Source organism: Xyrauchen texanus, chromosome 7 (genome assembly GCF_025860055.1).
Source record: "Xyrauchen texanus isolate HMW12.3.18 chromosome 7, RBS_HiC_50CHRs, whole genome shotgun sequence".
Lineage (NCBI taxonomy): Eukaryota > Metazoa > Chordata > Actinopteri > Cypriniformes > Catostomidae > Xyrauchen > Xyrauchen texanus.
Genome location: NC_068282.1, coordinates 47,017,287 through 47,089,375, shown reverse-complemented (window position 1 = coordinate 47,089,375; position 72,089 = coordinate 47,017,287). Strand labels below are relative to the sequence as shown.

Sequence of the window (72,089 nt, the reverse complement as noted above, 5' to 3'; positions counted from 1 at the left end):
GCATTTGTGGCATAATGTTGATTACAACAAAACATAATTTAGACTTGCCCCTCGTTTCCTATAAATAAAGTAAAAATGGAGGCCAATTTTTGGAGAATTTAAATCATTGTTTTATAGTCGTTTTAGGATTTATGGTATTACGTCGTCATGGCAACGAAGTTGTAAAATTGGATATAACTTTACACAGAAAAGGTTAGCAAGCGATTTTATCACATTAAAATTGTGTTAAAACTAGGGCTGTCAATCGATGACAATTTTTAATCTAATTAATTACATGGTGTCCTGATTAATTAATCACGATTAAACGCATATACAAATATTTGCTGAGAAAACCCCTCATATAACAATAATTAAATATATAATGATTATACATATTTATATCAATATATAATTATACATAGTTATCTTTAAATATTTAAAAATTATATATAAATATTCAGATAATTAAAATGCATTACATTCTTGTAGCAGAAGAGTTCATCATCGATAAGACAATACAAAAAGCATGTAAAGCATAAAAATGTATTGTTTACTACCATATTATTGATCATAAGTCAATCATTGTCACACAGTTCACAGCAATACATTACACAAGTGAATTTGTCAATCAGATGGAGATTTATTATGATGGCTTGTTTAAGGTCCTGTCAATTTACACCTGCGTCAGACGTGCTTGTGTAGCGTCTAGGGTGCGTCACATCATAAACATAACATTTTTAGTTCACTGTTTCAAGATAAATATAGTTTAATACTCAATCTTTAAACACATCTTGAGATCCTTTAGTTCGCATTTGCGGTCCTTCAAGTGTTTTGAATGCAAGAATGTAATGTATGTTTGCATTGTTCTGCCTACTGAAGTGTTTTCTTCACTGTATAAACTGTGCGATGCTCATACAGCTGAAATTTCACTTACTGCCCTCTGGAGTAAACAGGTGGTACTACAAGCTTGCATTTCTCAAGAATCTTCCTTATTATGGTGCGATTAATTGCGTAATATTTTTGAACACGTGATTTTTTGTCAAATTAATCGCACTGAATTAACACATTAAATCGACAGCCCTAGTTAAAACACATATTGTTTATGTCTTGTGAATATTCTTTTAAAACATTGCATTTGAATGTTTACGGATTGGTCCCATTCAATTCCATTGTCAGTGCCTCACTGTAACCCAGATTTTTGCTCCTTTTAAAGAAAAGGAGGGCTGAGTAAAATACATTTTTGGTGAATTCAACATTATGCCACAAATGCTGTTAACTGAGCTTAACTTTAATTTAACCCGGAATATTCCTTTAAGGCATAGTCACATTTATCTTTGCATAGCGAGTTCAAATTTACTGAACTTTGACAGCCAAATTCTCAGCATGACCTTTAGGAAGTTGGTTTAGTAGTAAACTCTGTGTGGGCGGTGCTTCATACACATCTACACTGAATACTCGCAATAGACAATTATATAATTTTAGCTGCGAGTTTCTTTTTAACTTCACTGTCCAGAGTATAAAGTGCAGCATTACAAATAGGGTACCTGGCAATTAGTTTATTGCTGGTTTTAGGGATGCTCAACATCCCTAAACTTCTTTGCCAGTGGAATTTCACAGCAAAGGTAAATGTGACTGCACCTTAATAGTTTATCAATGCTGAAAACTGTCTCGGTGCAGAACAATCTGGAATCATATGTAAGACGTTAATCCAGCACGTTTACATAGAAAAACAACTGAGAAACAGCACAGACACCTGCAAAAACACTTTTGGCGTGAACAGCCCTTAACTCGTCTGTTCGTGCGTGTCTACAAGTGAGAGTGTACACATGAAATAGGTTACATTAAAATGAAAAAATTATATAATATATTAAATAAAATGATCCTGTATTATATCATCTAAATATTTATTATAATGATAACTAATTTTTTACTTAATTACAAAACCCCCAAAAGTTGACCTAAAACAACTCACCCAAACCCTGCCCGAAACGGTTTGTCGAATCCCGTCAGGCTCTTGTTGCATAGCAGACCTCTAATGGAAAAGAGCTGTATTAATATTCTTAAAATTCTCCTTTTGTGTTCCTTGGAATGGTCCTTGGGTTTTGGAATGGCATTAGGGTGAGTAAATAATGACATCATTTTCTTGATAGTTGTGAAGAACTGTGACATTTCAATGCAAACGCCAATCCCCCTCTCTCTCTCTCTCTCTCTCTCTGTCTGTCTCTCCCAGTGGATATCAGAGAAAATAGATGTCATTAATAACAGCTTCATTCTTCCACCCCGTGTGTGGTTCATCAGCTCTGCCGTGCTCTCCTGGAGCAAGCCATCGTTTCTAAGGGTCACACAATTACCTCTTAAGTGCTCAAACAAATAGACAGACCTGGCGAGTGACATCAAATCAACCCTGTCGCAGGTGATTGAGTTTAGTCATCAAGTCAGGGCGAATGTCGCTACCAATCAGTAGAGAGAAAACACGAGAGCAGGACAGCGAGAGTTTGACATCAGTGAATGTAATAGACTTATATTAATACAAAAATGAAATGCATTTTCAAGTGGTAAAGATGGAAACATATTCCGCATGTCCTCTTTGTGTCTTTTGCAATTGTGGGTCGTGTAGTTACTACCATGAAAGACGGGTTTGTTTTGGAGTAAAGATTGCGCATGTTTACATGCATGACAATTCAGATTAATACAGGAATTTGGTCATATTCTGCCCCATTTAAACTGTTATTCATGAAAATCTAAAGAGATCAGCAGTTACAGAAATACTCAAACCAGCCCGTCTGGCACCAACAATCATGCCACGGTCCAAATCACGGAGATCACAATTTTTTTTCCCCATTCTGATGGTTGATGTGAACATTAACTGAAGCTCCTGAGCCATATTTGCATGATTTTATACATTACACTGTAGCAACACGATTGGCTGATTAGATAACTGCATGAATATGTACATGTACAGGTGTACCTAATAAAGTGGCCGGTGAGTGTACATGAAAATGGCAATTTTTGTAGAATTTTTAAATGTTTGTTGCAATATATGTACAAGAATGTGACTTTTTAATTTCAGAGAAAACCATACATTAACATATTATAATTATGGTTTACATGTGTATTCATATATTCGATTTCTGTATGAATATGCACACGATTTTCTGATTAGGTCAATTATCTGGTCAAGCCTTTATTCTGAAATGGATGTTTACATGCTGCATAGCTACTGGAATATTCATGTATACTTGTAATCAGCATAATCTGATTACATAAAGACACTTCTGGAAATACCATTTACTGTGCTGCATTTTTGTAGAGTAATTTTATGAACTTTTTAATTGATTTAATTCAAATAATTTGTACTTCTGTAAGAATACTCACAGTGAGTATTTTTGCATGGGTTGCATCTGAAAAAGTTTACATGGGTAAATATTCTTCCCTTTAAAATTTGCCTTAAAATGAACACTTTTATGTTACAGAATAAAATGCATAATTGGTAACAAAATAATATCAACAACAAATAAGAAGCAATGATCTTTAACCCTGCAAGCAGACTTCATGAGCAGAGAGTGCATGCAAACGGGCCAAGAGCACTGGAATACGCAGGAGGGCATATCAACGAGATAATATTGTCAGTGCCTGATGTAAATTGCAGGCCAACACAGTCAACAGTCATGGCTGAGTGGCTGCAGCATGTCGGGGCCGTGACACTGACAAATGGAATATTTTTGGAGGGCTTAATCGCAGGAAATGGAGTTCTGTGTGAAGGTGACATACACACACACACACCCAACATACCCCACCGCTCCAATGGCCACAGAAAGAACACTGATAGTCTGGGCCGCTCACTCAATCTCACTTCCTTCAAACCGCTATCTTTCCCAACACACACACACAACTGGTTTTTCACTTGCCGTCAACAAAGAGAGGGCTGAAATGGAAAGAGACGTTCATCTGATTCATTACATCGAGACTCATTGTAATATTCTCCCCATCCCAGAGGGAAATTGCATTGCTCAGAGGTTGCTCTTTCAAAGCCCAGGACACTTATGGAGGTCTCTGTTACTTTGTCTCCTTTAAGTATCAACTTTGTCTTAGAATAAAAATAGACACAAATGAGACCATTATTTGGATATCATAAGAGTACTGAGTGCAAAAATGAATTCCAAGAGCTCAGATCATTTGTTCTTGAAAGAATTTGATGGGAAATGTTTGTGTTTATGTTGAAATCTCTAGCTTCTGATTGTAGACTTTATCTTGGCAAATCTGAGGATATTTTAAGACATTCTAAAATGTCTTCTGAAACTCTAGAGGAGACACATTGAGTATTTTTCATCATAAACATCAGAGAGGCAAGTTCATGGCAAACTTGAAATGAGCTTTGCTGCAAACCTGCAGCAAATTGTCCATTGTTGCCAAAGGTTTGCCGGAGGTTCGCCTCTACCAACGAAGAGCTGCAAACTTCTGGCAAACATGTGTGGCCAATCAAAAGCCAGGGTTGCCAACTTATGATACCAGGCTCGAGGTAGATTTTGATGTCATGGCCAGGGCCGCATTAATTAACAGGCAAGTCCTTCAAGCCCAGGGGGCCCCATGCCAGTGGCACCTTAAGACCTTCTATCATTCATTTCTAACACCACAACAAGATTTAATCCAACCCTACAAAGCTTTATACCTTTATACCTACCATTCACAATTTCAAAACACCCATATACTATGGCACAACCAGGGTTTTTCCTGGGTCCAAAGATGGTCTTCAGTGTTGGCTAAGTTACCAAGCTCACCCACAAGCTCAAAGTTGGTTGGTTACATAATTGCAATTTATTTTATCAACAAAACTACTAAACTGCATTTCATGTTTTCAATGGAAATCTGGAACTATTTGAATTTTACAATTGTTTTACTTCAAAGTACCTTGGGAAATAAAACTAAATTAATTTAAGACCTTATTTTTATATTGCTAGTTAAAATATTCTGATGGTATACCTACAGTGTGAGTGGGCCACATTACTGAGCTGGGACTGTGCTTCCAGTAAAAAATTTTGTGTCCATTTGAAATATTGTTTTCCTTTCATTAGGCTCTTAACAATTTATTGTTACTTACTTAAGGTCTTTGAAGAGGATGTGTGCCAGGTATTTTGAAAAAAAATTTAAATAAAAGGAAAGCACAGGGCCCAGATGGTATTTCACCCACTTGTCTAAAATCCTGTGCTGACCAGCTGGCCCCCATCTTCACACAGGTCTTCAACAGATCACTGGAGCACTGTGAAGTCCCCTGCTGCTTCAAATGCTAAAGAGCTAGGACTGTGCTTCCAGTAAAAACTATGTATAGTAAGTCATATCTTGAAATATCTGAAGGTAAACTGTGCCAGTTTGTTAGAACAGGAGGACAATTTTGTCTATAATTGTTTAAAATTCATTGAGGTCCAGATTTTAAACCCCTTCATTTTACAATTTGTACTTGTTCTTATGAATGTTCATTTCTTGTTCTTCCACTGTTTAATTGTCTTTGGTAATAATAGGGCCATAAACACAATGGATGGCTCCTCCTCATTACTTTAGTTATAGGTCAATGTAACTAGTCGTTCTAAAAAAATAAACTAGTATTTGTTAATGAAAAAAGTAATACCCTAAACACATGTACATAAAATACTTAAAAAGTAAAATTTAATGAAAATTTAATCTCTCTAATAAGAGATTTAATAAACTTTTCTGTCACTGTTACTACAGAATTAACACAATATATATTAGTAAGAGTGCCTTTTAAAAAGACTTATAACTGATGTTGATGCATGGTGTTGGGGGCGGCACATTTTAGCTTATCGCGGGCCATTCGGCACGTTTCGCGGATGACCAACCAGCCCACTCGGTTCTCCCGAAAGCCAGTCCACCCCTGATCGGCCCCAAAGTGAGTCGGGCCACCGGGACAATGCCAGGTATGCCAGATTACCAGTCCAGCCCTGGTTTCACGCCAAATGCGTGAGCGTTGGCAACCCTGTCAAAAGCTCATTTGCATGTGAAAATAACAAGCGGCAAATTTGCGGCAAGTTTGTGGCCAGTTTAGATTTTTTTTGTAAGGGTTAAGAAAAACTATAAACTTTACTAAAATTTCCAGAAAACACTATTGTTGCTCAAATAGTTCCTAAAATAAAGCTATTAGCATTAGCATAGCACCTTGTAAAAAGTAAACAAAATAAAAGAGATCCTGAAAATGTTGACAATGTTTGATGGTGATCCCTTATTAATTATGAATTGACAGTTCTAACCTATGTAGTAACTGTAACTGTATAAAAACTGTAATTTTAGCAAAGGATGCTAATAAATACTGCAATATTGGCGCATTAACCAATAGAAATATTCTGCACACTGGTATAATATAACTTGCTATAATTATAATTTTTCTAATTTTGACTAACTTTATTCTTCATAATGTGTTTTATCAACTTTATTTATGAATCTAACAATGCTAAATTATGGCTAGCAAGAGTTCTGTATTCCTCAGAGAGCCATCACCAGAAAATGAATACAATTCACCTCTATGGTGTCTGCTGGTTAGAAAAGTTGGGGATATGATTAGTGATATCATAGTTGCTAATATAGTTACTAAAGTAAAGCTATTATTAGCATTAGCATGGTATTAGCCATCACTGTTTTAAAAAAAAAGAAACAAAATCACAGAAATATCCTGAAAACTTCTGTTGACAAAGTTTGAAGGTGATTTCAAATTGATTATGAATGTACAATTCTAGCCATAGCTGTAGTAGCTCCAAGCAAGGGATGCCAATAAATACTGTAATATTGGTGCATCAACCAACAGAAATATCCTGCACACTAGCATAATATAACTTTACTCTTCACTAATGATTTTCTCCAAATTTATTCATGAATCTAGCGATGATAAGTTATGGCTTAAGAGTTTTTGCTCTGTATTCTGACCTTCACCTCACACAAACATTAACACCTCCTGCAACCACCCTTCTGCTCCCTCCTGCTCCTCAACCTGCACTTAAGATCCGTGAAGAGATATGTGCCAGGTATTCTGAAAAAAATACACAAAATACAAGGAAAGCACAGGGCCCAGATGGTGTTTCACCCACTTGTCTAAAATCCTGTGCTGATCAGCTGGCCCCCATCTTCACACAGATATTCAACAGATCACTGGAGCAGTGTGAAGTCCCCTGCTGCTTCAAATGCTCCACCATCATCCCTGTCCCAAACCCAAAATAACATGACTTAATGTCTACAGACCAGTCATTCTGACGTCTGTGGTCATGAAGTCATTTGAGAGACTGGTGTTGTCCCACCTGAAGGACATCACTGGACCCTTTCTGGATCCCCTTCAATTTGCTTATCAAGCAAACAGGTCTGTGGATGATGCAGTCAACATGGGATTGCATCACGTCCTGCAACATCTGGACAGACAAGTGACAGATGCAAGGATTCTTTTTGTGGACTTCAATTTGGCTTTCAACACCAGCATCCCAGCTATTCTCCGGACTAAATTACACAAACTCTCCCACATCTATCTGTCAGTGGAACACCAGCTTTCTGACAAATATGTAGCAGTTAGTGAGACTGGGGAAATTCACTTCCAGCACCTGTACGACCAGCACTGGTGCCCCACAGGGATGTGTGGTCTCCCCACTACTCTTCTCCATGTATACAAATGACTCCACTGCCAAGGACCCCTCTGTCAAGCTCTTGAAATTTGAAACACTTGAAACACTACTGTCATCGGCCTCATCCAGAATGACATTATTAGCATTAGATGGCATAGCCACCACTGTTGTGAAAAAAGAAACAAAATCACAGAAAGATCCTGAAACCTTATGTTGATAATGTTTGAAGGCAAGCACACATTAATTACGAATTTATACAGTAGTTCTAACTAACTGTAGTAACTGTAATTGTATAAAATCTGTAATTTTAGCAAGGGATGTGAATAAATATTGTTACTTTTCACCGACTTTACTCTTAACTCTTCTCTAATAAGTTCTCCAACTTTATTCATGATTCTAGGTATGCCAACTTATGGCTAGCAAGAGCTTTTTCTCTGTATTCCGCAGAGAACCATAACCACGACCTGAAAATGAACACAATTCACCTATATGATGTTTGTGATTAGAAAAGTTGGGGTTTTATGATCTTAAAGTTGGAAAGAGCGGATGTCATAATGATTTTGGTAATGATAGCTTGTGGCCCTGAGCGCTGTATATCTGAACTGTGTCTGGGGCAGGAATAAACCTCTCAGAGTGAGAAACAGGGGCTATGCTTTATTAGGCGGCTAAGAGTTGCCATCTGATGCTGGACATGCAAGTAAAGGGTCCCTTAGTTGCTCTTCATCATTGCTGTTACCTACTGTGAAACAGTGAGGTAGACCCATGTCAGGCATGAATCATTTCCAAGTGCGTCTGACTCGCTCTCTGTAGATCAATGTTAATTACCAGCGTGACATGAGTACAGTTATTACAGTACAGGATCAGAGGCTGCAGGGGATTCCTGGGAGATTGATAGAGCTTGAGTTATGGCTCTCGTAGGGTCCACACAGGCCTTGGTCACTAAGAAAGCAGTTATACATGGTTATACTGTATGACAGTTTACAGTTGGAAATGAGGCCTAACAGTTGACTTGAAGCAAAAAAGTAATTGCAAATAGGACAAAAAAACAAAAGTACAGTGTATGTAATTTCTTTCATGAGTGCATTAACTACAATCCCACGGAGCATTGCAAATTAGGTAAATGATTTAAAAACGGTTAGTTTGTTGCAAAATATTCAGATATATACATATGTATAAGTAGTTTGAGAGTGTTGAGAGACTGACTCAACGGCGTCATGGGCGGTCGCTGAAGAGCTCTTTTGATGCACTTTGTTCACTGCAGTTCTCTGATTGGGGAATCATTCTCTTCAGGACCATGGGTAGTGTAGTTCTTCACCAGAAATTCAGCTATTCAACGTGATTTTGTTTTTAAATGTTGAAATAATCAGACTGATGACGTAAAAACACGTTTGGTGTGAATGGCCATTAAGGATTTAGAAAGAGGGTTTAAAATGGCCATAGGCCATATTTGGACGGGACTAGTTTTCCCTGAGGAGTTTAGGGAATTCATATTTCACAGACGTACTTTGTGATTTTAATCCCATCCAAATCTGACAAGTGTTTTCTTACACAACTACTGTAAAAATACCAGAGCAAATTACCTACTGTTTTCCAGAAATCCCATCCAATTGTGAATGTCTGTGATTGCTGATATTGAATTTTCTAACATTCATTATAAGTAAACCATAGGGGGATAAAAATAAAAATGTTATGGCATGACTCTTTAATAGAACACAATATCTAGGTCAGTGATGGTATTTTCACTTCTGGAACCAGACTGTTGCACTGTTAGAACATACAATATATGATGTTTAATACACGGTTTTTGGAGTATAATGATTCTGGACCAGTGAGATTTCACTGTCGGTGGGGCTACCCAGAGCGGAACCACCAAAATAGAAACCTATGGACTGACAATATGTTCTAATGCTCATCGGTAATTAAGACTGGATTGGAACTAAACAGCTGTGTGGCCACAAGAAAGCCACTTGTTAGTGAGGCTAATTGGACAAAACAACTTCAAATTGCTAGAGAGCTTTAAGATCGCAATGAAAAAGTCATGTGTTCTGATGAGTCCAGATTTACCCTATTTCAAAGCGATGGGCGCGTCAGGGCAAGAAGGGAAGCGCATGAAGCGATGCACCCATCATGCATAGTGCCAACTGTACAAGCCTCTGGAGGCAGTGTTATGATCTGGGATTGCTTCAGTTGGTCAGGTCTAGGCTCAAATTGTGAAAAAGTGGTTCAGGGAGCTTGAGGAATCATTTTCACACATGAATTGGCCACCAAGGAGTTCTGACCTTAACCCCATTGAAAGTTTTGGGATGTGCTGGGGAAGACTTTATGGAGTGGTTCGACTCTCCCGTCATCAATACAAGATCTCGGACAAACATGTATGCAACTCTGGAAAGAAATTTATGGCTGTTGAAACAATGTCACGACGAATGCGTGCCGTATTAAAAGCTAAAGGCGGTCCAAAGAAATATTAGAGAATGTAACCTTTTTTTTGGCCAGGCAGTGTATAAAATGTATAATATGATTCTTTATGTACCTGGATGGTAAAGCAACACTCAAACATACAAATACACACACTCACACACACATCCAACTTTTTTCACACTCTGTTTGGCAGGTCTCATCTTCCCTTTGATTTCGTAAGCTTTTCCTGATGGTGTGTCTGTGTGTGTGTGTGTGTGTGTACATGATTATTTATTTAATTTTTTTTAGAATTTAGTCGTACCTGTAATCATAATCTATGACAGGAAACTTCAGAGAATCAATTAGCCCAACCCTCATCCTGCGAGCGAAGACGATTCCCTCCGACTTGAGCTGCAAACACCTTCTATCACAAGTCATTTTGCCTCCCTAACACCCGACTTCTCTTCCCTGAGCCCGGATAGGTTTGACTGTAAGCTTCTAAAAAGTTGACAACCCAAAAGCGCTTTCCCCTTCTTGCTCTCACCGCAGCCCTTCTCTGCTTTCAGCCTGTCGCGAAAGAAAGCTGGATTTGTTTTCCTCCGCCGTTGATAGCAGCGCCTGTTATGGCATTTCATCCCCAATTAAATAAACAGTCTTTTAGAATCGTCTAGAGCAAAGACTCCTGTAAATAGACGCATATGCAGGGGAAGCTGGTGGCTCAACATTTTCCTTTGTCCCATGGAAAATTAACCTCTAAAGAGAATTCATTGTGGCCCTGTTATTTTTAAATGTGGCCGTGTTGCACAAAAGGAAACGTAAACCTGGCTCTCTTCTCTCGACTAAAGTGTCTCTTCGGCTGGAACAAACACCTCATTCAGGGGTCAAATTTAATCCACTCCGCCTCAAGCTTTTGTATCCAGATTAGAGACTGAGGAGGATTTGCAGCAGCTTGAAGCCTCTTGTTAAAAGGCTGTGTTCCCCACTTAACTTGCAATTTACCTGTCACTTAAGCCCTGAGTGGAGATGGAGCTCACCTCTTCACAAGAGGTTCAGGGTTTTATCATTTCTCTCTACAAGTGCTTTCTGTACTGTTTACTGTACAGAGAGAAACAGATTAAAAGAATCCAATCCAATGGAGTGTTTGGAACAACAAGAAAGCACCTACACCTGAATGAAGCATTAAAATAATAAAACATTGAATTGTGAGACTAGTGAATAACATTTTTACATTCCAACAAAGGTTCTGGCCCATGTTTGACTGCAGAAAATCCACACAACAACAGTGCAGTTGCCTAGAACATTTATAATTCACTTTTGTAATGATTAGCACTGCTAAGTGTGCTACTGCGCTGTGGTTGAATGGGCTATGAGTGTATTTATGCAGGCTGTGTTTGATTCTTGTGTTGTTTGTACTACTGTGCATTTCTTTCCTGTGGTTGGAAATCTAACTGATCTCGCTGTGAAATTGGAAACAGTAGGTTGACTTTTCTTTAGTTAAAATCAGTGTTTACCGAAATGCGAAACACTGCCCCCAGTGGCCAAAGCGGTAAGTGTTGTTGGGCATATGAGCACGTGTGAGCTCTGTTTTCCAGGTGAAATATCCGCAGAGATGCACCAAAAGTGAGTTGTAAAGGGAGTTGTTTTCAGCTGTACAGGCTGTAATACAGTGAAGAGGAATCCATATTTTGTAAAACTGAACCTCCAACCCAAACCCCAAACTTAAACCAAACCATCAGTGCTGTAAAAATTTAAAAATGCAACCTCCAAATTGTGCTCATCACTGATTATGCAAACGCGATTACTTTCTGGTTTCAATGCGGGATCTGATGCAAAGCGCTTCTGGCCGATCCTTGGGTACTGGAACTCTAGGAAACGACATGCCGACTTCTATTGTGATCATATTGTGGGAACTGAGAACTGGTTCTGATTTGTAACTGGGTCATTTTTTAAAACAATACTGGAACCCAGGGCTGGACTGGTAATCGGGCCGACGCATTTTGGGGCCGATCAGGGGAGGACTGGCCATCGGGAGAACCGAGGGGTCCAGTGGGATGGCTGCGAAATGTGCCAAATGGGCTTCGACAAGCTAAAATGAGCCACAGCGTTATGCAGAACGGACCACAAAACGGTGCCACGATATGCAGAAAAGGACAGCAACCCATTAAATATTGCAATAAAATTATAAATAAATAAATATTGTGAAAATAGCAGCGCTTCCATCCCAAGAAAACAAATTTGTCACTTCTGGGTAAATTGGCACAAAACAGATGTTGTAGCCAGTGGGGAAACAACTGTGGATCTTTTGTGCAATGTAATGAAATACATTATATAATTTAGTTCATATAATTATACGAGAGGAACAGGCTTCATTTTTATTCACAAACCAATTTTTTTTTATTTTTCATTAGCTCAAACTAGTCTCTCAGGCTAGACTGAAAATATCCAACCCAAAAGAACAAGACATGGCTCGGTTTATGAATGTTGTTAGCTCATAATGGTCTATTCTAAACTGCTGCCATCATCCTTCACAATAGATGGCCAGAGTTAATCAGAAACCCTTTAGATTTTTAATGGAAAGAAGAAAAAAAGAACTGGGACATGGTAAAATGCCGACCGTCACAGCAAAGCTTTTCCATCTGAGCAAAATCAATTAGAGGAGCTGTTTATGAATATGGATTATTATCGAGGAGTTCAAAACATTCTTCATGCCCTGGCTGGAACAACTGAGAGGGTCGTTGACTGTTTGAATATGTGAGTATGTGTGTGTGTGTGTGTGTGTGTGTGTTTACTTGACTATGCATTGGGGTCAAAATCATTCTCAGAAGTGAGCAAAATTTGACAAAGTCTCCCATATAAGGACATCCTCAATTGGAAGAGTTGTATAGGTCTGGAATAATTATATAAAAACAATAGAATTTTATGGTATGCCCTAAATTATATAGCTATTTAGTACAGCTGTCAAAGTTTATGCGTTAATGCATGCAATTAATTTAAATTGTTTAACACGTAAATTTTCTTAATTGTGATTAATGCATTTAACGTTAATAAAGTATAAACCAGCATATACACTGGTTGGAGTAGGGCAGAAACTTTGCAATGTGTCCGCCTGGAGTCATTACACTGATGCAAAAACCACAAACACACACCACAAACACACAGTGATCAAATGGTGGGGAAAGGAGTTCCTAATGCTTTTTGTTGTACAAAACAAGCCCAGATAGGACTTCAAAGAAATCAAGCACTTTGCAGCCTTTATAAGGCACAATTCAATTACCATACTAGCACATCAAGTCTTAAATATAACGGAAATGCATAATGAGACATTGTTTGAAGCGCTTTTCATGTGGAGTTCAAAGTGGCGCTTGACGCTGGCATTGACACCCTGACGCGAATCATGAATGCAGCTTCACGATTGCTATAGAAAAGCAGAAAGCCACAGTTATTGGAGAATAAGAGTCAAAGAGATTTAATGCACATTGAATCTGAAATTTACGTAACAATGGCAAAATATTTACAAACCAAAATCAAGTGCTTCATTACATGTTTGGCTGCAGATTCCCAGTGAAATGTCCAGCAGCTGGTGACAAAAGTGAGTGAAATGATGTCGTAATCAGACAAGGTTTTTAAAGTAAATATTAGATGGATGTTTTAATGAGTAAAACGTACCTCCTTAACCTAAACTTTAAACTAAACCTAACCCTATAGCCACTTCCCATTTTGTGAAGCTAAACAACATTTTGCCACACATCATAACTTTATTCTTTGGTCTTATCCGTTGTGATATCCGTTGGGAATGTGGCTTGTGTGTTACTTTATACCCCTGTGAAACACGAAGTCATGGATGATTATTGTTATGTTCCTAGTCACCCAGGTATACTTAAAAATGTAAAATATGAATGGGAATATACTTCAGATACTGTATATTTTACTAGAAAATTTCAAGGTGTGCCAGTAATTTTGATAAACGTGTTTTGGAGAAAAAATATTTATTCAATTATAAGACTTTATTATTATTATTATTATTATTATTATTTTAAATTAAAGGTTAGATTTTTGTGAATAGTTTGAAAGAAAGTTTAAAAGGACAAACAATGAAGACAACCTTCTTTGCTCATATTTACCAAGGGTGCCAATATGGCAAATTATTGGTCGCTCCCTTGCTCACTATTTAGTGGATGATTTAACCTCCAGTGTGCTGTCTATCTTCACTGGTATCAGAATAGTTTGAAAGGCTCCTTATTTTCATCCTAACTCCATATAAACCCTCTGAAATCTAAATTTTTCAGCTTTTGGATGAACCCTTTGATTCTCAATGTACATAGTAAATACTGTATATAGGAATGCATTTACTAGTGTTAATGAATAGAATAGAATTGTACTGCACAGTGAAAACAACATAAATGACAACAAAATGTATATTAAAATGAAGCAAAATTACCCACAGATGTGACTCGGTGCGGCAGAAGTTTAATTTTTAAATGACAGTCTAGACTCTATAGAGTCTTGTGAACAGTATTCAGTCAGTTTTTATTCATTTAAATTATGCGTTGTGTATAGCAAAGGCAAAATAAAATGTCCACACATGTGGATGCGGGGTCGCACGAGGTTAAGGCCAAAGTTTACTTCGGGTGTCCACGTTGCGGATCCCTCCGCGCGCAGTATGTGTTATGCAAATTAGCACAGCCGCGCAGCTTGACCACGCACCGGTCGATTTTCTTGACTTACGCACGCGGCCCTCATCTGTGAGCGTTGTCTGCATATGTGTTTTCCATTGACTGTACTAAAAGAGTGTCACAAAGCAGGTGTAGTGCGCATGTGTCGAAGGCGTTCTTATTCGTTTACGGTCAGAAAAGTATACTCAGAAAGGCAACACTGTTGGCCAGGCATGATTCGATCTGGAACGTGGAAAAACGAAGTATACCCGGGCCTTTAACCAGTGCCTTATGCTAATTGATAGTGTTTTAAAAGCAAATTTGGCATGAAAAACAGATTTACTGAAGCAACCATGTAATTTGGTGTTGCTTCTATGGCATTTTCGGGGATCCTTGGCTAGGCTTGAGGTTCAGTCTTCGAGTTCAAAGTCCAACACCCTATCAGGTGAGCCACAATGGAAGTTAATCACATTAAACGTTAATCACATGACATTCTATACATTCTAAGTCGCGTTGCAAAGTTTTTTCAATTAGTCATTTCAAATTAGAATTTCAGAAGCATTTAATTTGACTTAGCTAATTTGACTTGGCTATTTTAGTTCATTTCTATCTTAATACTGTGGAAGTCTTTATTTGAAAAATTTTAATAAAGTATTATATTGCTACATATTGATTTGTTTTATTTCCTATGAAGGAAATAAGTGCATTTTCACATGAAAAATGTATATATAGAGGACAGTTTCAGCACTTTCTAAATCTGCGATTAATTAAAATAAGCTATGAAAAATGATGCAATTAAGAATGAAAAATTATGCGATTGATTGTGATTCACAATGAAATATTATGTGATTAATCGCAATTAAAAATGTTATCTGACTGAGAGCATTACTAATTAGATAAAAATATATATGTGGCAAATTTTGTCTATATTGTGGGGACAAAATGTCACTACCATGCCAGTAAAAACGGAAATATATGTGACTCCAGCCAGGTCTCCTAAGCAACCATATTGTCCCTGTTGCTAGGGAGGGTAAAGTCACATGGGGTAACCTCCTCGTGGTTGCTATTATGTGGTTCTCGCTCTTGGTGGGGTGTGTGGTGAGTTGTGTGTGGATGCCGCAGAGAATAGCGTGAAGCCTCCACATGCACTATGTCTCCACGGTAACGTGCTCAACAAGCCATGTGATAAGATGCGCGTATTGACTGTCTCAGACGTGGAGGCGACTGAGTTTCGTCCTCCGCCACCTGGATTGAGGCGAGTCACTACACCACCACAAGTACTTAGAGCACATTGGGAATTGGGCATGCCAAATTGGGGAGAAAAAGAAAGAAAAAAACAGTCCACAACGTTCCCCACGAGGAGAATGGCTTAATAAACAAATTAAATAATATCTTAAAAAAACGTTTCAAAATGCAGGACGTTTTTGTAATGGTTAAGGTCGAAACATACTGTACACAATAAGTGAACTTACGAGGCTTCTAGCTAGACAAGCTTGTGTGTTGTTGCATTCCAAAATGTGTCAGACCGCAATGCATAATACAACGCAAGTATGCGTTGCATTCTCAACGTTGCCACAAGGGGCGCAATAGCAGACGTTATTGTGAACTCTCTGCTTCTATGGTGAGTTTCTCTTTCAATTCAGCTATTGCCACAGTTTCTGGCCTTAGGTTTTTGGGATAGAAAACATCAGTATAAAAACAATAGAAGTCATTGGAAAGTCCCCACCATGATAGAAAAACTAATGTGTGTGTGAGTGTGTGGACACTCTCTCCCCTTTTCTGTACTCCCTTGACTCCTCAGAGTTTTTCCCCATGAAATGGTTTTGTAAATTCAGGAGGCCCCAGGGCTACAGTGGCCCGGGTCTCCTTCAGAACTGGATAATTGAGTCTTGCATATGCCAACTAATATATCAGCAAGAGAGCCTGTGGCCACTTTCACACGACTGATACCCCTGATGACTGAAAGATGCTAAAAGACTAAAAGCGTTTCTGGCTTTATGAATGAATGACATCCTTAAAACATCTTAATAAGCTCCTGCAGTCAGCCTCGGTCTACAACATTGTTAATCAGATGAGAAATTAAAAGATCAATCAGCTGATAGAAAATGATGTCAAACTATTTTTTTGTTGGTCTTTTAATACATTCATCAAAACCTGGCAGTTCCTCCCCCAGTCTTTAATATCATTCTTTTCAGGAATAAGATTAACATGATTGCAAGAAGACAAAGGCATAATTTGTTATTACAACTGGTATGTCAGATACTCTTGTTCTCTCTGTGCATTCACTTGTACGCTCATTGCAAAAATGAATTTTGTTGTTATATTGCATGATGTAAAAACAGACAAAAGGTAAATCATCAGAGAGGTGTCAAAATGCAGGTAGGTCAGGCTGGGAATCAGACATTTGGGTGTTTGGAGACGGAGGCTTTACTTTGTGTCTTTATGTCTCTAACGGTTTCAGTGTTCATCTACAAAACAGACTGAGAAAGATTAATACACCATCCTTTATACAGAATGTGAACCAGTGTCCTATAAGTGTTAATAATAATATATTATATATATTGTATACATGCACATATTTACATTTTACCCAATTACTAATCCTCATAGCAGCACTTTAACACAGCATAACTATTTACTGTGCCATTAATGTGATGATTGCATTTATAACATATAATGTATAGGGGAGTTGCATGTTAGTTTCAAACACTATTAGTAAATTAGCTCGTCTTTGTGAATTCTGTGCTCTAAAATTAGGATTCCAATATATTTTTTATTTAATAGCTGTTGGGTATACAAGTGTACACAATAAAACACACAGAGATACATTAAGACAAGGGTAAACTATATAATTAAGGTACATTTTAAGGTAAATGCCCTGCTTTGGGGGCATGTTGTCACAAAAGGTGAATGTGTGTTCAATTAATGGTTATTTTTTTACTGATAAATAATGTTGGAAATGTTCAATGGCTTTTTTGTAACTTAAGATTTTAAGGTATGTTCCTACTGTATACAGAAATGAATTAACAGTAACTTTATTTGTGGAAGCACCATTTTAATAGACCCCTGGTAGCAGCGAAACATGCGGTTTGTGTTTATACAATTTTTTAAGCTCATTTTGCCAAATAAGTATTAAAGGGATTTTTTGTTTTTGTAGCAATCAGAGGTTAAGAGACTCCAGTTTGCTCTAAGTAGTGGATCTAGAAACTTATGTATAATAAACACAAGGTTTTGCTGCCCTCTGCTGGTGAAAATAAGTACATACATCCATACATTGTCTGTTGTGCTTAACTACACCTGCGGTTACTCTGCTAGAACTGATACTTATTCTTCTTTAATTCTGAAAGGTGAAATATCTTGTTGTGAATTTCTTCATGTTTGTTGACTTTTGTTGACTTTAGTAATAGTTCTACATCTAGAGACGGTTCCGGTTGTTGAAAAGCGCTACTACGTTAGTGCCGTATTCACGATGATTACGCATCAAAACTGACGTAAAAGTTAAGACGTTAGTATTTCACCGTTGTTTATACGGAGATTTGTCAGTGTTAATCGTTATATTTATATAATTAATATAGCGGGATCATTTCATTTCTTAAATGCATTTAATGTGTACGACAGTGTTTACAATTGGACCAGCAGGTCATACCATCTCAAGCTGGTTTTTGAATGATGGTAGCTTGTCAACCAGTTTAAACCAGCTAAAAAGTGTCAGAAATCCATTTGAACATTATTAATCTTTTTTTTTTTTTATCAAGAATACATCCCATTGATATTGTAATAATAATCATATAGAGAATTCATGTTATTTCTTCCATTTGTATCACGAGAACGTTTGAATGAGCTTCTCTCATGAACGTGAATAATTACTGAAAGACAAGCTACCACATCACTTTAGAAAGCATGGATTAAACCACTCAAGTCACATGGGTTATCGTTATGCATCATTTTATGTTCTGTGTGGAGCTTGACATTTTTGTGCCCCATTGACTTGCATTGTATGGACAAAAACATGTCATTCATCTTTGGATAAAAGTCTTCGTTTCTGTTCCACAGAAAACAGCAAGTCATACGAGTTTGAGATGGCATAGGTGTGATTAAATAATGAGAGAATTATAATTTTGGGGTGAACTGTCCCATTAGCGTCACTATAAAGTATACACTTCACCTTTAACCCTTCCTTGGTCTTGTGGGTCATTTTGACATGTTTTTAAAATGGTTCTAAATAGGTCAGAAAGTTCCACAAGGCCGAGGAAGCCTTAAACGACTTTTTCACACTGCATGTCACTTCTGCTATTTATTTGGTCATTACGTTTCGAAAAAATAGCTTTTGCTACAACAAATTTATCAGTGAAAGCACCCCTGCACCACTTAATTCAAACCTGTATTAACTCCCATGTCAGTCCCATATGTTTTTAAGTTGAACCTGTCTGCATTTTAATAAGGTGTTTCTGATCCCATTGTGTATCAGAGGCTATAAAAATGTCCAGCGATGTGCATGACGATGATAGATCTGATTCTGCTCTCATCGAGGAACAGCATTGGAATTAACTGCATGTAAACACAGATGGTGTGCAGATGAACAATATCATGTTGTATTTCTTGTTGAGGAAATGAATGGCAAGCCGATTTTGCTTGTAATTCAACAGTGTTAGTACTGTTGATTCAATTGTGACTATTGTTGAAGCAGGGCAAAAACATATGGTGCACTTTTTATGTTTTTATGACAATACGCTATACTAGGAATTGATCGTTTACATATTTTTGGAGCTCTTTGTGACATCCGTGGCCCACATTATTCTTGGAGAACATTTCTAAGAATGGTTTTAGTATGATTCTTTCCAGCTCTCCTCACTGTAACTTATGTCGCCATCATTGGCATGAAGCAGAACGTATGTTTCTGCTCAGGTTTACTTGTTTGATTTCACCCTGGTATGCTTTGAAGAGCACATGTCCTGATGTTGCAGCTCTTTGTCCTGTGCTATATTTTATGATCTGCAATGGTGTTGTGTTTTCTCACAGCAGTACATCACAACATGTCAGAGTCAAGGTGGTCAGGAATGAGCAATCTGTGCTGGAGATTTCTCATGCATCATTTCAGCAGTTTTGAGAGACAGCACATGGAGCGGTAACACTGCAAAGTGCCTAGTTTAATATTGAAACCTAATTTTGACAATGCTTTTTAAACAGATTCCAAGGTTTTTGCCCAATTCTCAATGCGCTCTAGGTGCTTGTGATGGCGTAGTGACTCAATCTGGGTAGCGGAGGACAAATCTCAGTTGCCTCCGCATCTGAGACTGTCAATCAGTGCATCTTATCAAGTGGCTTGTTGAGCATGTTCACACCATCCACCGCGGCATCCACGCACTATAGCGACAACGAGGAAGCTATCCCATGTGACTCTACCCTCCCTAGCAACCAGGCCATTTTGGTTGCTTAGGAGACCTGGCTAGAGTCACTCAGCACACCCTGGATTCGAACTCGCGACTCCAGGGGTGGTAGTCATTGTCTTTACTCGCCGAGCAACCCAGGCCTCCAGATTCCATATTTTTTAACGTGCAATCATGTTTCCCAAAATTATTAACCACTTCTCAAATTAATCATTGCTATCTGCACTACCAGTCAAAAGTTTGTACACTCCCACTCATTATTATTACAGTATTACTATTTTCCACAACAATAGTATTGGAAAACTGTGGATTTACTATCTTTCTTGAGGGAATGAACTACAATCACATGAAGCATTGCGAATGACGGAATTTAAGTAAAAATGATGGGAAACTTAAAACTATTAATTTATTGTCGTTGATTTTAAGTACTGAAACTAGATGATTAAATTTTATCACAAAAAAATCAGATATGTGTAACGATATTCAATTACTGTTAAATTCATGCTAAGATTGGGACATCTCGCTATTGGTTGTTGCGGCAGCATATTTGCATGTATTTGCATAGGTTACATAATGGGGTGGCGCTACGTGATCCACAGCAGAGCCTCATATCTCTTGCTGTTGATGACTGAGCAACATTGAGCCACTGTATTTTACCAGCCTTTGGTTGTTTGTCCCAGGTCCAATAAAAGAGAAAGCCTTGAGTGACCATCCATCTGCTCTCAGAGTGATTTCTTACACACAGCCCCAGTCACATTGGTGCTGTGACCCGGATGGGATTGAGGTTTAGGGGAGAGTGTACTGGGAGCCAGCTGGTAGATAGCTGTGCAATGTGTAAACCTCACTCTCCTGACCTCAAGAGGTCCACTACGACTGATGCTAGAGGCTGTAACCTTTAGCCTCCTTGTTAGCGCACCCGCCTCCCATGCCGGATACGCCGGTTCGAGTCACGTTCGGAGTGGGGCGAGCAGGGCCGGTTACATATGTACAACTAGGGCTGTCAATTGATTAATATTTTGAACATGGTGCGACGGTCAATTAATCGCAATTAATCACATGTATAAACATTTGCTGAGAATTCCCCTCAATAAACAATAATTCAATATAGAATGATGAAATTATATATATATATATATATGTATGTGTGTGTGTGTGTGTGTGTGTGTGTGTAATAAAATTACATAATAAAAAATTATTAAAATGCATTACATTATTGTGGCAGAGGAGTTGATAAGATGATACAAAAAGTGGCTTTAAAATACAATGTATTGTTTATTTCCATATTAATGAACAAAAGCCAATCATTGGCCTACTTGTTCACAGCAATCCATTTCGCAGATAAATCTGAGATTTATTATGAAGGCTTGTTTAAGAACCCGTCAATGTACACATGCATCAGACGGATGATTTTGGAGCATCTCACTTTAGTTGTGTTGCATCATGAACACAGTTTTTATGTCACTGTTTCAAGTTAAACATTGTTTAAAACTTAGAAAAACATGTCTTGAGATCCCTAAATTCGGATTTGCTCTCCATCAAGCTGTGTTTTGAACACATGTTTAGGGATCCCTCACTCGTCAGTCTCGCAAGATTCTCACACGGCGTTAATTTGAAGTATTTTAATAAAAAACGATTGAATCCGCACTTCAGTGAATGGATATTGTGAGTGGGGACACATCTGTTTGCATTTTTATTTGCGATTCTACTGGAAAGGGGTGCGAGCTCTAGAACACAAACAAAATCTCCACAAGAGATATAAATTTGCAAAGATTTCAAACAAACTTCTTTCACGTTGTCATTATGGGGTATTGTTTGTAGAATTTTGAGGAAAATAATGAATTTAATCAATTTTGGAATAAGGCTGTAACATAACAAAATGTTGAAAAAGTGAAGCGCTGTGAATACTTTCCGGATGCTCTGTATGAGGCTGAGTAAATGACAATAGAATTTCCTTTTATTGATGTTACCATAAAGTGTTACAGCTTGTACTAAATTCAAAAAATATTATCATAACATATTATTTTTATCAAACTTATGCATAGCCTTGCATTTTAGTGTGTTTTCAAATTAACAAAAATGTATATGTAAAAATAAATAAATGGGTGGGTGGGTTCCCCGGGTTCAAGGGAGGAGTTTTGGATATTTGTGTTCCTATGGATGGCAGCACATGTGCTATGCATGGACGAAGCTGCTACACACTTACATTTCTTCTCTTACAGCAAACACATGGACTCTTGACACATGTACACTGATTATCATTCATTCTGCATGGCATATTTTTATTAAACAAGGTACTCGGAGAGAAAAGCGGCCGTGAAGACTGTTATTTCAGCTGTTGAGTTTTGTTGGACTTGAGTTGGTCCTGTATTAATATTAGTGTTGTCACACAGAGGTAAGTGCAAATTTGACTTAATGATATTTGTTATTCAAGGACATAGAATCAAAGAGTCCAGATTTATCAGAATTTCACCTATATTTGGATCAGAAAATAACCAGGGCTCAGGGCAACAATGCCAAAGATATTGCAAATGTGGGGCAAAAAGTGCCTCACTGCAGATTTACTGTTTTATATATAAAATATATATATATATATATATATCCAACATGCATTTCAAAATATATTTAATTATAATGTATTCTAGTTATGGATTTAGACTTAATAGTGCCAGATATGTGTATTTGCATTCTTGGAGGTGAGATTTGTTGAATATGAAACCAATATAAAGTGTTTTTATTTGTAAGGGATAAGTATGTTAAAAAATAAAGCTAAAAATAATGATACAAAAAGAAGAAGTTACCTTCTGGTGTAAATGGTGTAATATAATGTTGTCAGGTTGATTCAGTTATATTTAAATAATATTTGACATGAAGTGTTGACGCTACTGTTTCAAAGTTTTGAAATTGCAAAGAACTTTGATCTCAGATTTTATAATTCAAATGTAGCAATGCGATACATTTGACAGTGAGCTTTTCCATCAGAAGTCGTGTGTTTGTGTCTCTACGTAGTGATGATGCAGTTGCGTGTGCATTGGCTGGTTTTGCTGTTTGGCCTGCAGTTTGTTTTGGCTCAGCTGGAAGATCTTGATGACAATGTTGCAGAAGAGAAGAGACATGGAAGAAATAAAAATAAACCTGTCACCTCTAATGTCATCCCAAAAAACAATGGTAAGTTATCAGAAAGCCTAAAAATGCCCGGACCTGAGTACATCTACTGTCCAGGTTTCTTGAGATAATAAAACATTTGTTCACGCAGGTTTCAGACAGGGTGTGGTCCTCACCTTTCCAACATTTGAGGTGTCAAAAGAGTGATCTTATAAAATGAAATCATTACCCTTACTCAAGTTTCACTGAGCCAACATTATTTAGTAATTAACATTATTTTAATGATACTCTATATATATATATATATATATATATATATATATATATATATATATATATATATATATCAGTGGGGATTTCTTTAAGACTGCAAGGGAAGCTCAGCTTCCCCTATAATGTCAAAAAATAATGGTCAAATATGTACTATTGTGTAAACAATTTATTGACTAAAAATGCATTAGAACACGTTCATCTTGAAGACGAGTTCATTCAGAATCAGCTACATTACATATAGCAGGTCGGCTGACTCGATTTACTTCTCATACATTCCCGTAGCGTCAGTGCATTTCCCTGTTGAAGCCGAGCGTCCATTGACTTCAACGGGGCTGCTCTGAACAGTTTTTTCAGTGCTCGAAAATAGACGGTCATTGGATAAATGCTGCGATTATGTCCCGCCCACGGACGCGCAGCGTCTCTGGGGGTGAATGAGGAGTGGGCTGGCCCGGACTCGGGCTTCCGCATGATGATTGGAGGATCTGTCGAAAGACTGCATCTCCTTTTGATTGACAGCGAATCTGTACTATAAGAAGTCACTGAAGCTATTTCAGCTCAGTCCCATCGTGGATTTCTCAAGTGTAGTCGAAAGACAAACTGCTGCAACCTATTTCTTTATATTTGTTTGGCTGAAATTGCTAGTCAATTTGCATAATACATTTCACACAATTATACACCACATTCCTTGTTTCAGTTTTACCAAGTTTAATATATTTTGTTTTAGAGCATTCCGTTCGTTCGTTCATTCATTCATTCATACAGTAGGCTAGGCTAGCGTCAGTGCGGGTGAAACTGCGCACAATGGCAGACGGTGCTAATATTGTCGACCTGATTTTGGCGAAGCCATTTGAAAGTCTTCCTTACGAGGAAAAAATTAGAATTAAACAGCAGGGCAGATCAACACCTAAGATTGATTTAGTGCAAAAAATAGGGTAAATAAGTTTATAATGTAGGCCGAAAATGAACTTCCCTCTTTGAAAGACCAGCAGCCGCCACTGATATATATATATATATATATATATATATATATATATATATATATATATATATATATATAAACATCTACCCTGAGGTCTACTTATAATGTTAGTAAAGTTTTTTTGCACTGGATCAGTCATTATTTAGTCATATACAGTACTATAATAATTTTCCTCCCTGCCTCTGGCCCTCTGTCTGAAACCATCAGTTTTAAGCTGCCTGGCCCTTTAAGACTTCACTGTAAATGCCCACTGTTGTGATTGGCTACAATCGTGCAGCCCTTCCAAAACAGACATATTTGAAACTCAATCCAAAGAAGATGAACAAACTCCACACAACATTATAAAACAAAATTTCAGCTTTAACACATAACGTACAACCAACACATTTAATTTAAATGTATCAAACTGTTCACTCAAGCACAGCATAAACGGTCCAATTTTAACTGCCCCCATCTTTCAATAACAGTTCCTTTGCAAAGCTTGAATCATATTGTGAATGTCACAAGCAATCCATGCTGATATGAGCTGGAAAAAGCACATGATCCAAGTTCACACTTTCTGAATACGCAGACGTGTCCACGGTGATGTTGGGGTGCTTCAACAGGCCAATGCAAAGTCGCAGGTCTTCACAAAGGGACATCTTACATGTTCCCAGTTTGTTTACACACAGAACGGCATGTGTTTCTCCAAGCTGTGGCAGCAGCAGAATGAGATGTGTTTTTTAAAGTTACGCTTGTAACGCTCTTAAAGTGCGGAGAACATCGCTGGCGTTGTGCGGAAACACGTGAATACAATCAAAGACGTCCGTCTAGTGCATATTTACAAAAGACCAACAATTAAAAATAGTACAGATGTGTGCAAAAATGGTTCAGGATGCCTTCAAAACAGCAAACAGCAAGTTGAAAAAGAAAGGGGGTTCACTTTTTAGTGTTATAACTTGACATTGCATCTTTTAAAAGTGGCAAGAGATTTAGGATAACAGTCAAAGCTGTGCACATTTACGTAGAAAAGCATTTCAATTCAAATAGGCACATGAAGTTGTCCTGTATAAGTCCTCAGTGTGACTGACTGAGCACCATTGGGCGAGTCATTAGGCTTTGATGACGGATGTATTTGTTCCTTGTGACGTAACACGTTCCACAAATTTCAAACTAGCTGTTTATGCAGCTTGGTTGAAATAAACGCTCTTTTTCTATTGAGGAAGTTTTGAGTTCTGAAACTTAAAAGATGCTTTTAGAGTACAATGACCTCTTATATGTCAAAAGATCAAGGAAAATGTTATTCCTCGTGTCCTGACCCCTTTAACTCAACTTTATTAGGTTTGTCAAACTCAATTTACTAAGGATTTAATAAATTAAAGGGTTAGTTTACCAAAACATGACAATCCTCTCGTGATTTACTTACCTTTAAGCCATCCCAGATGTGTATGACTTAACTTCTTCAGGATTTTTATTTTTAGAATCCACCTCTTCCTAGAGCATATCAAGCATTTCCATTCAGGATATGTTATACACAATTTCAAAATGTGCATAAAATAGTTGGATGGAAACCCAGCTAGTAAATTATAGAGAAACTTTGTCCAAAAGTTGATTTAAATAATTCAACTTCTCAATAGCAAGATAAGTTCACATGTGCTGGTTGCCACCTCTTCAGGGCTTCTGAGTTTAATCTGAACTCTGCTCACTGTCCCGGGGCAAGTTTTCTTTCTGACATGTTTCCTTCTTCATAAAGGTGATTTACTGAAGTCTGGGGTCCATTTCAGCTGTATCTCATTTTCCTTTACATTTACATGCCTGGTATTTAGGTACTACCTAAGCAGCTATCAAAGAATACACATCAAGTACCGTATATTGGCTGTCCTTTAATGTCCGAACAGGTCACACTAAGAGCAACAGGATGTCACAATCCAGTTCTAAAGTCCAAAACTCTTACTTTAAAGAATTATTCACTTGAAAAATTGTCATTGTCATTATGTATTCACCCTTTCATTTCAAACCCATATGCTGTTATTTTGTTAATGGAACACAAAAGAAGAGCAGTTCATAGAAACGGTCATAGAAACGACATGAAAGTATCCCATGTGACTCGTTCACTATATTTCTAGTCTATTTCTAAAGTCAAGTTTGATAGCCGGCAATGACTTTTGGTTATGACTCATGTGATTTCTTACTTCTGATAGTGCCATTAATGCCCAATTCGACGTGATGTGTCGGAAGGCACAACATTTTATTTGAAATAATTTGTTTAGTGATCTGTTCCTTGCATTAAGTTGCCGAATGGCTTGTATTATAGTACACACGTGAAATGGAATGCTTTAATCGTGCTTTTTTTGGTGTTTTTGGAGCTTGGCAGATTGTAATTGTATTATTTAAATATGTTCCTTAAGGTTCACTTATAATAGTAGTAAAGTTGTTTTGCACCAAAAACGTGATCATTTTCCACCTTCATTCTGACCCTCAGAAATGCTCGGTTTTGGTGCCGTTTCTCCTTTAAGACTTAACAGTAAACGCCCACTGTTACTCCCTTTTCACATCGCAAGCATGAGCGAGGCATGAACAGAGCGTATTTTGTTCGGCGTCCATAATAATAGATTAGAGCATTCATATCGGAAGCCTCAGCAGCGCGTCAGAGCGTCACGTGAGCTGCAGTGCATTGGGGGTTTCGGCTCCGAGTCTATTTTTGCAGCGCTGCTCAAACTCAGTTAAAGTGACAGACTCTGACGTCGGTAAATTCAAAACTTACCTCATTAGTGTACAGCAATGGATGACACAAGACAGACTGTGGAGGTGGAGAAGCACAAAGTGCTTTCTGACCCTGAAAATACTTTTTATAAGGACTCATCCTCAAAGGAAACAACCTGGGATGCAGTTGCTTAAGCTGTTTGTGCAGATGGAAAATTATTATTTTAATTGTTTTTGAAAGTGTGAGCCTTTTGGTTTGAGGAAAGTTATTAACACTTAATTTTTTTTGCTGGTGTTTAAAAAAAACTAACAAATTTTGCCTTTCAATGGCTGAATTTAAATATATATATATCTACTGACCCACTCCTGATAATCATTTTATAAATTATGGCCTTTATTAAAAGAAATTCTCACCGTAGTTACATATAAATCACGAGTAAGTATAGAAACAATGCCTTTTAAGTTTATTGCAAAATATTTATAAAAAGTATGTACAAATATATACGTCGTTCGAGAGTGCAGGGGAAAATGGTGGGATTGCGTCATTCGAGTGGGCGGTTGCTGCAGCACTCGTTTGTTTTCTGCGACTCTCTGATTGGTGGATTTTTCTCGTCGGTGTTCACAGGTATTAGTCCTTGGAGAAAATGAATTGGGGTTTTACTTCAGGAAACAGACTGCAGCCTATAATCCCCTGTAATTGGACACTTTTACTCTCAGAATATATAATGGCATTAATCATGGCTGGCTCTGATTGGTGCATTTCTACAGTGAAGTCAGTTACTGAGAACAGTTGCATTTGCTTGATCACTGAACATAAACAGAAATATTACTGAGTGTACCTTTTAATGTTTAGTTCTTGTTTCACATTTTCATTTGTCTCTTTCCATATTTCAGATGACGACTGTACTTTGGAGTTGGCATTTTTAGTGGACAGTTCAGAGAGTGCGAAAGACAACCATGCCCAAGAGAAGCAATTTGTTAATGAACTTGTTGACCGGATCCAAAACATTCGTATCCAAACAGGGCAGGGCCTGAACTTTAGAACAGCCCTCCTGCAATACAGCAGTCACGTGATCACAGAGCAGTCCTTCAAAGATTGGAGGGGTGTGCCCACCTTCCAAGACCGCATCGCACCCATTCCGTACATCGGGCATGGAACCTACACCACCTATGCCATAACCAACCTCACCCGCATCTACCTGGATGAATCTGGCCCTGGCACCATGAAGGTGGCCATCCTGCTGTACGACGGCGTGTCTCATCCCAAGAATCCCGATATATTCTCTGCATTATCTGATGCCAAGAACCAAGGGATTAAATTCTTCACAGTAGGTTTCACACCAGCTGCTAAAGTGGAACAGCTGCGCCTACTGGCGAGCCCTCCAGCCACTCGCTACGTACACAACCTACAGGACAAAAGAGTTGTGGACAAGATTGTTAACGAGATTGTGAGTAGCTTCTTCATATTTTCCCATATAAGATCTCTTTAATATTTCAAGTGTTTCTCCCAGAAAGCAATAATATTTAATGGAGAGAGAATGGAAACTTTCCACAAGCCTCCTGCTTCTCAGATGTTTCTCCTGAGAAAAGAAACTGATGAGTTTCAGAAAAAATCTTAGCAGTAAACTCACTTACATGGACACCAGAAAGTCATTTATTACGAGAAAGCTGCTTGAAACTCGAGAAAGGTTTGTCGTGATATCGGTTTTATCTTCACATCTTTAAACATGTGGCTCGGTCAGTAAGCTGCTGTCTCCACAGCACGTTATCTCCCACATAACCTTCGACACTACTGTAAATATCAAACATGGAAACTTAGAAAGGCTTTGCTGTTTTTTACACTATGTTGCTTTGCTTTTTTTCTAGATATTGCAGAGTTGCTGTGTTTGTTCGCTTAACATGTTTTATAGCGACCTGCACCAGACTTGTGCTGCAATTGTGGAGTTTCCCTCTTACCTCAAACTCTGGGATTCCCCCAATGCACTTGATCGCATATACAGTAGTTACTCAACCAGAATAGGCTTAGTTCCGCTGCAGTCACTGCATGAATTAGTCTTTAGCAGCTCTAAAACATTAAGGAGCGCTATAACCATAACATTTCAACAGGCAGGAGCTGAATGCCTCAAGTATGCAGACATGAGGAACAGTAGTCGATATTTTAAAATGGTGTGTATATTGGTATAGTTAATAGTGTATGTGTGACTTTCCCTTTTCCCATTATATTAATGACCACATAAACTGCGTTCTCCCATTTTCTCTTAATCCCTTAAGCAGCAAAACATTGTTCGTGATTACTGGATGTTTTTGTATACCAATTTCTGTGAAAACCATGTAATCAACCATTTACTTAAGTGCATGTAAACGGGGTCGGTGTTTCAATCTGTGCTCCGATTTGCCAAGATACCGAAGTACGCCGCCAAAGTTTCAATATAAACATTTCTCATCAAATTCTTCCAACGCCAATATATACAATCCACATTGAGTTGTATAGCTTTGTATACTCTTACAGTATGTCAACAATTGTCTCATTTTTAGTACTTCTAAGGAAATTGGGGAGGGCCAAAGTAGGACAATCAAACTTATTTTCCTATTTCATACCTATTTCATAAAATACATCTCTGAACCGTGGGCGGTTATGGCTCAGGTGGTAGAGCAGGTCTGCTGCTAATTGCAGGGTTGGCGGGTTCGATTTTCGGCCCACACGACCCTACATGCTGAAGTGTCCTTGGGCAAGACACTGAACACCAACTTACTCCCAATGGCAGGCTAGCGCCTTACATGGCAGCTCTGCCAATGGGTGATTGGGACACAGTGTAAAGCGCTTTGGTAAGCTCTAAGGTTAAAAAAGCACTATATAAGTGCAGACCATTTACCAAATAATTTTCTTACCTGTCTTCTAAGGGGCTACAGTTATATTGAGGATTGGGAAGGAAAAGGCAAGAGATTGCCAAGAAGTCAACACATTGTAATGGAGTGTTATTAGTTCACCCAAGAACTAATGGCTGAATCTAGCGTGAATATTCCAATTTAAAATTTCATATCACAATGCTTCTTTTCTATCGCCAACAATAGAGATTTTCAGTGAAAATGATACAGCTGTGAAATAAAGTTATTTTTTTATTTTGTATGGGAATACGTAAGTATCGAAATCAAGATTTTTGCTTTGAAAAACCAACTTTGAAGTGTAGAAATGATTTATATCTCTTGAGGGATCTTGGATCAAGAGAAGCATGTGTGCTGGGTTTTATGCTGCCTAAGAACGCACATATCCAGCAGCAATGGAAAAAATCTTATCTCTTTATCTTCCCTGAAGAAATGGAAAAACTTGAGGTGATTAATTCATTACTTGTGAGGTTAGAGCATAATAATTAAATGAGGCTAAAAATTCGTCAAAGTCGTGGCTTAGTGGCTAGCACACATGCTTCAGCATGTTGCAAGATTAAGTGTCACTTATGTCATTTTCCATCCCGGCCTCTTCCTGTTGAAAAGACCAGCACTGCTGGTCACCAGCATACATTCTGCTATGTTTAGGATGCTGGGGATGTGCTGGTGTCTTAATCAGACTTTGTAACTAGCTTAGCCAGCAAGATTCACCCAACTTCACTAGAAAAACATGCTGGTTGAAAAGACATTTTTAGCAGATGTTACAAATTGTAAAGCGAGAATTCTTTACGGGGCATTTTTTGTGCTTTTATTTTACATTTTGGGTACAGTTTTGCCACTTTAAGTGGCAATTTTGCCCCACGCCTCCATTCATTTATGTCCTGTCTATCTATAACATCCCTATAAATAAGATAAATAAAATGATAAGTAGCAAAAGCTCAAAGATCCGTAACTTGTAAAGAAAAGGGGTGTAACCCCGGTGCCCTGGCCAGATTCCCCCGATTGGCCCTAATCTATCATGGCCTCCTAAGAGTCTCCGTCCCTTAACTGGCTACATCACTCTACTCTACTCTCCTCTCCACCAATAGCTAGTGTGTGGTGGGCATTCTGGCACACTATGGCTGCCGTTGTATCATCCAGGTAGATGCTGCAAACTGGTGGTGATTGAAGAGATTCCCCCTATACTATGTAAAGCGCTATGAGTGCCTAGAAAAGTGCTATATACATTTAAGGAATTATTTATCCATCTAAAGAGCTGAATTGGTACAGTCTTTCTCTCAGTACCGACCACACATGTACTGTACATATGAAGCTATAATTAGATGTTTCTTGTTGTTATTAGGTGTTTTTCCTGACCTCACCTAACCAGGTGTGTGCAGTGATGCATGTCAGGTGCACATCTTGTTTGTCAGCACAGTCATCAGTGAGTGCCTGTTCGTGAGTTTCTATGAAATCTATTCCATTTATGGTTTTATGAGAAATTCCTCAGCTTCCTTACAGCCTTGGTTTACATTTTTTGACATCCTGTATCCTGTTGGAAGACAGTAGACAGGAACGCTGCATCTCACAGAGTGCAGCATCTACTTTTACAACTGAATCTGCTTGCCAGGACTGCTGTGGAGGTTTCCTCTTCTTCTCTCCAATCTCTGATAATTGAAAACAGAAAACGTGTCTTTTTAACCATGCTAAAAAAATCCTAGTTTGTCAATAGCTGGTCCAAGCTTTACCAAGCCTGTTTAGTTGGTTTAATCAGCTGGATTACCAGCTAGCATGGCTGAGGTTGACTTGGTAGATCAACCTGGTTAGGGCCAGTAGACCACCTTGGCTTAGCTGGTTAGGAGCTGGTTAATGTACTGTATGTAGTTAACTGTGTTCCACAACACAGCTTGAACTGTTTAGTGAGCTTAACCACCATAAGATGGGAAGACCTGTTTTTTACAGCAGTGCTGGCTGTTGTTTAGCTCACTGCTTGGATGCATGATTGAATTCATTTAATATGCAGTTCACACTCATCATGAGATTACACCATCTAGAAACATCTGAGGAAACAGCTATGATTGGTACTTGGTAGAGTCAAATACAGGGTCTTCAAGGTTCTATTAGCTAAAAGAGCTAAAGGTGGTTACTGGATTATGTTTTTGGATGGTTTTAGATGGAAAAAGCTAGTTATTTGTTGCTCCACACTGAGGCCAAGTTTGACCTGGTAGACCATCATGGTCAACCTGGTTTGGGCTGGTAGACCATCTAAGCTGATGGAAACCTGGTTAGAATTTTTGAATTACTTTAATATTTTTTGACTGTTTGAATTGCTTGCTTGAACAGATCACTCAATTCGTATGCAGAGCACAAAAGGAAATGCTTTGAAAATGAATATCTTGGGCCATCTTTGCCATACAATGGCAATTGATAGTGACTCACTTTAAAGCTTATAAAAGTAATAAAATAGTAGTCAATTTGACTCATGTGACATATTCCAAGTCTTCTGAAGGCATTTGATATAGAGTCTGAGTATATACGGCAATTGATAAAGAATGTACTTCATGGCCATTAATGAAGTATGTTCTTTAGGTATGCAGGTGAGTAGAAGGAAAACATTCCTGGACATACATGAATATATGATGTAGCAACAACAACCGCTAAAATAATTTACTCTGGTTTTCATAAACATGTACAATTGAACCAAATGAAACCGCTCTTTTGGTGTATAAAGTACTTATATTGTAGTTATTTTTTATTTTATTAATATAATTTTTTTAATTCAGAATTTTAATATGACGGCTCCTCTAACATGCTCTCATGAGAATGCAGAATAATTGTACGAGAAGGCAAAATCATAAGAAATTGTATATGTTGGCTTGTGTATAAATGCTCAGCTTTTGCTCACATAGAGAAAAACAAACGACTTGACAAGCAACGTTATCGCAATTTCTTTCATGGGTTTATCCCCGTATCTCAAACTTAACATTCATTTTAATAGTTAAATAACTTTTGTGTACAATGAAAGAAAGAATATATCAGGGTTTGGATTGAATATTGGTTTGCGTAAATAAATATGGAAAGAGTAACCAAATTAGTTAATTGACATTTCCTTTCTTAAAATAAAGTTTTGGAAAGGGGCTAGCTAACATTTGATGCCTGTATTTTTATTTTTTTTTATTCGATTTGTTGATTGGTTAGTGCATGAATGGGAATAAAAGTCAGACCTAGTCGTACTAGCCAAGTCTCAAGGAATCTTACGATTTCATCATCTTGAGGATGGCAGTGTCAGTCTAGTCTAGTTTTGGTCAATGATACCAAAGAGAAAAATCTTAATTATGTCATTTTTGTTGATTAACATATCATGCATGTCAGAGTAAAATTGATTAATATGAATGAAAATGACAGGATGAAATGTTGACAGTTTAAAGGACATTTTTGTAAAAGACAAAAATTATACCTAAAATAGAACACTGTGTGAAAACACAGCTTGTAAGAGTTATTTCAATAGACTATAGCGGCTTCTCAGCATGATTATGGAATAGTACTTGGCAGATCCAGTAGGTCATCTGGGCATTTCTCACCTACTCTGAAAACCCTAATAATTTGACTCTACTCAATTGAATTGAGTAATGGCATCTCCAAAACGTGTGTATTTAAGTTCACTTTCCTTGGTGTTCATATAGAATGAACTTAACTATTAAGGACTAAGTTATGGTAACTAGAAGCAAGTAGACTTTACTCAGATAACTGTTTAAATGTTGTTTCTACTTAAAAATTGTAGATAATAAAATAACACAGCTCAAATAAAGAAGATTATAAATGATTCTAGATCAGTCAATAAATAAACTTATTTCTTCACAGAAAACTCTAACCCTAACCCTGCACAGAAATCCATATATATGTGTGCACTTTAGTTGCACATGCACAAGGAGAACGGAGATAGTGATAATAGGCTTCAAACTGACCAAATGGGACACAGATCACCCTAATGGTAATACAAAAAAATATTAGCTAAACCTGTATACATTTTAATAACAACTATTTAAATTCCCCATTTTCCATTTGACCAAGAAAACACACTTAAATAATTCAAGCGCAAGGCATTTGGGCATTCCCCATAGCCTCAATTTTGTACTCAATCATTTGAGTTGTTAACACTTAAAATCTTAAATCTATTGATTTTTATGATAAATATGTTAAAGGAACATAAATATTTAAGTTATGAGCCCAAACCTTGATATTTTAAGTAATGTTTATTAAGACAACTTGATTTTTCTAGAAATGACAACTAGACGTAGACCGATATATCGGTTTTACCAGTTAATCCGTGCCGATAGTTGCTTTTTGGAAGTATCGGTTAGTGGCAAAAATTTGTGCTGATAGTTCCCGGTAGTTTTTTGTTCCTCTGTGGCCAGATTTTTTTTTACATTCTATAAATAAATTTTAAAGGTGCACTCAGTAATTTTTTCCTCATTAAAACGTTTAACTTCTAAATACAAAAATTGTAGTTTTGCAATATATATATAGGAAATCATGAGCACTCTACAATAAAATGAAGACTCCAGTTATATCAGTAACTTTATAAAAGTTGTTTTATTCCACATGGAGAGGGTCCACACATGGGGACTGCCATGTTAGGATCACATGGCCAGCCAAATACTACTCGCTTAATCTCAGTAACCGTCCTGTTATTTGACACTTTCACTAATTGATTAAAGTAATCATGGCTGACTGTGAATAGTACATTTCTGCAATGGCATCTGAAACTGAAAACTATTTATTTTAAATGATCATAAATGAGCATCCAAGCCGCTAGGTGTCAGTGCAAGTCCAAGATGACATAACAGCAAAAGTTACTGAGTGCACATTTAAAAATTGTCAGCCAGTTAATCAGTTATCTGCCTTTTTTACCACCTTAGTTATGGTATTGGCAAGCATTAAACATAAAAACATTAGGGTTTACAGTGTACTGTTTTATGAATATGGAGAATTTGGACATACTACTCAATTAACAGCTTTTGGTATACTATATACAGTAGTTGGGAAGTATATATGCATATTCGGATGCAGGGAGAGCCAGGTGTGATTTCTCAAGAGACCTACAATAGCGATATCTTTCGGGTAATAAGCCCATTTCATGTGTGGTATTCCAAAAAGAAATTACTTGCAGCACCTTGAAGTTGGCATGCCCTGGTTTTACTTGAATCTGAGTAAAATACGAGTCACTAGGTTGCAGTAGCTCTAAAGGGAACATCTGTTGCTCATTGGTGTGCTTGATCAAAGCTTTAGGGTACAACCGGCAGCATGATCCTGCATGCAGAGTGAATATCTGCACGCTAGCATGCTCTGGAACAACTATTGGCATGGGTGCTTGTCATCGAGACAAGAAAAGCACAATCAAGATCTCTAATCGTAGGCCAGGAGTAAACAGATCATCTTCTTTTTTCTGTTTACATCTGTTCATCAGCGGGCCATTTAAGCTAATGTGTCATGTTTTTGTCGCACTTATTTAAAGCGAAATAAAAAAATGGGAAACGCTGTTTCCAATGCAACATTATGCCAACTCTGTGTGCTGTTTACGATTGAGATCAAACGCCCAATTGTGCTGCAATAAAAAAAGCTTGTCATTAATTTCCTTAGTTCTTCTGTGATGTCAGCGGTCACAGATGAGTCTTCGGATGCATGTCTATCGTCAATGTCCATACACATGATGTTTTACCCAAGGGATGTTTGTCTGTCTTTTCTTCACTTCCCTCATTCTCTATTGTTCTCTAATGTTCTCTTTTTGTTTTTCTCACTCACATAGACTAGTCAAACTTTCATGAGAAACTGAGAAACTTTCTAAGAGCACTTTCAGACTTTCCTCCAATATACGTGTATGTGGCAGCCTTTCAAGAATGCTTGAATGAGCGCATGCTTGCATGCATATTAGTGCCCATAGGGAACAGAAGTCACAAATTAGATCTCTTTAATATTGCTATTGTTTCTCCTAGACAGCAGTGAGATTAATTCAAGATTTTGCTTAAGTTTCCTGCATCTCAGATGTTTCTTTTGAGAAAAAACCCGTTATCTATACCTGATGGCTTTGACTTTTTATAGGTTAATGCAAGATAAAAGGGAGAAATTGACCCTCTTTTGGTTGCTGAATTGAGAGTTCTCATTTCCTGATGTCTCTTGATTCATGGAAGCAGTTTCGGGATGTTTCGGAGTATCCGATATTACAAACTCAGACTTAAATCATTCTTCATTCTTGAGATAGGTGCAGAAAAATGGGATTAGCTCTGCTTCTGTAAGTTGCTCTAAGGGGTGACTGTGCTTCCAAAAATGGAGAGCTTGCCTTGACAGTAAAAAACATTAGAGTAAACAGTAAAAATATTACTGTACATGTCTGAGGTTAATTTTAAAGCTAAAGAATGCTTGCTGTTAATTAGCTCTTGACAGAGGCAGCCTAAATAGTATAGTTCACACACCCAAAAATGAAAATCATTTCATTATTTACTCACCCTCATGTCAGTCCAAACCCGTAGGCAGTTGGGTTTTTTATTTTTATTTGGAACACTATAAGAAACATTTTAACTAATGTAGTAAATGCTCCTCTTTTCCATAGAAGGACAGAATTTCTAACACAGACAAAAAAAAGAACACTGTTAAAGCATCACAAAAGTAGACCATATGCACTATATTCCAAGTTTTCTGAAGGCATGTGATAGCTTTGTGAAAAAAAAAAGAGGTCTGGAATGAAAAGTAGTTGAGAAAATAATGACAACATTTTCATTTTGGGGGGAATTATTCCTTTTACATAATACAGTTACCACAACTGAAACAATTCTATGACTTAAGCCCTATTCGGACGGCACTAGTTTTCCTTGAGGTGGTTAGGGAAATTCATGTTTCTTAGACATGCTTTGTGATTTTAATCCTGTCCAAATCTGACAAGTCTGTGTTTTTCTCACACGACCTCTTATTGAGGAAATCTTATTCCATCCAGGTAAGATACTCACCTTAATTTCTCCGCACAATTACGTAAGGTTTTAATCAAGGACTGAAAACGATTCAAGGAATGATAACCGACAACGAACAACATTTTTGGTAGAACGTAACCGAGAACGGGAACAAAGTCATTTTCAATTGTTCTGGAGTGAAATCATTATTTTTGAATGCTGGTAACCGATCATAACCTGTTAATTTCATTCCAATATTTTTTAATGAAACCAAAGGCCACAGGGTTTATCACAGTACATATTTGGAATTATACCACTTAATGTTGCCCAAAAAAAACATGCGCTGTGATCCTGAAAGTAGCTGCTGCATCACACATTTATTTTCCTAATTGCCCATTGTGGATGTCGCATTGTGTGGATGAAGACCTTTTTAACAACAGTGCATAATTACATATAATTATTAGATATACATGGACGGTACTTGATTAGAAGTACATTTCTCAGTTGTTTCCAAGTCTTCACAGAATTATTGTTAGATATGATGCAATATACCACAGTTAGTTCCGGTCCTCAAATCTGATTGGACGAGAGACGTTCCATGAGCACTGATGACGCTTCACTGTGTGTGTGTATCACTCCGCTTGCGTTCATACTGTTCTAAACTAAAGTGTAAGCATAATACATATGTGTTAAGAGTTACCGTCTTAATTTTTGAAATTACATATGTTAGCCAGCAGGTGGTGGCAAAAGATAATTTTTGTGTGTAATATGAGCCTGTTGGTGACGTAAAGTGAATCCATTAGTCATTGTTTACATAGAACTGCGCTCCGTGATCACTGGTATTACTAATACATTACCAAAGATAGGAAATAGCTTTAAACGGCTTTAAATGGACAACTTCAGGATTAAGGCTCATGCCGAGAGACACAACAGGCTGATTTATTACAGAACTCATGTGCTTACCTTTTATTGGAGTTTCCACATTGGATACATACTGTTTAAAATGGCGGAGGACATCACTGTTTCTATAGTGAATGACTCTTGCGCACTGGCTACCATGAAATAGAGAGGAATAACCCCGCTTGGATGTGTATTTTCGATTGTTAAAGCTGATAGCATCTCTGTAGAGATCTGTAATTAAAATGATACTTGAATTAACCATATGCTTGTAAAGATTTCACTGATGAATTCACCACACCAGAAATATTTAATGGCATATTTTCACTTATTTCTGATAATAATTGTAATAATTGATAAATTATATTTTTACAAATGTACTTTTCTTGTAAATGAATATTTTTTTCACTTTTGTTTCAATCTAGACTGAGGTGGCCAATGAAGTGGTAAGTGTTTATTTGACAGAATTACTTTAAGAGAGATTATAAATGACATTACTTGCTGTGAATAAAGTGTGTTTTTGTATGTCTGTCCCAACAGTGTCCGCTTTCCCCAAAATGCACATGTGAGAAAGGAGAGAGAGGACCCAGTGGACCCGCTGTAAGTGTGGAATATTCTTAAAAATCATGTTTCAACACACCAGAGAATCTTGGCTCTGTTCCAAAACCTAGTGGAGGATTCATGGGAGCACCAGTTTTTATTTTTTTACACAATAAGTCATCATTTTTGTCTTTTAAAGAAAATGTCCTTTTGAGTCAATCCTTCATCATATCATACTCATTCATTTTAGTCAGTTTTACTCTAAAATGGCATATCATTTTAGTCTACAAATACAGCATATTTGATATTTTAGTTGATGATAATGTGCAAAGTGACAAAAACATGTATCAAACTATAACAGACCAAACTTTAACCAAATATTCAAATATTTATAAAAATGTAAAAACTACTCACAATTATTTAAACATGTATCAAACATATTAAAGATTAAAATTTTTAACATACAATATTATACAACATGAGAAATATACTAAAGTATATAGGCTACTTTTAGAAGTTATCTGTTGTAAATTCTTCACATTTAGACAGTTTAGGATATTGCATTATGTGTAGTGCATTTTTAAAGGGATAGTTCACCCAAAAATGGAAATTCTCTCATCATTTACTCACCCAAATGCCACCCCAAATGTATATGACTTTCTCTCTTCTGCTGAACACAAGAAATATATATTAGTCCTTACATTTCAAGTGAATAGTGGCCAGAACGTTGAAGCTCGAAAAGCACATAAATGCAGCATAAAAGTAATCCATACGATTTCAGAGGTAAAATCCATGTCTTCAGAAGCAATTTGTTCACTTTGGTTGAGAAGCAAATCAATATTTAAGTAAATTTTCCCTAATGCCTTTCTCTCTCCAATGTTTGTTAATAAGAAGACCAAATTCATGCAGGCTCTCGTGTGACCTAAGTGCGCACATTTATAGTGAAAAAACACATAAATATTGATCTGTTACTCACCCAAAGGGATTATATCGCTTTAGAAGACATACATTTAACCACCAGAGTTGTATTGATTACTTTTGTGTTGCCTTTATGTGCTTCATGGAGCTTCAAAGTTTTGGCACCCATTTACTTGCATTGTGAGGACCTACAGTTGAAATATTGTTCTAAAAATCTTAGTTTGTCCTACACATCTGGGATGGCATGAGGGTGAGTAAATTATTAAATAATTTTAATTTTTGGGTGAACTATCCCTTTAAGGGGATATGCATTGTGACTACATATATAACTTAGTTCAAGTTCATCTGTTCATTGGTGGTGCAGTTATAAGGTTGCGTTTATTTTGTGGGACGTTATTAATCTGGGAAATCCACAACATACTGTTATTTGAAGTAATTCTTTCTAGATTTTTCTTTCTTAAAAACATGATAAATTAAATTAAATAAAAAAAGTGGCTCTTTTCGCAGAGAACACAATTCAAGAATCCATTTCAGATGGTGAATGAAGCAAGAGAAATGTCGAAATGCTTGGCTACATGCCCATGCTGTTAATGTCAAATGTTCTTATCTGCTCATGTATGAGGCTCCATTTCAGTAAGGATTCAGTTCACTAGGTTATGGAACAGAGTCTTTGCATTTCCACACATTACAGTGAAGCTGAACAAGATCTGCGCTCAAGTTACATCTAATATTACACATAATTATGTCTAAATGGCTTTACAAATATGCACCAGATACATGTGGTGACACATCTAAGACATTAAAGGTAGCTTTCCTTATACACAAATGGAGACTCAGATTTATTCTTTCTGGAATTTTTAAGCAATGCGGTCTCCTTGAATATGTATAAAATAACTGCGAAGTTTAAAAAATGTTGCCGCCAGCCTCAAGCACTCGCTTTTCTTTATTATAAGTAAACTGAATTAACTAGTAGACATTCAATTAAATAGTGAGCACTAGTGAAATTAAATGAATCAGGTCAAGGGTTTTATCAAAACAACTTTGAGAACAGAGGAATATTTCCTACTTAAAAATAAGAGCTGCACGCTGGTTTTAGGTTGAGAACCTAAGAAGACATCATAAACACAGTAACTGTGTTCAAATCTCTTTAGTTGGTTCAATGATGTGACTTTCATTTTTTTCCTGGATCTATTAAAGGTGAACTCAGTAATTTTTTTCCTGATTAAAAAAGTTTTACTTATAGAGAAATTAATAGTAATTTTGATCATGTATAAAATCATGACCACTCATGTGAGATGAAGAGTTCAATCATGTCAGTAACCTTATAAATGCTGTTTTATTCTACATGGAGCAGGGGCGCCTCATAGGGGCAGCCATGTTAGAATCACATGACCAGCCGAATACTTGCTTAATCTCAGTATTAAATGAATCCTGGTTTACTGTACAGAGTGAATTTCTACAAGGGCATTGGTAACTGAAAACTACTGTGTTTGAATGATGCTGCATCCAGGCCACTAGGTGTCAGTGTAAGCAAATGTGAGCCACATCGAAATACTTAAAGTCGGCATGAAACGGAAGTTGCGAGCGACTTTACTTCCGTATTGTGATGTTTTCATCTTATGAATCATCTTATGGAGACATTTGTACGAAAAGTGCCATACTACAAAGTTTCACTAGCATTAGAATAGCATTTAAAACAGATTTAAGTGCAACAAGAATGTTTTCAGACGTTTTTTTGAAGATAGATAGTGAGTCAGCATCACGGATTGAGTTGGGAAGGTCATTCCACCAATGTGGTATGATGAAACTAAGAGTCCTGGAAAGTGTTTTGGTGCCTCTTTGTGTTGGTACAACAAGGCGGTGTTCCATAGCCGACCGCAGGCTTCTGGCGGGAGTGTAGATCTGCATAAATTATTTTAGGTATGCTGGAGCAGACCCAGTGACTGTTTTGTATGCCAGCATCAGAGCCTTGAATGTAATACGTGCATCAACCGGCAGCCAGTGGCGAGAGACAAAGAGTGGTGTAACATGCTATTTACATGCATATTAAAACTGGCCATATAGAAATAAAGTGTTATTTTAATTAAATTATAGTTTGATTTACCATAGTTGACCATGTTGAAGTAAAACAACTCTTTGTCAAATTCAGAAAGTTCCAGATGCTTGGATTCTTGGATCACAAATTAAAAAATAACTCCAATATATGCGATGTAAACATTATAATTTAGTTCATTTCGAAAAAAGTTTATTTCGTAAATGAAGACCCTAATCCTAACATATGAAAACAGATCAAAATGCACTATTCACTGCTAAGCTTCCCCTTCGCCAAAGCTTTGAAATGTCATTTAGATTCTTGTTCACATTAAAAAAAAGAGGCACATTTCTTGTTTCTCTATTTCTATCATCCTGTCTCTCTTTCTCTGAGAATCACAGGGTAAAAAGGGTCGGCCTGGAGATGATGGAAGTCCAGGATCCAAAGGGCAAAAGGTCAACATTATCTTCAATTAACTCTCATGCTTGTTTGTGTATTACCTGTTTGTTAAACTCTAAAATGTGATGTTCTTCCTGCAGGGAGAAGGCGGATTCAGTGGACCTCCCGGAAGAGAGGGGATGGAGGTGATTCTGGCTAGAACAAGGCCTAAAGTCACTCCATTCTTGACATGGTTTATAACTGATATCTGCATGTGTAATTTGTTTTCTCTCTCCGTATATTCTGTGTTGATGATCAGGGGAAAGCGGGATACAAAGGAGAGCAGGTGATAAACCTCATGACACTCATAACACATAATCATATCTAGATATAGACCCTTCTTTAACAACTGCTGTTCATCTAGATTTGTGTCTGACAGTTGTCCTTGGTTCTTGTTTTCATTAGGGTGAGAGAGGAGAGTGTGGAACTCCAGGAATCAAAGGAGACAGAGTGAGTTTTCACATATACAGTTCAGTTCATCCTTATTAACCGCTGTACTTTTATGTGTTAATGTCTGTTTCTTTAAAGGGTCCTGAGGGTCCAGTTGGCATCAGAGGAAGTCGAGGACTGCAGGTATGTCTTCATAATTATCTGGGATGCATAAAAACAAATATTTCATTCTTTGTTTCTAGCTGATGCTAGTTTCTGCTTTCACTCATACTTGAACAGAATAGTTCACACAAATATTAAAATACTGTCATAATTTACTCACTCTCATGTATTGTTTTTGAAGACTTTTTGGACAAATGTTCATGCAGATTTTTCACTTCAATGACAGTTCATAGAGAACCATGTCTGTCAAGCTCCAAAAAGTACAAAAACATATCGTGCACCAGGGGTTTTAAAACTGGGGTCCGGAAGGGAGTGCAAAGTGGTATTTTTTTATACATTATTTGACATTTTTACTAATTAATTCAGAAATCATTAGATTAATCAAGATTATTTTATTGTATTGACAGCCATAGCAAAAAATAAAAAAATTATATAAGTTAATATATTATGAAATATAATCTTATTTGTAAGAAATAAGGGTTGTTTTCTGTAAAGCTGCTTTGAAGCAATATTTATTATTTTATTGTTTACTTACAAATGTATTTATGTAGCACATTTCTCAATAAATATAAATATATCAAATATTGTTTTAATGGAATTTAATTGAAAATGTTTCTCTTCAGATAGATACATCTTAACATTACACCAGCATAAGAAAGAAGCACTGTACTTAATAAGTGTCATGATCCTGTCACTCAGTCAGTCTGGGTATTTGTGTGACATCACTGTTCTATGTCTGCCTTGTTTTTGTTTTGTTTGTTTTTTGCTTGAGCGCACGGCTTCGGTTGTGGTTTCCCTGCCGTGCGCTTTTCGGTCTGTCTTTTTTCATGTCCGGCGCATGAGTGTCCATCCTGACCTCCGTGTCTGGTTTGGTTTTGGGATCCGGACACTCATGCTCAGGACATGCAACAAGACCGACCAAAAAGCGCACGGCAGGGAAAGCACAACTGAAGCCATGCACTCACGTAAAAAAACAAAAAAACAAAAGAAAAAAACAAACGTGACAGATATAGAATCATACCTGGCAACGCTCCCGTTTTTCCCGGGAGTCTCCAGTATTTCACACCCATCTCCCGCCCCCTCCCATTTTGTTATTTCTCCCAGGAACCGCCGGTAATTTGTATGGCCTAACTCGTTATATGAATAATCACATTATTCCAAGGTTGTCCGGTTGCCAGATCTTGTATGGAACGCATGTAGGGCTGAACTGGGAAGAGAAATCGGCCCGGGATTTTACATGGCAACTGGCCCAAAAATTTTCGCGGTGCCATTTTGTGGTCCGTTCTGCATAACGCGGCGGCTCATTTTAGCTTATTTAGTCTTGGTGATGTGCACTCGTGCCATTTGGGTGTTTGTGTCTTGTGAGAGCATGTGGTTTTGATTTGTTTCTGTTATGCCGCGTGTCTCTCAGTCTTGCGTTATATATAGTATTCGTGGAAAACGAAATTTGACACTTCACAAATATATTGTATGGCTTCAGAAGACTTGGCATATTTCTATGGTTGTTATTTCTCCATTTTTGAGCTTGACAGATGTGTTCACTTTAAAATCATATGGAAAAGAGCTACATGAAGATTCTTCAGAAATTCTACTTATGGGTTCCATGGTAAAAGTAATAGCATACTAGTTTAGAATAACTTGAGGGTGAATAAATGATAACAGAAATTATTAATCCTTTAATGTGTCTCATATTTCTCTTCAGGGTTTGCCTGGACCAAATGGGGACATTGGACCTGAGGGCCAGCCTGGCAAAAAAGTGAGATGAATTTAAGTCAAGGAAGGCGATCAGTAGATTTAAATCCCTGTTTGGTCTTACAGGATATTGACACGTTTGTTTATCCTGTGGAAACATGGATCAAGATTGTATTTATTATTTTATGTTTAGTCATTTTAAAGTGCTGATGTGCATCTATGTGTTTCAGAGCAGAACTCCGCTTAATTATTTTTCTGGAATTTACTTTTGACTGATGGCTGTCATGTTAGTGAGGAACAGATTAATGCCTGAACATGCTATGGCACATACATGTGTGTGTATGTACGTGTGTGTATGTGTGTGTGTGTGTGTGCAAGAGATTGCAGGTGCTCTGCACATCAATATATGTCTTTGACAGGTGAAGGTGTTTTGCCTAATGTGTCTGAGCACAGTAATTACAGTCTAAATTCTTTAATTCAATATGACTGACATGAACCACGTGTTTTCAAAGACCCCCATTTGCATCTGCCCATTTAAAGAATGCAGATATTTGTCCTCACATGTACCTCATAGGCCCTGTTTACACCTGTGTTTTGGGCGATTTGCTTGAAACGGGACAAAGATAAAGAAGAGTGTAAACTCTAAAGAAGAGATTTGTCCACTCTAACTATATTCAGAGGTGGTCAAATCAGAGGTGGTCAAAAAAAGTGTGACCACATTGGGCTCGTGGTGTAAACGTGCATGCATTGGAACAGCGGTGAACATTGAACAGTCTGGTTTGCATTTTGTTCCTTTTACAAAGCTATCATATGGCTTCAGAAGACTTGGAATATAGCACAACGGTCATATGAACTACTTTTAATTTTATGTTACTTTTATGGGTCTTTTGGGGCATTTAAAATCACCGTCCACAGTTGCCAGGATTATTTATCTCCGAAAAAGCATGGAGATAAAGGAATATGTAGAGAAAATAGAACATTGTGTTTCCTAATCACACCTAAACATTGGATCTGTTCTGATTGGTTCTGGTTCTTCAGGGCGAGAGAGGCTTCTCCGGGCCACCAGGAATCCAGGGAGAAACTGGGATTGGATTTCCTGGACCAAAGGTAGGCTTGAAATATACAGTGGCCCCAAACAGTATTTGGACACTTAAGAGACACTAAAAATGTTATGAATGCCATTGCATTAGATAACAAAATATCAAATCAAGTGGAGTTTATTTTAAAGGCAGACCAAGGGGCAAACAGACAGTCCAAGGGGGGCACAAAGGGCAAACAGGCAGTCCACGGGGGCACAAAGGGCAGACAGACAGTCCAAGGGGGGCACAAAGGACAAACAGGCAGTCCACGGGGGGCACAAGGGGCAGACAGGCAGTCCAAGGGGGCCACAAGACGGGGACTGGGTCAGGAGGCCTGGGAGGTGGCCACAGGACAGGGACTGAGTCAGGAGGCCTGGGAGGCGGCCAAAGGACAGGGACTGGGTCAGAAGGCCCGGGAGGTGGCCACAGGGCCACGGCCATGGAGAACTCCAATGGTGGAGCCGTAGAAGGCGGAGCCATGGAAGATTCAGGTGGTGGAGCCATGGAGAACTCTGGGGACAGAGCCGTGGAAGGCAGAGTCATGGAAGGCTCAGGAGGCGGAGCCGTGGGAGGCGAAGCAATGGAAGGTTCTGAAGGCGGGCCGTGGAAGACAACGGGGAATCGTGACAAAAGCTCAGATTCTAAGCTTTCAAATGGTATCAGATATGCCTGACTTGTAGATCCGGGGACTTCTAATTTGTAATCCTTAATTTATTACACGCTCCTGGCCCACCAGTTGAAGATGTTAAATGTTAAAACAATAGTTCAAGTGTTCAAAATGAAAATAAAACTTATTTGGACACATTAGTGGAACATGTCCAAACTTATTGTGTTGAACTACACCTGTGGTTTCTGTGCTAGCACACCTGTGTGAGCTTGAGGGGAACTTCGTATATCCACTAAAATGACCTTGGTTGGGGAAAAGTCATTGCCAATTTGGCTCAGAAATGTTTTGCTTTCCCTCTCAGGAAGTTTTGCGTTCCCTTGTAATAAATTAAAGTTAAGAAACCATGCTTTTAATACAGGATACTGTATCCAAATGCCACTTGGTTTGTTATTTTTTTTTTCTGTAATGCATTTTTTGTGGAATTTAAAAAAAAAAATTTTGGGGGCCACTTTATTTGAAACTAGCTTGCATATGATATCAAGTACCCAATGCACTAATATTTGTTATCATAATTTCATGAATGTGTGTATTTCCTTCCTCAATAGGGAGATGTGGGGTTCCAAGGCAGAATGGGTCCTCCCGGGCCTCCTGGGCTTGGCGAGCCAGGCCTGCCGGTAAGAAAATGCAACCATGCTCCCATGCACAAATGCTAATTTACTTAAAATATTGAAGTAGTTGTATTAACCTTGACTATCGTGTTTGGGCTAAAGGGGCCACAGGGGCCGCAAGGTCTGCTGGGAGAGAAGGGCCCTCCAGGAGAGGGTTTACCAGGGCCAAAGGTACACACTTCATTGTACACTGTTTCATTGTTTTCACCAGTCAGCATGTGTTTGTGTGAAAGAATGCAGTGTATTCGAGTGAATTATGAGTCATATCAAGGCTGCGTAGACTTTAAATGTGTTTTTTATGAGACGTGTGTCCTGCATACATGGTTTGTATCAGATACTCTTTGAAATGTCTCAATATGGTATTGAGCAGATCTTTCCTCCTGACCTCTGACCTCAGTGTGTGCCAGAGCTATCTAACACTCTTACATCTCTTTTTTTATTTTCATCAAAAGATAAAACTTAATCAAATCATGCTGTTGTTTGACTGCTGCCATGTACACACTTCAGATAAATATGGGTTTTACTCCTCTTTCGAGGACTTTATTACATTCTGTTCCGAACTGAATTAAATTTGTATTAGTTTCACAAGCTATTTCAGATAAAATGTCCATTTTGCTTACAATATTCTAAAGATATTTTCTCTCAGCTAATGCTGTTAGTTATACAGGGGACCTTCTAACTTGGTTGTACGTTATGACAATATTTTTAAAATGTTATTTTATGATCAGTTTTTCATAATTTTGGTCATATTGAGATTTTTGAAATATATAATAAAAAAATAATTAGTAATTTGTACTTTTTAAAATTATTTACATTTGCCGCGTTTCCACTATCGGGATAAATGAGGGCATGCTAGTACGTGCTAGGGCCTGTTGCGTTCCCACTGTCACTTCCGGGTCTTCATCGTGCCTCCTCGGGGCCAACGGCCTTTGGCCTGCTGATTACCCTTGGGCCAAACATGGCCATTCGGGAATTGAGGCGGGTTTAATGTCAAAGCCGGAGTTTGGCCGAACTTGCAGCACACAACGGTACATTTTCGAGAAATTAACTTCCATGGTTTGGTGAAAGATTGTGTGCTGGGACATCATTTCACTGTTAGTGGAGAGACTATTTGGGACAACATGGAAGTTACAGTCTGTGAGTTGTCTATGCTAACTTATCTTGCTTGCTAACTAATGTTTACATACAAAAGCTTGAGCTTCCCTCTTGCTTGTGAAAAGAGTGGAGTGTTATGGGTGGGTTTTAGGGCAATGCCGCAGGGCTTTTAGTCCGATGGTAGGAATGCCAATCAAGATCAATTTTGGTCTCACGGCTCGATGTCCGATGCTATTAGCCCCGGCTCACCAGTTGATAGCCCTGGCCAATAATGGAAAAGCAGCTATTGATATGTTGAACAAGCGTAAAACGTTACTGTTCCTTTAAGATTAGCAGCAGTTCAGCAAGCTACTCATAAAACAGTTTTGGCTGAGCATGTATTAACGAGAATGGAATTGTTTCTTTACCTTGATTAGAATTAAATATTTCTATTTTTGTTGTTTTTTATATCAATTAATGACAAATGGATTGCGTGGATCTTGTCTTTGGACACACATTACATGGAAAGAGTCAAACCAAACTTGTACTTTCAACACTCATCAGTGAAATGATAGTGTGCAATTTGGTCACATGGGAGTGGTTAACTTGCTTTATAGAAGGTTACGCATAGAGTAAAAGATTGAACTTGGGTTTTAATAATCAATATTGGGTTCGTTTAAATAAAGATAGCTATTAATCGAGAAATCCATATTTTTAACAGCCCTATTAAATTGTGTCTTTTACAGGGAGAGAGGGGTCTGGAGGGGCCAAAGGGACCGAGAGGGCCAATAGGTCCAGGCCTTAAAGGAGACAAGGTAAAACACATATTCACACCACATACTGTACATTGTGAAATGGCTGAGAAAATTATGGACTGACAGACCACCCGTGCTGACTTGCATTCATTTTATGGTGTAATTATTTGCTTAATTTGCATGATCAAAACTTCCTCTGCAGATGCTTTGTTGGAACATATCACAGCGCGTGCTGTATTCATATGAATACTCGATATTAATGTAATATCCTCCCACATTCCGACTACTCTTAATAAAAACTTTTTTGATTGCATTGCTTCTGTTCTCATAGTTTCTCTGCTCAGGGGTGTGTAGCATGTTACACTGCATCTGTTTATTAGAAATTGCCCCATGCCCTGTGCTGTTAATGCCATGTACCCTTATTGCAAGAATCTTTGTTGGCGTGTGTTTTCTCTTAAGGGTGATTTTGGTCCTTCTGGGCGTCCAGGACAAGTGGGGCTTCCTGGCGCAGGAGTCCAAGGAGAGAAGGTATTGGCAAATCAGACTCACTGTGGGGGCCAGTTCCCCTCTGGCTAACATCATGTTTATAATGCCAATATTACTTATGTATATAGTGCAAGTCATGGATTAAAATGAGTAAGCTAAGTATAAGTAAGTAAGATGAAGGGTTTTATTGGCAATTAAATTATAGTCAATATATTCCATTTTAAGAGTGTAGTCCATCATTAGACAAGGGGGATGTGTCCAGAGATAATGTGGTGTATCACAGTTCAGCCTGCAGGCTCATTTCGGTGAGGTTCGGTGGGGTCCATCCTAAATCCAAGGTTCGGGCAGTGGCATATGTAGTATCACATGTATTACAGTTGTAGTTGGCATCAGTTTATCCTCTGAAGTCAAAAGACATGAAGTGATGTCTGGCTAGCACCAGCTGTAGTTTGTCGTCATCTCTCAGAGACACGTAGCAGTGGAGTCTGCCGCCAAGCAGGAACGGAGCTGGATCTGGCAGGCTCTGGTAACCCCGGGATATGAATCCCAAGGTTAAGACATGGACACAAATAGAATAATATTAGCATAGATGCCATTCTATTTTATGCAGCTATAGATCATGGCGAATGTTTCTGGTTCCAGCAGACCTAGCTAAAGCAGCTTAATTGTGAGTTGAAGGATAAATTAGGTGTATGCCTGAATATATAGATGAGTCTTTAGTCTAGACTTAAACTGAGTGAGTGTGTTGGCTTCCTGAACAGTGTTAGGGAGACTATTCCATAGTTTAGGAGCCAAGTATGAAAAGGATTTACCTCCTTTTGTGGATTTTGAGAAACAGAAAGAAACAAAGGTGAAGTTACTTGTACCTTGTCACTGATGCCTTTAAATGCCGAGCATGGCTCTTCTTCAATTGTTCCCTTTTCACTGGTAAATGAAGGCACTGTAATAGAATGTGCTGCCCGTACTGAGAGCATGTATCATGGCCGATGGGACAGAAGCCTTGCAGAGCCACTGAAGAAATGCGGATTCAAACTCAAGAGGCTTGTTTTTTTTGCTTTCTGTTTTTGCTTTTGTATTTGTTTTCTTTGTTTTTTCTTTGTTTGTAATTTGCTTTGTTTTGTGTTTGCTTTTTGCTTATGTTTTGTTTTAGGGTGTGGAAGGACCACGTGGACCCACAGGAAGCAGAGGCCCACCGGGAGAGGGCTACCCTGGACCAAAGGCAAGAGTTTCCATCATGCAACTTGTTCACTACTCTTGATAGTAATAGAGCCTAGATAAGTATTGTCTCATGACTTATGGAACAATTCCATGCATGTGTGCTTCCAAAGGGTGATCAAGGTTTACCAGGTGAAATTGGTGCAGCAGGAGAGAGAGGAGCTGGAGAACCTGGACCCAAAGTAAGTCTTATCTTCATGTTTTGTCAGTGCTACCTTGAAAAGTTTGCAAAGACGGCTTACCACCCTGCTGCAAAGACCAGGTTTAAAAAGCCATTTTCATGCTGGTCATGGTTGATTGAAGCTGTTTAGGTGCTTGTCTATATGATAGAGAAGCATTGCCATGCTGCATATTGGCAAAACTTTGTTGGTAAAGCCTGGCCGACAATCATGGTTTTTCTGTTGAATCTCCTTGACCATTTTGGTTATGTTAGCCTGGTGTTCACAGCAGCATCTCAACTGGAGATTAGCATCAAAAGCACATTCATATGCTTTTCAGCAGGGCTGAAAAGTGGAGACATCAACAGCACTACCAGATTTCTTCCTAGTGCACATTTGAAATGGTGACCTCGTTGATGCTGATTTTGAATTATTGTCATGTTTAGGGAGAACCTGGGTCTTCAGGGTTATCAGGGTTACCAGGTTTACCTGGAGAGGATGGAGCACCAGGACAGAAGGTACAAGTTTCACCTTTACCACTTTCCCCTGTATCAAATTATTTGTACCCATGGCTTAGTGAGCATTGATGTATTAGTAAAAATGTAACATGCATTTGTGTTTCTCTGTGTGTATTGCAGGGAGAGCCAGGGGCCCCTGGGTTGAGGGGCCCTGAAGGAGCAGCAGGAATGGGCATCCAGGGTGAAAAAGTATCTTACCTTTCTTACATTTCCATTTCATCTTATAGACTCCTTGAAAGTTTTGTGGCTTTGAGTCAGTGTCTGTTAGCTTTACATTCTTGCTCTCAGGGCTGTATATAAACATTTTGTCCTATAAAATGTTCTCTAAAATTAGACTGTCATTCAATCTAATACCACCTGCCAAGTAGCAAATCTTGTTTTTTCAAGGCAGATGAAGGTAAACTAAAGGCTATTGGATACCTGGCTGGCAGCCATATCACCCCTGCATCTCTTTCCTGGTTACCCACTAAAGCTAAGCAGGGTTGAGCCTGGCCAGTACCTGGATGGGAGACCTCCGGGGGAAAACCAAGGTTGCTGCTGGAAGTGGTATTAGGGAGGCCAGCAGGGGGTGCTCACCCTATGGTCTGTGTGAGTCCTAATGCCCCAGTATAGTGATGGGGACACTATACTGTAAAAAAGGCACCATCCTTTGGATGAGATGTTAAACCAAGGTCCTGACTCTCTGTGGTCATTAAAAATCCCAGGACACTTCTTGTAAAGAGTAGGGGTGTAACCCTGGTGTCCTGGTCAAATACCCCCCATTGGCCCCTATCTACCATGGCATTGTATTAATCTCCATCCCTGAATTGGCTACATAACTATAACTATACTCATACTCTCTCCTCTCCACCAATAGCTGGTGTGTGTGTGTGGTGGTGTTCTGGTGGTGGTTGAGGAGATTCCCCCTATACTATGTAAAGTGCTTTGAGTGCCTAGAAAAGCGCTATATAAATGCAAGGAATTATTATTTACCTCACTCCATCTTCAGAACAGAATCAACACAGAAATGAAATTGTGCTTGTCAAGCAATTTCATGAAGTTTTTAATTGTGAAGACCAACTTGATGCCCACTGATGTGATGTCTGGTTGATGATGTAATGTTGTTCAGGGTGATCAGGGTCAGCGGGGAATCCGTGGATTGGCAGGGCCACCAGGAATAGCTGGGCCCTCAGGGTCAAAGGTGGGCAGTTAGTTTTATATCAATGTCAGTTCTTGAATATTTTGTCTTTTGGTATATTGACACTACATTCTATGTAAAATAGGTTTGAGAAACTACAGCAAACAAGGAACAAAATTCATTAAATGTCTCTATTCTCTGTTAATCTGTTTGTAGGGTGAGCCTGGCACACCAGGGCGACAGGGTTTACCTGGACTACAGGGACGTGCAATAACTGGACCAAAAGTATGAGCTCTCAGTAATCAAACGCCACAATATTTTCAATAGATGTCAATTCAGAATAGTCTCTACAATCTTGAGTCCTAAAGCCTGAGACCAAATGAAAAATGAGGAATTTTTTATTTGGGGGGGGGCCTGGGTAGCTCAGTGAGTATTGACGCTGACTACCACCCCCTGGAGTCACGAGTTTGAATACAGGTAGTGCTGAGTGACTCCAGACAGGTCTCCTAAGCAACCAAATTGGCCCAGTTGCTAGGGAGGGAAGAGTCACATGGGGTAACTTCCTCGTGGTCGCAATTAGTGGTTCTCACTCTCGGTGGGGCGCGTGGTGAGTTGTGCGTGGATGACGCTGAGAATAGCGTGGGCCTCCACGCGAGCTAGGTCTCCACGGTAACGCGCTCAACATGCTCGATAAGATGATAAGATGCCCAGATGGACTGTCTTGGACATGGAGGTAACTGAGATTCGTCCTCCGCCACCCAGATTGAGACGAGTCATTACGCCATCTCAAGGACTTGGCATTCCAAATTGGGGAGAAAAGTGGAGAAAATCAATAAATATAAAAAAATAAGGAATTTTTTATTAAAATGTGGAAATAAATAAAGGTCATAGATGCTCTTTGGGACATTCACAAATCATGCTGGATAACATAATCATCAGGTTTTTCACAAACTTGGGAAGTCCATGCCAGCTTGAGTGCATGCTGTCATTAATGCAATAAAGAAGGACGTAATACTAAGAAATTAAAACATTTAATAAATAAAAATTTAAATAAAATATTGATTCAGAAAATAAAAACAGGTATCGGCGAGTAACGAAAAGGTACTCGCACTCATTGTTCAAAAATGGTATTGGGACATCCATAATTTGATTTGTAATTAAAAATATTGTTTTACCGATTAATCTGTTTCGACAGTTGTATTTTGGAACTATCGTTATCGGCAAAATTCATTACTTTAATAATTGTTTTCTTCCATGTTCCTCTGTGGCCAGTGCTGGAGAATACAACAGTATAACAGCATCCTCTAGAGGTTAATTAAAAACATTAATGTAGGGATTTGCTGCATCTAAATCTTTCATCATTGACAATATTCATCCATATATTTATTCTCATGCCAATGCATATTTTGTCATTTTGATTAAATTGTCAAGTGCTCTAAATTAATGCGAGAGCATGCAGATAAAAATTTGAATATATAGAAACGTGCACCATCAACACATTAGCATTATAGCATTGTAACTGGGCTAAGTCTCCATTCTTTCAAAATATGAGTCCCTTGTGTGTTTTAGGCTTGTTTGAACTATAGGTCAAGTTGTCATGGTTCCGGCATTTGGGGCGGTTCATACTGTTTTTTTGTTTTTCTCTCTCCCTCTCACAAGTGGAGCTGGCACGCCTGATCAGCGTTTCAATGGGAATGCTGATTGCTCCCGGAGATGCGCTGATCATGGCGATGATTTACTCACCCGTTCCACCTGCTTCTCACTTATTGCACTCCCTACTTATTCCTTGGGTTTCCCCTCTTTCTTTGCCAGTTTATTGTTAACCGTGCTCTCTTGTTTAGTTGGAGATTGTTTGTGTGTCTGTTGGTTGCCTGTCTCTAGAGGTGCGGTTACCTTCCTGTTCGCCTAAGCCTGGATTGTCATCCAGTTCCCTTGGAGGTGGACCCCTCTGTCTCTGACCGCATGTTTGCCTCCCCTCACCCCCTAACACAAGTCAAGAAATGTTTATTTGTATAGCGCTTAGCACACATAAATTCAAAGCAGCTTTACAGAAATGTATGCTTTAACAGAAAAAGAAGCTGTAATATCTGTAATGTCCAGGATCATGCACCAAATCTTCATTATTTTCTAGTTGTTATTGGGATTTTGGTTTGATCAATAAACTGGATCTGGAAGTTATTCATTTTGTAGCCTCAATGTATGCGCCCAACATTGTAAGTAAAGACTTAGACATTTTTCTGCCGATTGATCCATTTTCGTTCTTTTCCACCAACTTAGTTATCAGTATCTGCTAAATTCACTATCGGTCAATCTTTTGCACTAGTGGTCTCAGGCTTTTGCACCTCACTGTATTGTGTATATATGCAGAAATCTTTCAAATACACAGTACACGTGTTTACAATATGCAACGTCTCTTTGCAGGGTGATGTGGGGCCACCAGGTCCATCCGGGCCAGTAGGGGAGACAGGATATGGACTTCCTGGACCAAAGGTTGGAAATGAATTTGAGTATAAAAATTAAACCATTACATAGAAAATGTGTTTGCTGTTACTATGTCGTTAATAAGTTGTTTGTCTTTATAAAAACCAATGGATCTTTCACTCTTTGTTTCCAAGGGTGATCGTGGCAACCCAGGACCTCCTGGTATGAGTGGTCCAAAAGGGGACGGATATCCTGGTCCTGTAGTAAGTAAAAAGTCCATATTTTGTTTGAAAGTTCATATGGTGTGTTTCTGCACTCTTTATGTGTGTACGTTTGGGACGGATGGCCTAGCTGCTGAAGCTTAGGGCTGGGATGTTTCAAATGGAAGTGTGTAATTTCTGATTAGTCCATGTAATAGTCTTCCTGTAAGTCACTTGCTACATTTGTTTGTTGACATCCCTTCCAGGGGCCTCCTGGTCTTCCTGGACTTCAAGGGGAACCTGGACAAGAGGGAATAGGAATACCAGGACCAAAGGTAGGAAGACTCTTATGGGTCAGATAACGCAGAGAATATGTATGTGTATTATGAAAACGTTTGTATGGGCTATAATCACAGATATTCCTCAGGGTGATGTTGGCTTCAGAGGTTTGCCAGGCCCAGCAGGACCTCCAGGAGAAGGACTACAAGGACCACCTGTACGTCATCTGAAATCAGATAATGCAATAACTCTTAACCTTTTCACAGAACTAACTTCAAAACTAGCCAACTTGCTTTGCTTGAAAAGTGAACTATATATTTTTTTAATAAATTCCACTTGGTTCATGTATTTTTATGTGTGGCCAAATACATTTTGGGGCCTAAACACAAAACTATCTGTGGTCCTTGCAAGTCACTAGGTTCAGTTTTCTCTCTGAAAGAATGCATTCCTCAATCATCTTTACAGCACATAGATCATAGTAATATATCCATGATCATATATTCTCCTGACACATACTCTACCTCTTCTAAATCTGTTACATATGTCCAATACATCCTGACTATCTCCTCCAGTAACTGAACATCATTCCAGATCTCCAACTGCTGATTTTATTTAATCGTACATGAATCAGAATGTTTTTCTCGCTTTTAAATTTGTGGTCCATACTGTTTCTAAACATACCAGGGTACAATGGGAAGACCAGGACCTCCTGGGCCTACCGGGCCACCTGGACCAGGCTTACAGGGTCCAAAGGTGAGACTCACACTAATTCATATGCATGCTTGCATAAACATGTGCACATCTCTGCAATTTCAAACGCATTTCTTAAAGGAATATTTCACACAAAATTATATTCTGTAATGATAGTAGAAGCTTTACCTAGTACAATAACAGTTCATAGTGACCACTGCTGTCAAGCTCCTAAAAGGATAAAAAAAAAAAAAACACCACAAAAGTACATGTGCACTTGTGCATTGTTTTCCAAGTCTTCTGGAGCCATACAACAGCTTGTGTGAGGAACAGATGAAATGTGTTCTATTCAATGAACGAATAGCATACCGGTTTGTAATGGCATGAGGATGAGTAAATATTGCCAGAACTTTCATTTTTGGGTGTAATGTCCCTTTAATACACTGTTACAGGGTGATCAGGGGTCACAGGGCGTGACAGGGCCAAGGGGACAACCTGGAGAAGGAATCTCAGGGGCAAAGGTATGTGGTTTTTGTACAGTTTATAAGCTGTTATATTAATGAACATTCATACAGTGTTTATATTAGGACAATCTGTGTTCCTCAGGGTGATCGTGGAGCTCAGGGCGAGAGAGGGATAAAAGGGGTCAAAGGTGATATGGGGGATCATGGAGTTCCTGGTCAAACAGTTAGTAAAGCTATTAAAAAGCTCTTTTCCAAACTCTAGTGAGCTACATAACTACTTCAAATGGTCAGGATTTGACTGGTTAGCATGGGCTGTTGGCCAGCTCTTTGACCTAGACAGCATTTTTAAGTGCCATAGGTGTGTTCCTGATATTTTGCTGCGTTTGTAGAGCATTTCAAATTGGTCAACTCTAGGAAACTAGGAGGAATGGAATGTCAAAAGAATAAAAAAAATTATTGTAATGCTAAAGAACTGTATTTTCTTCTATAAAAACAACAGTTGAAGGTTGTTGAATTATTGTTGAATTAACCCTTCTATTCTGATTGAGTAGGGCAGCTTGCTTTCAGAGATGCAAGCTGCTCACCTTTCAGCGAAAGTCAATTTTCTAAAGTTCCTTATTAAATTACTTGACAGGGTTAGTTTAGGCTTACAACTTAAAGTTTTAAAGCTTTATATGCAACAAACAAATAAACTAAAAATATACATATAGAGCACCTGCTATGACTTTCTCAATTTCACCAATCATTTGCATATTCAAATTAGCCAATTTATGTAACATCACAACATTAAAAACAGTAAGTAGTTGGAACATGAAGAAAATATGAGAATGCGTCCTGTATTGAGGACAGATTGCTGCCATCTCGTGATTAAAGAAAAATAAAAGTTAATAAAAAAAAAATCATGTTATGACAATATTAGCCAGTAGATGGCTGCAGTGTTCTATGCAGCCGCCTGTTGTGTAGTAATTCTACATTTTATCACAAGTTGTGCATTTGGATATATAATTAGACATTATCAAACTATAATTTTTCAAAGTTGAGCATTTGTGTTAAAAAGAGTCAATTTCTGCAGTAATGTCACATTATAATCAATACTGTACATATAATCAAACCTGACCTGGTGTTACAAAGATAAGACATAAAATAATCATTTTGTTACCAATCATTTATTTCAAACATAAAAATGTAATAACTTAAAGTAAATTAATAAAAATGCCAAGAAAATGAACAGTAATAAAGACAAATTAACAGCAATGGACTGTGAAAATTAACAAAAAGTTATTTAGCACAAAAAGGACCAAACAGAATTAAGAAATAAGGTCAGTTAACATGTTTACATCTTGATTTATTTTATTTATTTAATTTTTTTTTTTGCTGTTTTATGCATTTAATAAAGATTATTATAACATGTGTTAACTAAATTTAAGTCACCTTGTGGCCCCCTTGGAGGTTTTCTGAGGCCCCCTAGTGGCCCCCTGGTTGAGAACCAGTGATTGTTTTATACTATTCACAGCCCTAGTTTTAACTGTAAGAAACAAATTATAAAAATATGCATATAGGATTGTTAAGAAAACATATTTCTTGAATCTTTAGCTGTCACCTTTAGTTTGCTGACTGGGGGTTGCAAGTCCATATTCCCGGTAAAGCTGTTTTAGAATTATATTTATTGAGAAATTGCTATAAATACATTTGAATTTCATTAAAAATGTTTCTCTTAAGTTTTTTAAATAAACATTAATAGTTTAAATAAGATGGTAAGGAAAAACACTATAAACTTAATACAATATAACTATTTTCTATAACTATTTATTTGTGCATATACCGTATATATATATATATATATATATATATATATATATTAGGAACGAGGATCATCCACAAGGGGATCATCATATTTGGGAGTGTTTAGGTGTAGACCATTACTTTTACTTGTATAGTTTGAGACATTTTTGTTGATTTGATTGATCAAGTTTTCTTTCAGGGTAAACCGGGAATGAAAGGAGAGTCAGGACTAACGGTATGTCTTTCACAGCATGTTACAATTCTCAAAAATATAGCATGTAAATTGTAATGACTAAAGTTATTGGTTTTCAGAGGGACGAGATAATCCGAATGATCAGGGAGATTTGTGGTATGACCCTTTTTCACATCATAAAGGAATAGTTCACTCAAAAATGTAGATTTTTCATTATTTATTCACCTGCATGTTGTTTCAAACCTGAATGCTGTTAATTTTTCGTTGGGATGCAAAATAAGAAATGTATAAGAATCTTTATGCAGCTATTGCAGTTCATAGTGACAACATCTGTCAAGTTCCCAAAAGGTAATAAAACAAAAAAACATAAAAGTACCCCATATGACTTAATTTTCCAAGTCTTCTGAAGCCACATGATAAGCTTGTGTGAAGAACAAAATTAATTTTGAGTCGTTATTCACTGATAATCTTCTCTCCGATGAAGTTGCCCAAGATTTGCGTCTTGATTGAAAAAATTACGCATCATGTTTGGTTTCAGAGAGTCAATGATGACGTGTTAGAGTTGTTTGAACTACTTTTAGGCTGCATTTACAATGTCACAAACAAATCAGATTATTTTACTCATCCGACACTAAACGGGTGTTGCACACGTGTGATCAGCATCCGATCTGAGTCACTTCCTAAGTCATCTTCTCCTTTTGAAGAATTAATTGTAGGCAATTCAAGTGATGTTAATCGATATTAAGAAGAACATTGGAATGTATGTTGCCGTTCATGTTAAACACTTACTAGGACTACTACTAAAACAACGCTTAGTAAATAGTGCTGACTGACAGACTGGTGCGTGCGTCTTTGTGGATAATTTATGGAAACACAGTCGATGTCTTAAAGGAATAGTTCACCCAAACATTTTAATTCTGTCATCATTTATGCACCATCATGCCATCCCAAATGTGTATGAATTTCTTTCTTCTGCTGAACACAACAAAGATTTATAGAAGAATATTTCAGCATTTATAGGTCCATAGAATGCAAGTGAATGGTGACTAGAACTAGTTCCAAAAAGCACATAAATGCAGCATAAATGTAATCCATCCAGTGGTTTAATCCATGTCTTCAAAACATATAAAATAGGTATAGGTGAATAACAGATCAATATTTAAGTTGTTTTTTTTACTATAAATCTCCACTTTCACTTTCACATTGTTCTCTGCACAGTAAGTTGTGAATAGCGAAAACAAAAGAAGGGAAATTATGGGAAAAAATTACTTAAATATTGATCTGTTTCTCACTCACACCAATCACATCGATTCTGAAAACATGGATTAAACCGCTGGAGTCTCATGGATTAATTTTATGCTGCTTTTATAAGCTTTTTGAGCTTCAAAGTTCTGGCCACCATTCACTTGCATTTAATGGACCAACAGAGCTGAGATATTCTTCAAAAAAACTTTGTATGTACACATCTGGGATGGCATGTGGGTGAATAAATGATGAGAGAATTTAAATTTTTGGGTGAACTATTCCTTTAAGTTAATGTAAACAGGCAGGATATGATCAAAAGATCAGATTTGTGGATTCAGCACAGCAGTGTAAAAGCAGCCTTAGTTATTTTGTGGTCCTTTTTGGAGCATGACAGACGTAGTGACTGTGTCTAGTCATTGTATGGCCAGAGCTGCATAAATAACAGCACACGTGTTTGAAACAACATGAGGGTGCGTAAATAATGACAGAATTTACATTTTTGAGTGAATTATTCCTTTAGCGTTATTTAACGATATATTTAACAATGCATTTCAGTCCACTACTTAGTACATTTGTTTATGAAATGGATTGTCTTTCAGGCTGTGGAGTCAAATGTAAAGAAAGCCCTATGGAGCTTGTGTTTGTGATTGACAGCTCAGAGAGCGTTGGACCTGAAAACTTCGAGATCATAAAGGACTTTATGGCCGCACTAGTCGACAGACTCACCGTGGGGCGTAATGCCACTCGAGTCGGACTTGTTTTGTACAGCCTTGAGGTTCAGCTCGAGTTTAACCTCGCTCGCTACATGACCAAACAAGATGTAAAACAAGCAATACGTAGGATTTCCTATATCGGCGAAGGCACATACACCGGCTCTGCCATCCGCAAAGCAACGCAGGAAGTGTTCTACAGCGCGAGAACAGGGGTGAGGAAGGTGGCCATCGTCATCACTGATGGACAAACGGATAAACGGGAACCAGTGAAACTGGACATTGCTGTAAGGGAGGCGCATGCTGCCAACATTGAGATGTACGCGCTGGGAATCATTAACATCAGTGATCCGACGCAGGCCGAGTTTCTCCAGGAGCTTAATCTCATTGCGTCAGACCCTGACAGTGAACACATGTACTACATAGATGACTTCAACACCTTGCCAGGTAATACAACTGCGAAGAAACAGCAAATTCTGGGTCTGGGTTGCTCAGCGAGTAAGGACGCTGACTACCACACCTGGAGTCGCGAGTTTGAATCCAGGGCATGCTGAGTGACTCCAGCCAGGTCTCCTAAGCAACCAAATTGGCCTGAATGCTAGGGAGGGTACAGTCACATTGGTTAACCTAATCATGGTCACTATAATATGGTTCTCGCTTTCGGTGGGACACGTGTTGAGTTGTGCATGGATGCCGCGGAGAATAGCGTGAAGCCTCCACACACACGCTACGTCTCCGCGGTAACATGCACAATAAGCCACGAGATAAGATGCGCGGATCGACTGTCTCAGATGCAGAGGCAACTGAGATTTGTCCTCCGCCACCCGGATTGAGGCGAGTCACTGCACCACTATGAGAACTTAGAGTGCATTGGGAATTGGGCATTCCATATTGGGGAGAAAATGGGAGAAATTTCGAGGTTGCATGCCAATTCAAATACATGCACAAAATAATCCCTCAACTTGTTTAATATCCCTTTGTATTCCCTCATACAGCTTTGGAGTCCAAACTAGTCAGTCAGCTCTGTGAGGATGAAAATGGAGCACTTATTTTCAATCGCATCAATGGTTTCCAAAATGGATACGGTATTAACGGAAACCGTATCAATGGTAAAGGCAGGTACAATTACGGGACTGACATATCTGAAGGCAACAGAGAGAAAACTGGAACAAACACGGTCACACAAGAAAGTGAGAGGGGTGATACTTTGGCTCCAACATTTGGTCCGAACACTGATGAGGTTAGTACACTAATGGCCTCTGCATTGAGAGATCACAGCAGTGATGGTCTGCCATTCATTTTCTCCATTGGGATTTGTAATAATTCTTTAAAGATGAGTGCTAAGCCATGAACATTACCAAAAGCACAGTCACAACATTTTTTATTTTAAGCTAAAAAGTATTTGAAAATCTGAAAAAAAGAGCTCATAAAACATTGTGAATGATGTAATCAAAACAATGGTGCTATATAAAACTATTGACTTAGTCACCAATTATCATTATCAAAACAATCAAAGCAAAATATAATATAAAAGTATACAAATATAAAAGTAGTTTGAGAGTGTAGGCAACAGCGCCATCTTTGATTGGTCTATCTTGCTTCAGGATTGTGGGTAGTTTAGTTCCCCTTCTGTCGCTCTCTCCACGTTGTGTCAGAGAAGCGACACTAGGGGTCTCTCTTGAGCGCCGATATCCACCTCTGATCTATGAAAAAAGGCCAGTGAGAGTTGGCAGCCGGTATTTGCATGTCCCGCCCGACATACGGGTATTTAAGCGGTTCATTCAGAAAATTTCTTCAGAGCCGATGGTCTGTCTGCAGTTTGCTGCGAGTTTACACACCACTATAAACGTTCCTGTTTCCTCTGACGATCTGCATGCTGTTGGATCTTGACGGCGCACAGCAGCAGCTTTCTCCTTCACATTGCACGCCGTGCATTGTTGCCCCTGAGCGCTTCGACAGCGCAGATACACACACACACACATTGTGTATTTAAAAGAGCAAATTTCTATTAAAAGAGTAATTTCTCTAAAAGAGCAAAACACAGCGGCGTTGAACGTCCTTTTCAGGACGTGTCTTTTTCAAGATGCCCTTCCGCCCCTGTGTTGTTCCTGGATGCGGTAGAAGCCTCTCTGCTTCAGACGGCCACAGGCGCTGTCTCGTGTGTTTGGGCCGCGATCACACCGAGGCGGCGCTTAGGATGGTTCATGTTCTCACTGCGAGAACATGACCATGACCACGTTGCGGTCGCGGCTTGCTTTCAACAGAAAGCAAGCCACCCCAGCTGCACCCCGCATTGCTCCTTCTTCCCTCGGGATTGAGGACGATGCGGTTGGCGCTGGGGGCGATTTGGGGGCGGCAGCAGGTGCAGTTTCGCCGGGTAGCCCCCCGCGAACCTCCCGCGAACCTCCCGTTCCCCGACACGCTCGCTGGTCCCCGTCCATGCTCGTGGCGATAGCGGCTCGCCTCGGCCTGGCTGTCTATCCTCCCGAGCCTGAAGCAGATGAGCTCGCCACTGCATCGGAGAGTGTGATGTCTGATGACGAGGACTCCCCTGGACTGCCGCCTTCGGGCCAGCAGGCCCAGGCTGAGGCTGACGCTCGGATGTCTGACATGCTTTCCTGGGCCGCCGTGAGCGTGGGGTTGGATTGGAACCCTCCATCCTCCCCACAGCCTTCACGGTTGGATGACTGGTTCCTGGGGACAGTGTGCCGTTCACGGCCTCGCATCCCCCCGGTCCCGTTTTTCCCGGAGGTGCATGACGAGCTGACGTCTACGTGGAAAGCCCCGCTCTCCGCCCGTCTAGGTGCCACCCGCTCCACTCTCACCACCCTCGACGGCGGAGAGCCATGGATACGGGCGATTCCCCAGGTCGATAGGGCAGTTAGCGCACCATCTATGCCCCGGTAGCCCTACCTCCTGGCATGGCCGCCTCGCACTCCCATCCAAGCCCTGTAGGACAACATCCTCGCTCAACGCGAAGGCCTACAGTGCGGCTGGACGTGCTGCCTCTGCCCTGCATGTGATGGCCCTCCTGCAAGTCCACCAGGCCAAAGCACTCAGAAACATGCACGGGGGTGGACCTGATCCAGATGTGCTGCAGGAACTGCGCTCAGCGACCGACCTCGCCCTGAGAGCGACGAAGGCCACAGCGCAGGCACTCGGACAGGCGATGGCCACCCTAATGGTCCAGGAACGCCATCTCTGGCTCAATCTGGTCGAGATGCGTGAGGCCGACAAGAACCGCTTCCTGGACGCACCTGTCTCTCAGATTGGCCTTTTCGGGCGACACCGTCGAGGACTTCGCCCAACAGTTCTCCGCGGTGAAAAAGCAGACGGAGGCCATCTCTCACATCATGCCCCGCCGCACACCTGCCGCTACGGGCCCTGCCCCATCTGCTCACCGAGGGCGTCCCCTTGCGGCAAAGAAACCAGCTGCTGCTCCGCCTCAACCCGGGCCCAGCTCTCAGCCCCAGCATCGAGCACCCCGCAGGCGTGGCGCACGCCCCCTGTCTCACGAACCCCCTCTAGGACCCGGAAGGCTCCCAAGCGTACCTGAGACAGCCGACCCAGAGCCGAAGACGTTAGCTCCGGAGGTGGTAAGACCGCTCCGTCCCCCGGTGGAGGGCCGGGAGGAGAATCCTTTGTTTTTTCATTTGCCACACCCCCCTGACGGGGGCTGTGGTACCCACATTCTCAATAAAAGAGCTATTTCCTTTGCCTCTGGGTCACCTGGCCCGCAAATGCTGTTCTCACGGCAATCTGCTTTCAGATTACGACAGTCCCGGTACACCGGATGCGGCGATCCCGCCTTCTGCCTGCCCACGACTGTCCCCCGGCCGGCCGGTTCAGACGAGTCCAGAGGACGCCAGCATCAGACCTCCTCCTCAGTCACGAACCCGCCCCCTGCGGGGTGCACGGAGCAAGGTAAGTGCTTTGAGTTTATTCTCAGCACCTCAACCTCAGGCCGCAACGAAGCCGCCTGACGTTGCACTACCTGTTCCGCCCCGCTGCGAGGCCCCGCCGGGTACGTCCAAAATACTCGTCCCTTTGGTGCCCCAGCGCAGAGCTGGGAAGCGTGGCTTTCGCTTCCCAACACATCACGCTGGCTGCACCGGACCATTCGACTCGGTTACGCAATTCAGTTTGCCCGGCTCCCGCCCCCCTTCAGAGGCGTCCGCTTTTCCGCAGTACACGGCGAGCATGCCAGTTCCCTGCGCACGGAAATCGCGACCCTCTTAGCCAAGGGCGCGGTGGAGCCCATCCCTCCAACCGAAATGAGGAAGGGTTTCTACAGCCCTTACTTCATTGTACCCAAGAAAGGCGGCGGCTTATGACCAATCCTGGACCTGCGAGTTTTCAATCGGGCCTTGTTAAAACTCCCGTTCAAAATGCTCACGCAGAGAAATATTCTGGCTGGTGTTCAGCATCTAGATTGGTTCGCAGCGGTAGACCTGAAGGACGCGTACTTCCACGTCTCAATTCTGCCATGACACCGACCCTTCTTACGGTTCGCGTTCGACGGCCAGGCATTTTAGTACAAAGGTCCTCCCCTTCGGCCTGTCTCTGTCCCCTCGCGTCTTCACGAAGGTCACAGCTACGAGTAGCCGGCATCAGCATTCTCAACTACCTCGACGACTGGCTCATCTTAGCACACTCTCGAGAGTTACTATGCACACACAGAGACCAGGTGCTCCGGCACCTCAGCCGCTTGGGGTTTCAGGTCAACTGGGAAATGTTGATGACAGCACGTCTCGCGAGCGTGCTCAGTCAGTGCTGCACAGTGGTCCCTCTAAAACTTTTCCTCAAGTCGCTGCGTGCCACTCACATCCCCGGCAAGCTCAATGTCGTAGCGGACGCGCTATCACGACAACGCCTGCCCGGCGGGGAGTGGAGGCTTCACCCCCAGTCGGTCCAGCTGATTTGGGAATGGTTTGGCAAGGCCCAGGTAGACCTGTTTGCCTCCCAGGAAACCTCCCACTGCCCACTCTGGTACGCCCTAACAGAGGCTCCCCTCGGGACAGACGCGCTGGCACACAGCTGGCCCTCGGGGCTGCGCAAGTACGCATTTCCCCCAGTGAGCCTTCTTGCACCGGTACTGTACAAGGTCAGGGAGGACGAGGAGCAAGTCACGTTAGTGGCCCCTTACTGGCCCACTCGGACTTGGTTCTCGGAACTCAGACTTCTCGCGACAGCTCCTCCCTGGCGAATTCCCCTGAGAAAGGACCTCCTCTCTCAGGGACGGGGCACGCTCTGGCACCCGCGCCCAGACCTTTGGAACCTCCACGTCTGGTCCCTGGACGGGATGCGGAAGAGCTAGCCGGCTTACCGGCGACCGTTGTGAATACAATCAACCAAGCCAGAGCCCCCTCTACCAGGCACCTTTACGCCCTAAAGTGGCGCTTGTTCGCAGATTGGTGTTCTTCCTGAACTGAAGACTCGCAGAGATGCGCGATCAAGTCAGTGCTCCTGTTCCTACAGGAGAGGCTGGACAGGAGGCTGTCCCCGTCCACCCTCAAGGTGTATGTTGCCGCCATTGCCGCCCACCACGATCCTGTAGACGGCGAGGCTTTGGGTAAGCACGACCTGATCCTCAGGTTCCTGAGAGGCGCCCGGAGGTTGAATCCCTCCCGGCCAGGCCTAGTTCCCTCCTGAAATCTCTCGGTAGTCTTGGCAGGACTCCAGAGACCTCCCTTCGAGCCACTTGAATCAATTGGACTCAGGGCCCTCTCTCTTAAGACGGCCCTGCTGATCGCACTCACCTCTATCAAGAGGGTCGGGGACCTGCAAGCGTTCTCTGTCAGCGACACTTGCCTGGAGTTCGGTCCGGCGGATACGTCTGTGATCCTAAGACCGCGACCGGACTATGTGCCCAAGGTTCCTACCACACCCCTCCGAGATCAGGTAGTGAACCTGCAAGCACTGCCCCAGGAGGAGGCAGACCCAGCCCTTTCGTTGCTATGTCCAGTGCGCGCCCTGTGCATTTACCTGGACCACACACAGAGCACCAGACGCTCTGAGCAGCTCTTTGTCTGCTTTGGGGGACGGCAGAAAGGGAATGCCGTCTCCAAACAGAGGCTCGCCCACTGGGTTGTCGACGCCATCACACTGGCTTATCACACCCAGGCCGTGTCCCTTGCGGGTCCAAGCTCACTCAACAAGGGGAGTTGCGTCCTCGTGGGCACTGGCCAAGGGCACCTCCCTAGCAGACATCTGCAGAGCCGCGGGTTGGGCAACACCCAACACCTTCACAAGGTTTTACAACCTCCACGTTGAGTCGGTTGCATCTCGTGTTTTGTCAGGTCCGAGCACGTAGAACTCGGTAACACGTAGACCGACCGGCCGGGTGGATCGCTTGCGCCCAGCGCCCTTTTCCTGACGTCAAGGTAAAGTAGTGCGCCTTCTTCCCAGGGCGCCCCACTCCGAGTCGGGACCCTGGTCGATTCCTCCCCAGCCCTCCGGGTCCGCGGTTCAGCGGAGGAACTCGCCGACCCAGGCCACTGCGGGTACCCTGATGGCTACCCTGTACTGGTATAGGTGCTCCACAGGTAAGGCCTCCTGCTCGGACTCCCCCTGTGTGTAAATTCCAAGGTTCTGTCCCCTTACGAGCGGACCCCCGTGTCTCCCTTAGGCAGTTACAGCTGACCCGGTCGCCGTGCTGTAGCAACTCCCCCCTTTCGAGGCTGGATCTACCACCGCACCATACTTTCCACACGAGCCCTAAAACGGCTGAGTGACGTGTCTACCACTTTTCCTCCCCAAGAAAAAGGGCAGGTGTGGTCTCCGCAGGGTCTGGGTAAGACCCCCTTCCCTATATGCGTGTAAGGGCCCCCGCCGTGATTGCTGTATGCGAGAAACATAGGAGAAAAGAGGCCCAGCCAGGCTGGCCCGTTCCCATGTTGGCAAACATCGCCTTGTTCCACTCCCAGGGTAACTAGAAGGATTCCGATGTTCTTATGGGGCATTGGGGAAGGGTACGTGCAGCCAGGTACAGACGATGCGCGGCACTGGATGAAATCCCTGCCCGCCTCTGTATCGGCGGTTCACGGTTCAGCGCATGGCAAGATTGGAATGGGTCCCCTAGTGTCGCTTCTCCGACACAACGTGGAGAGAGCGACAGAAGGGGAAGGTTTGGTTACGTATGTAACCTCCGTTCCCCGAGGGAGGGAACGACACGTTGTGTCTTTCCTCCACCATGTCGCTGAACCGAGCCACTGTTGTGGCCGGACCATTTCCGGCTCCTCAGAAAAATCCTGAATGAACTCCTGTATTTGCGCCACTTAAATACCCGTATGTCCGGGGGCGGGACATGCAAATACCGGCTGCCAACTCTCATTGGCCTTTTTTCATAGATCAGAGGTGGATATCGGCACTCAAGAGAGTCCCCTAGTGTCGCTTCTCCGACACAACGTGTCGTTCCCTCCCTCGGGGAACGGAGGTTACATACGTAACCAAACGTTCTTTAAAAAACATTTTTTAGAAACCATTTTTTTTTCTTTTTTTTTTTTCAAATTAAAATGGCTGCCAATTGATTTATTTTTTTTACCCTCATATTGTCTTAAGAAACTGCACCCTCCTTTTGTCCTTTGGGTTATTTTTGACCCATATTAAAAACCATTTTAAATGCATAATTTTTTTATTATATACAATGGCATTAAAGAAATGTTTTTGTTTAAAAATAAAAATTGGCAAACATTGGTCAAGGATGTCTCAATTTACAATACCAATTTCACAAATAAAATTCTATTGCCTTTTCCAGCAGTCAAAATGGGCTCAATTTGCATGTCCATTGCAAAAAAAAAAAAATGTATTCCTTGTAACTAATGTCAAACAATTTATTGCAGTATTACAGAGGTTTAGGTACTGTTTTAGGTCAAATTTTATTCATAGATTGAAATAATTTTGTAAAAAATCCAGAAAGTCAGAAGGTGAAAGGCCACAACTGCATGGTTCTTCCCATATGGGTCAAAATTGACCAGTTAAGACAATGGATTAGACATACTACTATACAATTGTTATTTCTCTTAAACAATTATATTCAAAAATACATGTTCTTGTTTTTATTTTGTTTGTTTCGATGGTCTTGACAAAAATTCCATACCTGTCCTGGGTAAAATGACCAAAGACATTAAGAGGGATCAATCGAATGAATAACATGATATGCCAATTAATGAATCGCATCTATCAATATTTGCTGTGAAAGCCCCTCAAATAACAATAATGTAGTATAAAAAGATTAAAAAAGGTTATATTTAAATAATTAGAAATATAATACAGTATATATTTTAATTATAATAATTTAGATAATTAAAATGCATTACTGTAATGATGAGTCATCGGAGTTGAATGTATCCAGGGCAAAACAAGACTTTGCAATGACAGCAAAAGGGAGAGAGTCTTATATAGCTGAGTAGATGAGGAACAGGTGAGAATGTAATCAGAACCAGGTACGGGGTTATTGGAAATGTAGTTTATAGAGTGAAAGTCAATACTCAGGTGATGGAGTCCTCTAGTGGTGAGTGGAAGGAACAGCGGAGGCGGGATTTGTGACAATTACATTATTGTGGCAGATGAGTACATTGATAAAACGATACAAAAAGTGGCTTTAGAAGGCAGCTGTTCCATATTATTGGCATAAGCTTAGATGGCTACGAGTCCACAACAGTTCATTTTGCATTTGAATTTGTCAATCTGTCTGAGATGGATTTATTATAAGGGCTTTTCGAAGGATGCGTTAATGTACTCATGCATCAGACCGATGCTTTTGGAGCAGTTTGTTCTCTGTCTGCAAAGCTAAGAGTTGCCTATATTGCTGTAGTTTCGCTTACTGCCCCCTGCTGAAAACAGGTGGTTTTTCAAGCTTGTATTGCTATAATGGTAGGACTATTCCATATTATGGTCCGGGGGCAAATTTCATGCATTTAATTTACGCATTTTTTATAATTAATCGCACTGAATTAACACGTTAAATCAACAGCCCTACAAATTATATTGAAACTACACTGACTTGTGGCTTCAATGGAAACATTTACCATTGCTTATCAACCTCGGAGCTCATAGTAACTCTGTTAATTAAAGTTTTCAAGACAATTGAGTGTTTGAGTTTGTAATCTTCTCTCAGGAGGTGCAGAGGTTACCTGAGGCCACAGAGACACACAGTCCAGAACAGAGCAGCGGCAGAGGAGATACTGCAAAATCCAGTGGGACATCCACACAGAGCAGACCTTCATCAGGGACAACATCATCATCATCCTCATCGACTGTGATCACATCATCATCTTCAGTGCGGTATATACCAGCTCCACGGCCGCCTTTACCTAAGGGTAAAAAACTTACCATGCTCCATTCAGAATTTAGCTGAAATTCAAAAAAAAAAGGTGAACACGAAAATGCATTCGTGTGAATGGCCGATTAGAAGGCCTTTCTTTCCCAGGGTGCTCTTTTAGGTCTGTACCTGGATCAAACAATTTAATTGTCATAGAGTTAATAACAAATAACCCAGTGACATATCTGAATACATTCATCTCACAAGAGAGCATCTAAACTGTTATATCGTAATATTATAATGTGCAAATTTCAGAGGTTGTGCCGCTTGACCCTCGTTGTGAGCTGCTCCTGGATCAGGGCTCTTGTCGCGACTATAACATCCGCTGGTACTACGACCGGCAGGCGAACGCCTGCGCACAGTTCTGGTATGGAGGATGTGGCGGGAACCAGAACCGTTTTGACACAGAAGACGAGTGCAAGAGGACATGTGTGGTCGTGAGAGCAGGTAAAATGCTCATAAATAGTAGCGCAAATGAAAATAATCTCCAGTTTCTGCTGTATAGTTATACTTGTTTCTTTGCTTTTAGGAGGCTGAAATCCAGTATGGATCATTTTTGCCCTTGTCTTCAATTTACACTTCAACAGACCTGCACTGAAATACACAAGACATGACAGGACAGAACATTTAATAATCCCATAAGGGAAATTGCGGTGAAGCAGTAGCTACTGAAATTACAGCGCATTGATTTACAAACAATACAGATTTCAAATGTACAAGATATGGACGCTGGAGATCAATAACCAACTAAGAGCAATGCATTATGTGAAAATACATTCAAATTAAGCAATACGGTACGAGAGGCCGTGAAATGCAGTTCAGTATGGGACAAGTCAGTAGCATGATATACACAATAAAATGTGTGATATACAATTTAGTATAATATAATCAAGCACAATAGAGCAGAACACAATACTACTATACATGTACAACACACGTGCATGTTGGAGTACAAGGGAAAAGAGCAGCTAAAACTAGTACAAATGCAGATTGTACACCGTATATAAAACATTTGAAAGGTTTAAATATATAAAGAATTGTGCAAAAGATTATACAGATTCTACATCTTGCCATATACAGTACTTTCATATTTATTCATGATCAAAATCTACCCATATATAAAAACATGGTGCTTTTTTTATGAGACAGTAATTTTTACAATATAGTAAATTCTGTATGATACAATAAGTTCTACAATAACTTGTATGACAGAAATAGTCCATTTAAGACCATTTTAAAGGTAGTAGTTCACCCAAAAATGACAATCCTGCCATAATTTAGTTTTTAGTGCTAATTCGCGAGCGATTGAGAATAAGGTCCTCTCATCTTGTTCATGAATGTGCAATGGATCCCAAGATTATTACTGAAAAATGATATGTATTTAAATTTGTTTCTCACCAAAACCCATCGTCTGACTTCAGAAGTCTTGGAATATAATTCATGAGCCGCAAGAACTCCTTTTATAATACATTTGGGTGTTATTTTTAAGAGGTCAAAAGGGATCATGCCATGAGGAATCACATTTTCCTTGATATTTTGACATATAAGAGGTATGTCTACAATAAAAACATACTGCAAATTTCAGAACTCACAACTTAAACCCCAATGAAATAAAGGCATTTTCATGACCACCTCTACAGCGAAAAAAAACATCAATGCCTACTTAAAATCATCGCACACGCCCACTGGTGCTTCAGTGAGAGAGAGCAGGACGGACAGGCCTCGCTATTCCTGAACTCCAAAGGGGACCCATCTGGACTATTTTGAATTATTTTTGTATTAAAGCATGCACTACACAGACATCTTTGACTGCTTGATACATATCTTTTAAAAAAAAGCACTGCTTTTAAAAGACATGGAGTGAGGTTACAACTCAACAATGGGAGAAGCCATTTGGTTTCATTCAGCTGCTCTACCTCATGCTGTTTTGAGTACAGGCACATAATGGACTCTTTCTCGAGCACATCTGCGCTATTTTTAATTGTTGGTCTATGTAAACTTGCACAAGATAAACGTCTTCAACCGCTTTGGTGCGTTCTGGGCTTCAGTGTATGATGACACTGTATGTGTGTGCATCTTCATCGTCCTTTGGACTACGAATCTGCGGTTTTTCACATCACATTAGCATAGATTTTTTGTTTTTTTTTTCTGGCTCAAGTCAGCATGGATTGCTTATAAACTAGTTTTATAATGTTGTGGATCATTCTCTTCTGATTGAGTTTCAAATGGCTGAATTCGAGGGGCTGCACAATGTTAGCCAATTAGAACAGTGGATGTTTTAAGTTTTAAGGAGGCGCTTGGGTCAAAGTCGAGCATTTCAGACAGAGGGCGAGAGAGAGAGAGAGATTTAAATTATGACTGTTTTAATGCAAGTACATTATCAGTGGACCTTAGGGAAGATACTAAAACTGTAAAAAAAAATATATAAAAAAAGAGCATTTCATGACCCCATTAAAGTGAGTCACTGTGGTATAATATTGAAAAGATGGACAGAGATATTGATTTAAAAATCTTTTGTTTTCCACATTTTTGGGTGAACTATTCCTTTAACAACTCAAACGATCACAACCATTCGAGCTTTCAACAAGCAGAATTGTACAATTTCATAGTTGCATAACATTGAGTGAATTAGTATTTTATACTTATGTAATAAATTAAATCTTGATTTTAAGAACTTATGATAACAATATTATTAAGTTTGTAATTTTGTATCTTTTATGTTCATTTGTAATAAAATGCTTTGTAAGTGGATGTAGTGCTTTGCTGTTCCACTGTCAACAAATCCATTACAAAGCTCATTGTTCTACTAAAGGAGTGCGTTGATGTTTACTCATGCACGTGTTCTCACGGTATGGCATTTTGTTAAGTTCATTGAGGATTTGCGAAGCCTTCCGCTGAACTCTGGTTTTGATGAAAGCTGTAGTATGTAAGTTTTTCTGTATTAAAATACTTTCTCCTATCCCAGCTTAATATGCAGAAACAGCCATAAGTAATCCATTCATAGGTTCATTTTCTTGAAAATTGTAAAAACTGTGTGTCTGTGGTGCTATGAAAATTCCTCAAGCGAGACAATAACATTGATTGAACCAATCCTTGGGGCAGCACTATCTGTTTGTTTGATCAACAGCAGAATGGGGGCATGTGTATATATATATATATATATATTTATT

The 72,089-nt window shown here is 39.7% G+C and overlaps 1 protein-coding gene across 1 annotated transcript; it reads left to right on the top strand.

Moving 5' to 3' along the window:
• The first annotated feature begins 22,260 nt into the window (after positions 1–22,260).
• On the top strand, positions 22,261–71,782 carry col28a2b (collagen, type XXVIII, alpha 2b). The gene is made up of 36 exons (XM_052130511.1): positions 22,261–22,420; positions 23,035–23,193; positions 27,959–28,512; positions 38,190–38,210; positions 38,305–38,364; positions 41,656–41,709; positions 41,794–41,838; positions 41,952–41,978; positions 42,098–42,142; positions 42,221–42,265; positions 43,947–44,000; positions 44,975–45,043; positions 46,228–46,296; positions 46,393–46,461; positions 48,111–48,179; positions 48,579–48,647; positions 49,756–49,824; positions 49,934–50,002; positions 50,425–50,496; positions 50,617–50,685; positions 51,605–51,676; positions 51,830–51,898; positions 54,035–54,103; positions 54,229–54,297; positions 54,501–54,569; positions 54,662–54,730; positions 55,198–55,266; positions 55,656–55,724; positions 55,810–55,890; positions 57,649–57,684; positions 57,762–57,798; positions 59,487–60,044; positions 60,593–60,837; positions 68,716–68,917; positions 69,175–69,366; positions 69,449–71,782. The coding sequence occupies exons 2-36, from the start codon at positions 23,037–23,039 to the stop codon at positions 69,454–69,456; spliced, it is 3,600 nt and encodes a 1,199-aa protein (XP_051986471.1). The 5' UTR covers positions 22,261–22,420; positions 23,035–23,036; the 3' UTR covers positions 69,457–71,782.
• Positions 71,783–72,089: the final 307 nt, after the last annotated feature.

Excerpts from the sequence above, each read along its gene's own strand:
- col28a2b (XM_052130511.1), top strand. The coding sequence starts at position 23,037 with ATGATGCAGTTGCGTGTGCATTGGCTGGTTTTGCTGTTTGGCCTGCAG. Across the intron at positions 49,825-49,933 it reads AGGGCTACCCTGGACCAAAG|GGTGATCAAGGTTTACCAGG; the intron begins GCAAGAGTTTCC and ends GTGCTTCCAAAG. Across the intron at positions 55,725-55,809 it reads AAGGAATCTCAGGGGCAAAG|GGTGATCGTGGAGCTCAGGG; the intron begins GTATGTGGTTTT and ends TGTGTTCCTCAG.